Source organism: Phascolarctos cinereus, unplaced genomic scaffold (assembly GCF_003287225.1).
Source record: "Phascolarctos cinereus isolate Bilbo 61053 unplaced genomic scaffold, phaCin_HiC Scaffold_3;HRSCAF=262, whole genome shotgun sequence".
Classification (NCBI taxonomy): Eukaryota; Metazoa; Chordata; class Mammalia; order Diprotodontia; family Phascolarctidae; genus Phascolarctos; species Phascolarctos cinereus.
Window position 1 is genome coordinate 29,705,200 of NW_027555736.1, and position 60,948 is coordinate 29,766,147.

Here is a 60,948-nt window from a genome sequence, read left to right on the forward strand (position 1 = left end):
TTTCATTTTCGTGCGTAGATTCTTTGAAGTGCCTGGGATTTCAAAGGGGCTTAATGGACGTTGATTATCTACTTTGTTCCAGGCACCTCGCCCTGTGCTGGAGATACAGGACAAAAATCCAAGAGTCCCTTGCCCCCAAGAAAAATCCACTGAAAGCTTGGAAAATTGTGATTCTATTTTATAGAATCATGGTATTTTAGAATTGAGAGGGACCTCAGAGACCATGTAATCCAGCATTGCTCAAAAAGATTCATCCCCACTACAGGTGATCACTGGGTCTCTGCTTCAAGATCTCCCTGGAGGGGGAGCTCACAACTTCCTAGGACACTTTTGACAAGCTCTAATTCTTGGGAAGGTTTTTTCTGGCATCAGTCAATTAACAACCATTAAGCACCAGCTGTGTCCTCAGCACAGGGCAGACACCTGAGGCTCAAAGACAAATGGAACAGACCCTGCCCTCTGGGAGCTTATGTTCTGTCTCTGGAGACAACACACACACACACACACACAAATATATAAAAAATAAACACAACACAGTTTTTGGAGGCAGAGAGCATCAAATCTAAATTATTTGGGAATTAACTCTGAGTAGTAGGAAGAGCCTTGGAGTTGGAGCCAGGAAAATCCAAGGTTCCAGTTTAACTGTTTGACTCTGGGCAAAATTGTTTTTTACTTCTCAGAACCTGGAGGTCCTCATCTATAAGATGGGGATAATACATGAGGAAAATGTTATATACATGTTAAACAGCTGAGTAAATGTGAGTTGTTATTCTGATAAGAGAACACAGAAAAGGAAGATAGCATGTTGGCTGAATGTGGAATCAGGAAAACCTGGATTCTAATCCCGTTTCTGACACTTACTAGCTATATAACTATAGGCAAATTCTCTGAGCCTCAAGTAACCCCCTAAGACTAATCTGCTAACTTGTAAGTGTATACATATATAACTATATATATATATAAACTACATTATATATATATATATATAATATATATAACTATATATTATATATATATGGGTCAAGATATGTATTGCTGGAGGAAATTACCACATTGACAAAATAAGAGAGCCTTGATGTATTGACCTATGAACTCCCCATTTTAAAGATTTATAGATTTTTTTTTAAACTCCAAAGTCCAAAGAATTAACTTGTCCCAGAGCACACAGATTGTGGCAGAGTAAGCACTAGAACTCAGAACTCCAAGCCCAGTTCTCTGTCACTGGCCCTAATTTTGCTTAGTGGGTCAAAACAAAGAACAAAATACTAGATATAGAATTAAAAACCCCAGCTGGTGCCACTACTATCTTTGTCGATTAGCAAGCGTTTATTAAGCACTCGCTATGTACCAGGCATGTGTTTTGTGACTTTGAGTAAGTTACTCTCTGAGTCCCTGTAAGTAGGGAGAGATCAGAGTTGGGGATCTCAGAATTCTACTTCCAAGGCTAGAAGAGATCTCAGAGGCCATCTAGTCCAACCCCCTTGTTTTACGAATGAGAAGCTGAGGCTAAGAAAAAAGAAATGACTTGCCTAAGGTCACACAGGTAGTAAAAGATAGAGGCAAGATTTGAACCCCAGGTCTTAAATTACAGAATCAAGACTTTTTCCACTTTGACATGCCATCAAACAGCTCTGCTAGTTCTAAAATGGCATTTGTCTGTTCAAAATATACCATCTGGCTTCTAAGCCAGTGGGACTCATTAAAACTATTAAATGATTTGCTCAGAAAGAATGACTGGTAGAGAGGGAGAAAAAAAGTCCATTGAATTGAGAAATAAAAGAGAGGTTTTTTCTCAATTAAAAATAAATAGTTTGAGGGGCAGCTAGGTGGTGCAGTGGATGGTGCATCGGCCCTGAAGTCAAGAGGACCTGAGTTCAAATGCGGCCTCAGATCAAACACTTGACACTAGCTGTGTGACACTGGGCAAGTCACTTAACCCCAATTGCCTAAAATAAATAAATAGTTTGATTGGGGTTTTTTTTAAAAGAGAAGAAAACCAAATTTTGTGTTAAAAATGAAAATGAAGAACTAACACCAACTGAAAATGAAATAAAGGAAACTATTGGAAATTATTTTGTCTAATTATATTCCAGCAAAACTGATAACAGATTAAATGTAAGAATACTTTAAGAACAAGAACAAGACAAAAATCTATTGATTTAACACAATAACACAGCATCAAAAAAAGAAATCAAACAACTCATAAATGAACTTCCAAAGAAAAAAAAAGACAAGATATATTTACAAGTTGATTCTATCAAACAAACAATATTATATAAACTATTTACAAGAAAAAAAATAAGAAGAGTCTTCCAAACTCTATGATACAAATATGGTAATGGAGAGACATAGCAGAGGAGGGAAAAAGAAAACTACAGACCAATATCCCTAAAGAAAATTGATGCAAAATGTTAAATAAATATTACCAAAGAAGTTATAAGAACATATTTAAAAGATTATATACCAGGTTAGATTTCTACAAGGAGGCAGGGTTGGTTCAACATATGGAAAAATATCAATATAATAGACCATACTGATAACAAAATAATCCACACATGATATATCAATAGACACTGAAAAAGCTTTGGACAAAAGCCACTATTTGTTTCTGTTTAAAAAGCTAGAATACAGGGCAGCTAGATGGCGTAGTGAAGAGAGCACTGGCCCTGGATTCAGGAGGACCTGAGTTCAAATCTGCCTTCAGACACATAACACATACTAGCTGTGTGACCCTGGGCAAGTCACTTAACCCCATTGCCTAGCCAAAAGAAAAAAAAAAACAATAAAAAGCTAGAATACATAGGACCACATGGACCCTTTCTTGATATCCACAAGCAAGTATCTAAGTCCTGATATCTGGTAAAACTTAATGTCTTAGTATCTTAACATCAAAAAGCAAGAGACAACAATGCATGTAGTGAAGACAAAGCCTCCAGATGACACAACAGAGCAAGCACACGTAGCCTACTCTCCCTACCCTGGCTGACATAAAGCAGGGCAGGCAGCCAGCCCGTCTTCCTGCTTTTGGTCTCATTGGGTTCATTCTTTCCAGTTATATCTATTCTTTTCCTTGGTCCTACATATGAATGAGATGGAATAGTATCATGCCATAAGAAATGAAACAGTTTCTTAGAAACCTTGGGAAAGCTTGTAGGAACTGACGCCGAGTGGAGCCCACAGAAGCAGAACAATTTTGTGCAACAGCAACACTGCAAAAACAATGGCTAACCAAGATGCCGAAGGTGACTCACCCCTGGGCAGAGAGATGACGGGCTCAGGGCTCAGATGGAGAATTACATTTTTAGGCACTGCCAAGGCATGTACTTGTTTCTCCTAAACATGCATATTTATTGTAAAGGTTTATTTTTTTTTCTTTTGTCAGTGGGTTGTAGGAGAGAGCGGGGAGAAGGAAGTGGGGACCTAAGCGCTTGCCAAAAAGGTTAAAAAAAAAAAGGGTTGCTGAAACATGCTTTTGAAATGAATAAAAGAGGGGGCAGAGCCAAGATGGCGGAGTGAAAGCAGTGACTTGCTTGACATCTCCAAACCCCTCCAAATACTCACAAAAAATGGCTCTAAACAAATTCTGAAGCAGCAGAACCCACAAAAAGACAGAGTGAAACAAATTTCCAGCCCAAGACAACTTGGATGATCGATCAGAAAGGTGGATCGCGCCGGGCTGGGAGCGCAACGCCGCGCGGCGTGGGCACGCAGGCTGCAACAAACCTAGAGCAGGCCTCAGAGGACTGAATCTCGGACAGCTGTGGAGGTTTCCAGACTGCTCAATCCACGAATGCCAAAGACAACTTAGAAGGTCAGTGGGAAAAAGTCTGTTTCTGTCGGTGCTGAGACAGGAAGGTGGGGTTTCAGCTCCATTCCCCAAGAGTGTGGCACGGGTTGGGGGGGTGGAGGGGCAACCAGCTGCTTTCCGAGCTTCTGGCCCATAGACTGAGGGGGAATTCAGTGGCTGATTAGAGAAGAATTGCAGGGATCTCTTTGCCAGTGCTGAGGCAGGAATCTCTTGCTTTGCCTGTGCTTGGATCTGGGTCACAGTTCTGGGCAGTGGTGCTGGGGTGAAGGGGAACACTGGTGTGGTGGAGCTTGGAGTGGCTGTGGAGAAGAACCCTTCCTCACAGTTACAGGACAGAAAGGAATACTTGTGGTCACAGGCCAGGAAAGGAGTAAACACCTCACCCCTTATCATACCACCTTGGAAGAACTGAAAATTTACAGGTCCCTACAAGTATCTCTGAAAACAGCTGTACAAACCCCTGAAGCTTGGGACAGTACATTCTCCACATTGGAAGCAGACTCTTACCTTAACAAAGAGTTTAAAACTCAAGTAGCCACTGGGATCATGAGCAAGCAGCGCAAAAAGAGTCAGACTATAGATCTTACTTTGGTGACAAAGAAGATCAAAATATACAACCAGAAGAAGACAACAAAGTCAAAGCTCCTACATCCAAAGCCTCCAAGAAAAATATGAATCAGTCCCAGGCCTTGGAAGAGCTCAAAAGGGATTTTGAGAAGCAAGTAAGGGAAGTAGAGGAAAAACTGGGAAGAAATGAGAGTGATGCAAGAAAATCATGAAAAACAAGTCAACAGCTTGCTAAAGGAGACCCAAAAAAATACTGAAGAAAATAACACCTTAAAAAATAGCCTAACCCAAATGGCAAAAGAGGTCCAAAAAGCCAATGAGGAGAAGAATGCCCTAAAAAGCAAAATTGGCCAAATGGAAAAGGAAGTCCAAAAGATTACTGAAGAAAATACTTCCTTAAAAATTAGAATAGAGCAATTGGAAGATAGTGACTTTATGAGAAATCAAGACACTGAACAAATCCAAAAGAATGAAAAATTAGAAAACAATGTGAAATATCTCATTGGAAAAACAACTGACCTGGAAAATAGATCCAGGAGAGAGAATTTAAAAATTATTGGACTATCTGAAAGCCATGATCAAAAAAAGAGCCTAGACATCATCTTTCAAGAAATTATCAAGGAAAACTGCCCTGATATATAGAACCAGAGGGCAAAATAGAAATTAAAAGAATCCACAGATCTCCTCCTGAAAGAGATCCCCAAAGGAAAACTCCTAGGAATATTGTAGCCAAATTCCAGAGTTCCCAGGTCAAGGAGAAAATATTACAAGCTGCCAGAAGGAAACAATTCAAGTACTGTGGAAACACAATCAGGATAACACAAGATTTAGCAGCTTCTACATTAAAGGACCGCAGGGCATGGAATATAATATTCCGGAGGGCAAAGGAGATAGGATTACAACCAAGAATCACCTACCCAGCAAAACTGAGTATAATCCTTCAGGGGAAAAAATGGTCATTCAGTGAAATAGAGGACTTTCAAGCATTCTGATGAAAAGACCAGAGCTGAATAAAAAATTTGACTTTCAAATACAGGACTCAAGTGGAACATGAAGAGGTAAACAGGAAAGAGAAATCATAAGAGACTTATTAAGATTGAACTGTTTACATTCCTGCATGGAAAGATGATATTTATAACTCATGAGACCTTTGTCAGTATTAGGGTAGTTGGAGGAAAAAATATATATATGTTATATGTAGATAGATAGATAGAGGGCACAGGGTGAGTTGAAGATTAAGGGGTCATATCTGGAGAATAAAATTAAGGGATGAGAGAGGATTATACTCGGAGAAGACAAAAGGGAGAGGTAGAATGGGGTAAATTATCTCACAAAAAAAACAGAAAACAAAAGTCTCTTACAGTGGAGGGGAATGGGGGAAGGTGAGAGGGAATGAGTGAATCTTATTCTCATAGGATTTGGCTTAAGGAGGGAATAACATACACATTCAATTGGGTATGGAAATCTGTCTTACCCTACAGGAAAATAGGGGGAGAAGGGGACAAGAGAGCAGGGGGATGATAGAGAGGAGGGCAGATTGGGAAAGGCGGTAATCAGAAGTAAATACTTCTGAGGAGGGACAGGGTCAAAAGAAAGAATAGAATAAATGGGAGGGCAGGAAGATTAAGGGAAAAAGAGTTAGTTTTTCACAACATGTCTACTATGGATGTGTTTTGCATAACTGCATGTGTACAACCTATATTGAGTTGCTTGCCTTTTCAATGAGGGTGGGTGGGGAGGGAGGAAGAGAAAATTTGAAACCTAAAGTTTTAAAAACATATGTTTTAAAAAAATGTTTTCACATGCTACTGGGAAATAAGAAATACAGGAAATGGGGTACAGAAGTCTATCCTGCCCTACAGAAAAAGAGAAGGGGAAGGGGATAAAAGAAGGGGAGAGAGATAGAAGAGAGGACAGACTAGGGGAAGGGATATTCAGAATGCATGCCATCTTGGGGTGGGGGAGGGGGAGATGGGGTGAAAATTTGGAATTCAAAAACTTGTAGGAGTGAATGTTGAAAACTAAAAATAAATAAATTTATATTAAAAAAAAGAAAGAAATGAATAAAAGAAAGACCAAGAAGAATCATAAACTAGCAGGATAGTTTTGAAGGTTTTTAAGTATTATATACTTAAATACATAAAATGTAAATGTTTTATATTCTTAAAATTCAAAGGAAGCTACAATAAAAAGAAATTCACAGTTTTATGTACAATCCTCCCTTTTGTCCTGTGTATATGGAAGTACTTATCTTAATTCATGATTAAATTCAGAATTTTTTTTAAATGGGATAGATGGAATGATTACACAGACTTTGGTTCAATCAAAGGAAAAACTTCCTAAGAATCTGTACTATCCAAAAGTGAAATACGCAGACTCCAAAAATAGTGGGTTCCTCCTCCATTAGACTGTAAGCCCCTTGAGAGCAGGGACTGGTTTTTGCCTTTCTTTGCATCCCCAGTGCATGCTTAGCATACTGTCTGGCGTACTGTAGGTGCTTAATAAATGCTTGTTGCATTGACTACAGGTCTTCAAGCAAAGGGTGGAAATAATCACAGGTTTTAGGTACAGTAGAAAGGCTCCTCAAATACCAATTGGACAAAACTAAAGCCCCTGCACACAGGGAGATTCTGATCAGCTGTGATTTCAGGTGGTTGGAACAAATGATCTCAGAACTCCCTTCCAATCTCAAATCTATGGCCTTATGATTTTGAGCGACAAAAAAAGTAATCAAGTCTTCCTGACTTCAGGCCCAGCTCTCTACCCCCTGTGCCACCTTTAACAGGTATATGAAAGATGGGGCAGCTAGGTGGTTCAGCGGATAGAGTGCTAGGCCTGAAGTCATCTTTGTGAGGTCAACTCCAGCCTCAGATGCTTACTAGTTGTATGACCCTGGGCAAGTCACTTCACCCTATTTGCCTCAGTTTCCTCACCTGGAAAATGAGCTGGAGAAGGAAATAAATGGCAAACCACTGTAGTATCTTTGCCAAGAAAACTCCAAATGGGGTCAATGAAGAGTCCAAGAGGACTGAACAACTGGAAGAAGAAAAGTATCCTTAGAGGGGAATGTTTTATAGCTATAAACATTCCTGTAAAATGAATATGAGCTGCTGTGGTCATAATTAGTGATTGTTATTTTCTCCTGACCATTTCTTGGTTATTTATAGTGGATTATATTCAACATTGTCTATTTGTGCTACTTTTCATTTTAAAAATCAATCAAACAAGATGTAGGCCCCAAAATCTACTTGGCAAGGCTCGGGCCATTTCAGGGATTTGAAGACAGTCTGCTGAGCACAAACAGAATACTTTTAAAAAACATTTTCTTTCTATAACGCAGAAAAAAATCAGTACCTCATATTCCCCACTAGAGGGCCCACATTCCAAGTGTAACAGCCAGGATTCTGACTCCTGCTCCTAGGATGAAATTCAACTGCACCACGTGTGGAAAGAATCTCAGCAGATGTGCAACTAAAAATGAATCCAAGATACCCCAGTGAAGGGAGTGCCTCTGCCTACCTACGCAGCCCATTCTACTTTGCTCTAACTTTTATCCCCCTGGAGCTAAGCAGAAAGAGACTAATCCTTTTTCCTAGTGAGCATTTGACAACTTTTATCACATCCCCAGGGCATCTAGGGCCTAGAGTCAGGAAGAACTGAGTTCAAATCCAGCCTCAGGGATTTATTAACTGTGTGACCCTGGGTGAGTCACTTAACCCTGTTTGCCTCAGTTTCCACATCTGTCAAATGAGCTGGAGATGGAAACGGCAAACCACTCCAGAATCTTTGCCAAGAAAACCCTAAATGGGGTCCCAAACTGAACAACAACAATTATCTCCCACACCCCTTGTGGTACTTCCTGGGGGAGAGATTTTGGGTGTGATGGAAGGAAAATTTTATCAAGTCCCTTCTACTTCCTAGTCACAGTACTAGTGCTTTACAAATATTAGCTCTTTGATCTACACAACAATTCTGGGAGGTAAGCGCTATTCTGATGCCCATTTTACAGTGGAGGAAAATGAGGCAAGCAGCAGTTAAGTGATTTGCTCGGGGTCACATAGCTAAATATCTGAGGCTGGATTTGAATTCAGGTCTTCCAGACTCCAGACCCAGCACTCAGTCCACTACATCACCTGTAATGAGTACAGAGAGGAGGAGGTGAGGGTGGGAGGGGAAGGTCAAGGGAAGGAAGTACATCAGCTCATACTAGAAAGCTATTCCTAGAGATCCCCCTGCCTCTCTGAACCTGGAAACTTTTCTTTCCCTGGAAGCTTTTACTCTGGCAAGCTGTTTAAAATTTCCCAAGAAGCTGAGCCTGGCAGTGTGGCTGAGCTTGAGACTGAGTGATCCTGGAAGGATTAAGGAGCTTCCCTCACCCCACTCCAGCTGCTTATACTGAGTGAGACCAAAGGATCCAGCTCTGCAAGGGCCAGTGCTCCTTTGACCCTGAGGGAGGTCAGAGTTAGCATCTGGGGAGACCTGGGCTCTAGTTACTTCCCTGACACCGACACTGGGTTTCTGTTTTCCTCCTCTGTAAAAGGAAAGGGTTGAACTGAAGTGTCTCTAAGATTCTTTCAACAGTGGCTGCCTATCATTTCCACGATCAAACACAAAATGCTGTTTGGCATTCAAAGCCCTTTACAACCTGGTTCCCTCCTACCTCCTCTGTCTTTTTAGACCTTATTCCCAACTATTCTCCAATCCGGTGACTCTGGCCTCTTGGCTGTTCCTCGATCAAAGCAGTCTATCTCCAGACTCTGGGAATTTTCCCTGGTTGTCCCCATGCCTGAAATGCTCTCTCCTCCCCCCTCTACCTCCTTGGCTTCTCTGGCTTCCTTTAAGTCCCAGTTAAAACCCCACCTTCCAGAGAAAGCCTTTCTTATCTGCCTTTGATTCGAGTGCCTTCCCTCTATTATCTCCAATTTATCCAGCATATATCTTATTTCTCCATTAGACTGAGAGCTCCTTGAAGGCAGGGACTGTTTATTGCCTTTCTTTGTATCTACAATGCTTACTTAGCACCATGCAGGGCACATAGTAGGCACTTAATAAATTTTGTTCTTTCTGACCCTATGGACCTACTGTCCATGGGGTTTTCTTGGCAGATACTGGGGTGGTTTGCCATTTCCTTATCCAGCGGGTCCTTTTGTCACTCAGAATTAAATGACTTACCCAGGGCCATACAGCTAGGAAGCATCTGAGGCAGGATTTGAGCTCAGATCTTCCTGACTCCACTCCCAGCGCTCTATTCACTGAGACACCAGCTGCCTCACTAAATATTTATTGACTAAGAATGACGAGTCTATAAAATGTCGGCTCCATTTCACTTGTACCTCAGAACAGCTTCAATTTCAGTAAGAGCTGAATGAGCTTTACTCTGCAGCCTTGGGTGAGTTACTTCCCCTATTTAGGACCTCCGTTTCTTCTCTGTAAAAAATGAAGTAATTGGACTGAATAATCCCTAAGGTCCTGTCCAGTTCTGACTTGATCATTTGACAATTGGGGAGGAGAGGTGTGAAGGGAGTTGAATTCAAGCCCATTTTGAGGTCCTGTCACCAAAAATGTCGACCCCAAACCTCGGCCATATGGGCTACCACTCTATCCCTGACCACTAGTAATCAGTCTTCTTGGATGCTGAGAATAATGAAACGATTGGTCTTGGTACCTAGCTAGCAAGCATTAGTTAAAACAGGAAGCTACTAAAGAGTCTGTTTCCTTTTTTAGGGGTGAGAAGGTAGGTAACCTCTGCAGCAATAGTCTTGTGGAATCTCAGGAGCTCTGCTTCCCTTCTTGGAAATTTTCTGTGATGCTTACCCCAGGTTCAAAAATCCTTAGTTATAGCTCTGAATATGAGGAGGTCAGATGTGGGAGAGATCTACATAATTCAATTTAACCTCCATTCTGTGGCATTTCAAGCCCTATCTTACCTTTCTAGCCCTGTTAGACAATCATCCCATCCACTCACTCTTCCTATCAGCCAAACAGTTCTTCTGGCCATTCCTTACACACAACTTTCTTACTCCCGTCTCTGTGACTTTAAGGAGGATCCTGAATAGAACGTTAAAACTGAGCAGGACTTTAGAAGACAGACTGTCCAATGTAGGAGAGACTTTAGAACATAGCATGAAAACAAGGAGAGACATTTTCCTGTTACTTTTCTCTTGGTGTTCCTCCTTCCTGTCTGACCACACCTCAGTCTCCTTTGCTGGATTTTCATCCTTGCTACTCCCTCTAATTATAGATCCACCCCAAGGCTCTGTCATGGGCCCCCCTCTTGGTGGTTTCCCTCTATGTTACCTCATTTGATGATTTTACCAGTTATCAAGCCCTGCATCACCAGCTGCCTCTTGTACATTTCAATATGGATATCCCAGAGATATCTTAAACTCAACACATCCCTCCCTCAACCTACTCCTCTACCAAACTTCCACCATTCTTCTAGTCTCTGAGGTTTATAATTTCAGTATTATCCTTGCTTTCTCACTCTTCCTCACATCCAATCAGTTGGCCAAACTTGTTGTTTCTACATCCAAAACATCTATCTATCCAATCCCTTCTCTTTATTCACACAGTCACTACCTTAGTTCAGACCCTCATCACCTCATGGCTGGACTATTGCAATAGCTTCTAACTGGCCTCCCTGTGTCAAGTCTCTCTCCACTCTAATCCATTCTCTATAAAACTACCAATATGATTTTCTTTAACTCAGATCTGACCGTGTCACTCCCCTCCTCAATAAACTCCAGTGGCTTGCCATTGCCTCAAGGATCAAACATAAACTTTTTTCCTTGACTATTAAAGTTCTTCACAATCTCACTCCAGCTTTCTAGGCTCTTTTCCTATTACTCCCCTTCCTTCACCCAAACTGGCCTTCTTCTGTTCTTTGCATGTGGCAGTCCAACTCCCATTTCTGTACTTCTGAACAGGCTGTCCGCCATTCCTGGAATGCACTCCTCTTCACCTGCACCTCAAAGAATCCCTCTCCTCCTTCAAGACACAGTTCAACACCCAACTGCCCTGTGAAGCTTTCCCTGCTCCCCTTACTTACTGTGCCATCCCTTCCTAACTACCTCAGATCTATTTCTTCTGTGTATAGTTATACATGTACATGTTGTCTCCCCTGCTAATTCCTCATATGCTTACTAAATGCTTGTTAATTGGTTGATGAAGGTGTCACTGGGTGAGGGTTCTGGCATTCTGGAGAATGCCAAGGGTTTTTTTTACCGTTTATTATTTTATTTTTCCCAGTTACATGCAAAAACAATTTTTGACATTCATTTTGAAAAATTTTGAATTCCAAATTCTCTCCCTTCCTCCCTCCCCCCTTTCATTGAGAAGGCAAACAATTCAATATAGATTATACATGTGTTGTCATGAAAAACAATTCCATAATAGTCATGTTGTGAAAGAAAACATAGACCAAAACAAAAAAAGCTCTCAAGAAAAATAAAGTTTAAAAAGTATGCTTCAATCTGTATTCAGATACCATCAGTCCTTCCTCTGGGAATGGATAGCATTTTTCATCCTAAGTCCTTCAGAGCTGTCATGGGTCATTGTATTGCTGAGAGCAGTTCAGTCATTCACAGCTGATCATCTTACAATATTGCTGTTACTTTGTACACAGTACAAGTCACTTTGCATAAGCTCATGTAAGTCTCTCCAGGCTTTTCCAAGAGCACTTTGCTCATCATTTCCCATAACACAATAGTATTCCATCACAATCACATACCAGAACTTGTTCAGCCATTCCTCAATTGATGGGCATCTCCTCAACTTCCAATTCTTTGCTACCAGAAAAGATCTGCTATAAATATTTTTGTATATATAGGTGCTTTTCCTTTTTGTTTTTTTATCTCCTTTTGGATGCAGACCTAGTAGTGGTGTTGCTAGGTCAATGGGTATGCGTGGTTTTATAGCCCTTTGAGCATAGTTCCAAATTGCTCTATAGAATGGTTGAATCAGTTCACAACTCCACCACCAATGAATTAATGCCCCATTTTTCCCACATCCCCTCCACCACTTGTCATTGTTCTTTTCTATCCTATTAGCCAATCTAATGGGTATGAGGTAGTGCCTCAGAATTGTTTCAACAGTGAGAGCATTTTTTCATATGGCTATGGATGGCTTTGGTTACTTCATCTGAAAACTGTTCATATATTTTGATCATTTATCAATTGGAGAATGGCTCTTACTTTTATAAATTTGACTCCGTTCTCTATATGTTTGAGAAATGAGGCCTGTATTAGAGAAATTGCTTCAGAAATTTTTTTTCAGTTACTATTGCTTACTGTATTTCCCTCCATCCTATTCCCCCTCCCTGTTTATTCTCTCTCTTCTTTCACCCTGTCCCTCCTCAAAAGTGTTTTGCTTCTGACTACCCCATCCCCCAATCTGCTTTCCCTTCTATCACCCTCACCCCTTCTCTTATCACCTTGCCCCCCCCTACTATCCTGTAGGTGAGATAGATTTCTATACATAGTTAAATGTGTATCTTATTCCCTCTTTGAGCCAATTCTGATGGGCGTTGGGTTTACTCACTCCCCCTCTACCTACCCTCTCTTCTTCCATTGTAAAAGCTTTTTCTTACCTCTTTTATGTGAGATAATTTACCCCATGCTACCTCTCCCTTTCACTTTCTCCCAGTACATTCCTCTCTAACCCCTTAATTTTACTTTTTTTAGATATTATCCCTTCATAGTCAACTCACACTTGTGACCTGTCTATATATACTCCCTTCTGCCCTAATAATGAAAAAGTTCTTATGAGTTACAAGTATCATCTTCCCATGTAGGAATGTAAACAGTTTAATCTTATTAAAGCCCTTATGATTTCCCTTTCCTGGTTACCTTATTATGCTTCTCTAGAGTCTTGCATTTGAAAATTAAATTTTCTATTCAGCTTGGGTCTTTTCATTAAGAATCCTTGAAATCCTCTATCTCATTGAATGCCCATTTTTCTCCCTGAAGGATTATACTCAGTTTTGCTGGGTAAGTGATTCTGGGTTGTAATTCTACTTCCTTTGCCCTCTGGAATATCATATTCCAAGCCCTCTGATTCTTTAATGTAGAAGCTGCTAAATCTTGTGTTATCCTGACTGTGGCTCCACAACACTTTAATTGTTTCTTTCTGACTGCTTGCAGTATTTTCTCATTGACCTGGGAATTCTGGAATTTGGCCATAATACCCCAGGGAGTTTTCATTTTGGTATCTCTTTCAGGAGGTGACCAGTGAATTCTTTCCATTTCTATTTTACTCTCCAGTTCTGAAATGTCAGGGCAATTTTCCTTGATAATTTCTTGAAAGATGATGTCTAGGCTATTTTTTTTGATCGTGGCTTTCAGGAAGTCCAATAATTTTTAAATTAATTCTCCTGGATCTATTTTCCAGGTCAGTTATTTTTCCAATGAGATATTTCACATTGTTTTCTATTTTTTTCATTATTTTGGTTTTGTTTTATTGTTTCCTGATTTCTTATGAGGTCATTAGCTTCCATTTGCTCCATTCTAATTTTTGTGGGGTATGTGTGTGTGTGTGTGTGTGTGTGTGTGTGTGTTTATTTATTTATTTTTAGTTTTCAACATTCACTTCCATAAGATTTTGAGTTTTAAATTTTCTCTCCCTCCTATTTCTCCCCCCCTCCACCCCCATGGCATACAATCCGATACAGGCTCTACATATACATTCGTGTTAAGCATATTTTCCTATTAGTCATGATGTAAAGAACAATTAGATCTAATGGGAGGAACCACAAAAATGAAGCAATAAAACAAAACAACAAAGGAAAAGGAGAGCAAATAGTATGCTTCCATCTGCATTGAGACTCCCTATTTCTTTCTCTGGGTGTGGATAGCAATTTCCATCATGAATCTTTTGTAGGTGTCTTAGATTCTTGCATTGCTGTGAGGACCTAAGTCTATCAAAGTCAGTCATCCCATAAAGTGACTGTCACTGTGTACAATGTTCTCCTGATTCTGCTCATTTCACTCTGCATCAGTTCATGTAAGTCTTTCCACTTTTTTTTAATTTTGCCTGTTCATCATTTCTTATAGCACAATAATATTCCATTACATTCATATACCACTTGTTCAGCCATTCTCCAATTGATGGACATCCCTTCAATTTCCAAGTCTTTGCCACCACAAAAAGAGCTGCTATGAATATTTTTGTACATGTGGACCCTTTTCCCATTTTTATGGTCTCTTTGGAATATAGATCTAGAAGTAGTATTGCTGGGTCAAAGAGTATGCACAATTTTATAGCCCTTTGGACATAGTTCCAAATTGCTCTCCAAAATGGTTGGATCATTTTACAACTCCACCAACAATGCATCAGTGTTCCAATTTCCCCATATCTTTTCCAACATTTATCATTTTCCTGTTTTCTCATGTTGGCCAATCTGATAGGTGTGATGTGGTACCTCAGAGTCATTTTGATTTGCATTTCTCTAATCAATAGTGATTTAGAACATTTTTTCATATAACTATAGATAGCTTTAGTTTCTTCCTCTGAGAACTGCCCGTTCATATGCTTTGACCATTTATCAATCAGAGAATGACTTGTATTCTTATACATTTGACTTACTTCTCTATATATTTTAGAAATGAGGCCTTTATCAGAGATACTGGTTGTAAAAATTCTTTCCCAGTTTTCTGCTTCCCTCCTAATCTTGGATGCATTGGCTTTATTGGATGCAAAAACTTTTCAATTTAATGTAATCAAAATTATTCATCTTGAATTTCATAATGTTCTCTCTGTTTTGTTTGGTCATAAATTCTTCACTTCTCCATAGATCAGAAAGGTAATCTATTTCTTGCTCTTCTAGTTTGCTTATACTGTCAGTCTTTATATCTAAATCGTGTATCCATTTTCACTTTACCTTGGTATAGGGTTGCAAGATGTTGGTCTATGCCCAGTTTCTGCCATACATTTTTCCAGTTTTCCCAGCAGTTTTCGCTAAATGTTGATTTCTTATCCCAGAAGCTGCAGGCTTTGGATTTATCAAATAGTAGATTAGTACAGTCATTGACTGCTGTGTCTTGCATCCCTAACCTATTCCACTGATCCATCACTGTATTTCTTAGCCAGTGCCAAGTAGTTTTAATGATTGCTGCTTTATAATACAATTTAAGATCAGGTACAGCTAGGCCACCTTCGTTTGTATTTCTTTTCTTTAGTTCCTTTGATGTTCTGGACTTTTTATTCTTCCAGATGAATTTTGTTATTGTTTTTTCTAGCTCTATAAAATAATTTTTTGGTAGTTTGATTGGTATGACACTGAATAAGCAAATTAATTTAGGTAGAATTGTCATTTTTATTACATTAGCTTGGCCTGCCCATGAGCAACTGATATTTTTCCAATTGTTTAGATTTGACTTTATTTGTGTGAAAAGTGTTTTGTAATTGTGTTGATATAGTTCCTGGTTTTATTTTGGCAGGTAGACTCCCAAATATTTTATAGTGTCTACAGTGATTTTAAATAGGATTTCTCTTTCTATCTCTTGCTGCTATGTTTTGTTTGTAATATATAGAAATGCCAATGATTTGTGTGGGTCTATTTTATGTCCTGCAACTTTGCTAATTTGTTTATTATTTCAAGTAATCTTTTACTTGACTCTCTAGGATTCTCTAGATATATCGTCATATCATCTGCAAAGAGAGATAGTTTCTTCTTTGCCTATTCTAATTCCTTCAATTTCTTTTTCTTCTCTAATTACCACAACTAATATTTCTAGCACAATATTGAATAACAGTGGTGATAATGGACATCCTTGTTTCATCCCCCCCCCATCTTATTGGAAATGCTTCTAGTTTATCCTCATTGCATATAATGCTTGCTGATGGTTTTTGATAGATGTTATCTATTATTTTTAAGGAAGACTCCATCTATTCCTATGTTCTCTAGTGTTTTTGACAGGAATGGGTGTTGTATTTTGTCAAATGCTTTTTCTGCATCTATTGAGATAATCATATGGTTTCTGTTAGTTTTGCTGTTGATATGGTCAACTATACTGAGAGTTTTCCTAATATTGAACAAGCCCTACATTCCTGGTATAAATTCTGCCTGGTCATAGTGTATTATCCTCAAGACAAGTTGTAATCTCTTTGCTAGTATTTTATTTAAAATTTTTGCATCTATATTCATTAGGGAAATTGGTCTATAATTTCCTTTTTCTGTTTTAGCTCTTCCTGATTTAGGTATCAGCACCATATCTGTGTCATAAAAGGAATTTGGCAGGACTCTTTCTTCACTTATTTTCCCAAATAGTTTACATAGCATTAGAATTAGTTGTTCTTTAAATGCTTGATAGAATTCACTTGTAAATCCATCTGGCCCTGGAGATTTTTTTATGGAATTCATTGATGGTTTGTTCAATTTCTTTTTTGGAAGTGAGGTTGTTTAAGTATTTTATTTCCTCCTCTGTTAATTTGGGCAATTTATATTTTTGTAAATATTCATCCATTTCATTAAGATTGTCAAATTTATTGGCACATAGTTGGGCAAAATAGTTCCTAATTATTGTTTTGATTTCCTCTTCATTGGTGGTGAATTCACCCTTTTCATTTTTGATGCTGGTAATTTGGTTTTCTTCTTTCTTTTTAAATCAAATTAACCAAAGGTTTATCTATTTTGTTTTTTTTTCATAAAATCAACTCTTAGTTTTATTTATTAGTTCAATAGTTTTCTTAATTTCAATTTTATTAATCTCTCCTTTAGTTTACAGTATTTCTAATTTGTTATTTAATTGAGGGCTTTTAATTTGTTCTTTTTCCAGTTTTTTTAGTTGCATGCCCAATTCATTGATCTCCTCTTTCTCTATTTTACCTTGGAATGACTTAAATTCTTATAAATCTGATTCAGTTCTCTATGTATTTGAGAAATGAGGCCTTTATCCGAAACACGGGCTGCAGAAATTGTTTCCCAGCTTTCTGCTGTCCTTCTTATCTTGATTGCATTGGTTCTGTTCGTGCAAAAAATTTTTAATTAAATGTAATCAAAATTATCCATTTCTCATTTCATAGTGTTCTCTGTCTCCTGATTGGTCATAAAAATTCTTCCCTTCTCCATAGATCTGACAGGTAAACTATTTCTTGCTCTCCTAATTTGCTTATGATATTACCCTTTATGTCTGAATCATGTACCCATTTCAACTTTATTTTGGTATAAGGTGTGAGATATTGGTTTATGCCTAGTTTCTGACACACTATTTTCCAATTTTCCCAGCAGTTTTTGTCAAATAGACAAACAGAAGCTGGGGTGTTTGAGTTTATCAAATAGTAGATTACTATAGTCATTGACTACTGTGTCTTGTGCACCTAACCTATTCCACTGATCTACCACTCTATTTCTTAGCCAGTACCAAATAGTTTTGATGATTGCCACTTTATTATATAATTTTAGATCTGGTACAGCTAGGCCACCTTCCTTTTTTTTTTTCATTAATTCCCTTGATATTTTTTTACCTTTTGTTCTTCCAGATGAATTTTATTATTTTTTCTACCTCTATAAAATCATTTTTGGTAGTTTGATTAGTATGGCACTGAATAAGTAAATTAATTTAGGTAGAATTGTAATTGTTATTATATTAGCTCTGCTTACCCATGAAAAATTGGTATTTTTCCAATTGTTCAGATTTGACTTTATTTGTGTGAAAAGTGTTTTGTAATTGTCTTCATATAATGCTCAGGTTTGTCTTGACAGGTAGACTCCCAAATATTTTATATTGTCTACGGTCATTTTAAGTGGAATTTATCCTTCTATATCTGACATTTGGCTTTGTTGGAATTTCTCCTCCTATATCTGATATTTGGCTTTGTTGGTCATATATAGAACTGCTGATGATTTATGTGGGTTTATTTTATATCCTACAATTTTGTCAAAGTTGTTGTTTCAAGTAGTTTTTTAGTTGATTCTCTAACTATACCATCATATCATCTGCAAAGAATGATAGCTCATTGCCTGTTCTAATCCCTTCAATTTCTTTCTTTCCTTTTTTTTTTCTTTTAGGCAATTGGGGTTAAGTGACTTGCCCAGGGTCACACAGCTAGTAAGTGTCAAGTGTTTGGTATGAGGCCTGATTTGAACTCAGGTCCTCCTGACTTCAGGGCTGGTGCTGTATCCATTGCACCACCTAGCTGCCCCTTGATTTCTTTTTCTTCTTTAACTGCTACAGCTAAAATTTTTAGTACAATATTGAATAATAGTGGTGATAATGGGCATCTTTATTTCACTCCTGAATCTTATTGGGAATGCTTCTAGCTTATCCCTATTACATATAATACTTGCTGATGGTTTTAGATAGATACCACTTATCATTTTAAGGAAAATTCCATTTATTCCTATGCTCTCCAGTGTTTTTCATAGGAATGGAAGCTGCATTTTGTCTAAAGATTTTTCTGCATCTATTGAGATAATCATATGGCTTCTGTTAGTTTTGTTATTGATATAGTCAATTATGCTAATAATTTTCTTAATATTGAACCACCCCTGCATTTCTGGTATAAATCCCACTTGGTCATAGTGTATTATCCTGGTGATAAATTGTTGTAATCTCTTTGTTAATGTTTTATTTAAAATTTTTGCATTGATATTCAAAAGGGAAATTGGTCTGTAATTTTCTTTCTCTGTTTTGGCTCTTCCTGGTTTAGGTATCAGCAGCATATCCATGCCATAAAAGGAGTTTGGCAGGACTCCGTCTATTTTTCCAAATAGTTTATACAGTATTAGAACTCACTTGTAAATTCATCTGGCCCTGGAGATTTTTTCTTAGAGAGTTCATTGATGGCTTGTTCAATTTCTTTTTCTAAAATGGGGTTATTTAGGTATTTTATTTCCTCTTCTGCTAATCTGGGCAATTTATATTTTTGCAAATATTCATCCATTTTACTTAGATCATAACTCTCTCTTTTAGTACAATCAAGGAAACAAATCATTCCAGAGTCATCAGCCTCCACCTCTCTCCAGAAAGATATTCCTCTCCTTAATCTTCCAAAGTCACCATTGGTCACTGTATGGTCAGGGTCCTAAAGTCTTTCAATGTTGTTTTTCATTCCATTTATGGTTATTGGGAAAACTGTTGTAGTTCTGCTTATTTTTTTCCCATATCAGTTTATAAAAGTCTTCCCACATTTCTTCAAATTCTTCATATTTGTCATTTCTTATAACATGAAAAAGTATCCTTTTTTATCAGCACATTGTTGTTGTTGTTGTTCTGTCATGTCCAACTCTCCATGACCCCATTTGGGGTTTTCTTGGCAAAGATACTGGAGTGGTTTGCCATTTCCTTCTCCAGGCCATTTTACAGATGAGGAAACTGAGACAAATACAGTAAAGTGACTCCTTGGGTCATATGCCTAGTTTTTGCTGAGTCAAAGGGAACGTACACGTTATGACTTTTTTGAAATAAAAATTCAAACTGTAAACTCCTTCTAACTACTTTGTATCTACTTATCTGCAATCCCAGAATGTAAGCTTCTTGCAGGCAAACTTTTTTCTTTTTTGGACCCCTGAGCTTAACGCACTTGGTTCACAGTGAATAGATGCTTATTGAATTAAATCAAATTGAATTAATTTTGGATCAAATTTAATTAATCCTCCCCGAATCAGTCAGGGCTACCCTCATCTCAGTGATCAAGGCATAGGATTTAGACTGCTAAATTCTATCCTTGGCTCATTAAGTAATCATGTGTGCCAGCAATATGGGTCAAATTAGACTTATAGAACAGAGGTTTAATTTATAATTATTTTTTAAATAAGAGACAGCATTGTGTACTGGAATTACAGTGGCCTGGATGTCAGAAGGCTTGGGTTCTAGTTTCACTTCTGGTTGAAATTTCTGGTTCTCAAGCTGCTTGTCCATGAAATGAGGTGGTTGGACTGATTGCCAAGGAGCCTTGCAGTTTTGAAGTTCAATGATTCTAAGGGTTACAAAGACATATGTGCCTATATTATACACATTATATTATATGCCTATATTATACATATTATAGACATTTAAACATACTAATACAGAACACAATTATAACAGTCCCCAGCAAGACCTGTTACCCAACATAAGAAAAGGTGAATGAATGAAAGTATTTATTAAGTGATTACTCTGTGCTGAGTTCAGGGATAGATAGAAAGGCAAGACAGCTCTTGCCCTAAAGTAGCTCACATTCTAATGGGGAGAAATAACACATTGAGGAGATTTCAGCTGGCAAGCAGATGGAAGGGTCACATGGTCCTTAGGGTGGAGCAGCAAAGCAGATGGTGATAACTCATCATTAAGACCATGTCCACTGATAATTTCCACTGCTACTATCAGTTTCTGATGTCAAAGCATGTAAAAGACTTTGCTGGGAAGAACTTTCTCTTCCAGGTCCTCAGGAGCTGTGGCTGGTAAGGAGTTAAGAGCTGCAACACTCCTGAAGAGGCAGCTATCGGGTGGCATCTGCACAAGGATTGGGCCTCTGGATGATGTTTGAGGGAGCTGGGCTAGAACTGAGAGAGCCTATTCGCTGGACACACAGATTTGGGAGGGACCCCTGAAGCCATGCAGGACAGTGTCTATGTGAATGGAACCTGGAACCTCTACAACTTAAGTGATCAGCAAGCCTCCCAGTGACGGGGAGACTATTGGTTAATGATGCTGATTGTCTATCTCCTCCTAGTTGGATGTAAATGTTTTAAGCTAAATAAAATAATTTCTAATGATGAAGGAGATATTTTCAGACAGGTGGACTTTCGGTGTTTCTAACAACACGTCTCTATCCTTCTCTTTGCTATCTCTTATTATCCTAAATTACTTTAAGGCTCAGCTCAAGAGTCTCCTGCCAATTCGACTTCTCCTGATCCCTAACTCCAACTCCTGCTCAGTTGCCAGGGCCCTCCCTTTCAGAAATTATATATGTTTGTAACTACTTACAAGTCAAGACTGAAGTGGAGGAAGAGTTGGCATGTGATTTTTTGGTTTGCAGATGACTATGCACTCAGTGTAGCTTCTGAAGCTGAGATGCAACAAAGTATGGATTGATTCTCTTCTGCATGTGCTAATTTTGTTTTTTGGGTTTGTTTTGTTTTGTTTTGTTTTGTTTTTTGCAAGGCAATTGGGGTCAAGTGACTTGCCCAGGGTCACACAGTTAGTAAGTGTCAAGTATCTGGTCTGAAACCGGATTTGAACTGAGGTCTTCCTGACTTCAGGGCTGGTGCTCTATCCACTGCCCCACCTAGCTGCCCTGCATGCATTAATTTTGACCTAATAATTATCACCCAAGAAAACACAGGTTCCCCACTAGCCAGCATCACATCATCCATACATGGGACCATCACTTACAGCAAACGGAGAAATTTGGAATGCTGTGGATAAGTTCATTTACGTTGGCAATACACTTTCCAGGGATCTACATACAGATGACGAGGTTGGCACACACATGGCCAGAGCTGGTTTAGTATTGGGAGGCTCTGAAGGAAAGTATGAGAGAGAAGTATTAGGCTGCCTGCCAAAGTGAAGGTCTACAGAGCTGTTGTGTGACCCCATTGTTGTAAGCCTGTGAAACCTGGATGGTCTACTAGCACCATGCTAGGAAACTGAATTTCTTCCATGTGAATTGTCTTGGGAAGATTCTGAAGCTCACCTGGCAAAGTAAGGTACTAGACACTGAGGTCCCTTCTTGACCTATACTGCCAAGTATTGACACACTACAGAAGAGAGTGCAACTCTGACTGGCTGGCCACATTTGCCTAAAAGACTATTTTATAGAGAACTCATGCAAGGCAGGTGCTCACATGGCGGTTAGGAGAAATGATACAAGAACACTCTCAAGGTCCCTCTGGCAAAGGACTGCCCACATCAAAGAAGGCGCTGTGCTCTGTGAGAGAAACAGAATTGTGGTAGCTGAAAAGAAAAATGCGATGTGCAAATTTAGAGACATTTCTACTCCAAATGTTCACATAGACTACTTGTGCCCAACCTGAGCTAAAGCTTTCCTAGCTCATATTGGTCTGATCAGATACAGTCAAACACACGTAACGCCAACATAGTAATGTCATTTTGGTCCTTTTTGATTAAGAAGGACAACAATCAACCGAATAAGTCTTCCCCAATACCAATACCATTGGTATTTCCCAATACCAGGCTGCTAAGCTCCTTGAGGGCAGGGACTGGTTTATTTTTGTCTTTTTAACCCTATTGCCACATTCAGTGTTCTGCACATAGTAAGCATTTAATGTTTGTTAAAATAAGATGTTCAAAAGGAAGAAAGTATAGAACTTTATGATAGCCTGGGAATGGGAACAAGGAGAAGGAAGACTCAGAGATGATTCCAAAGTGCTGTGTTGAAGAGAACAGTAGTAGTACCAGACTGATAAAAATGGGAATGTTGGGAAAGAGGCCACATTAGGAGGGACAACAATGACTCTGACTTTGGACACTGAATCCTATTGTTAGAGTTTGAAGGGACATTGGAACCCATCTAGTCTAATCGCTTCATTTTACATAGGAAGAAACTGAAGCCCAAGAAGACAAAATGATTTACCAAGGGGCCCCCTGATGGTAGAGCAGGGTCTAATAGTGAGTTTAAGGTGACAGCTGGAAATAGAGGCCTAGCTTAAAGGTACAGATCCTTGGTAAGGCTGAGAGGAGACACAGGAGAAAAACTAGGAAAGAACATTTTGCTTTATTTTATCTCTAATCCTCTAACTTTCAAGAAAACAAAGTATTATCCTTTCCATTTCTGGGAGTTGAGTCTTGGTCAGGAGACCAGGTGGTGAAGTAGAATGCCAGCCTGCTATTCCTGACTCCTAAATTCAGATGTGCCCTCAGATACTTAACAAGCTGTGATACCCTGGGCAAGTCACTTAACCTCAGTTTCATGTAAAATGGGGATAAGAAGAACATCTACCTCCCAGGGCTATCACGAGGATCAAAAAACACAAAAATTATAAAGCATTTAGCATAGTGCCTGGTATATAACAAATGCTAGCAATAGCATGTTAATAAGCTTCAATCTTGAACAAGACCCATCCTTTTCTTTAGATTTAAGCAAGATTAGAAACTTTGGATTCCTACCTAAACTTGAACCAATTGGTATAGATGTGGCTACCTGGGATGAGTTGAGAATATGTACTGGGATACTGATTTGCCCAGGAACTAGACCACCGTTTCTTGTTCTTTTTTTAAAAATTAATTTATTTTGATTTATCAACAATCACTTCCATATGCTTTTGAGTTTAAAATTTTTCTTCCCCTTCCTCCCCCCCACCCTCCCCAAGATGGTGCACAATCTGATATAGGTTATACATATACATTTCTATTAAACATATTTTCACATTAGTCATGTAGCTAAGAATTTGAACCAATAGGAACCATTAGAAAGAGGAAACAAAACAAAAGAAAACAGAAGAAGAAAAAATAGCAAATAGTATGCTTCTACCTACATTCAAACTCTATAGTTCTTTCTTTGGATGTGGATAGCATTTTCTATCACAAGACCTTTGGAGATGTCTTAGATCCTTGCATGGCTGAGAAGGGCTAAACCTATCAACATTAGTCATCGCACAACATGGCTGTTACTGTGTACAACATTCTCCTGGTTCTGCTCGCTTCACTTAGCATCAGTCCACACAAGTCTTTCCAGGTTTTTCTGAAGTCAGCCTGTTCATCATTTCTTATAGCACAACAGTATTCATATACCACATTCATATACCACAGCTTGTTCAGCCATTCCCCAATTGATGGCCATCCTCTCAATTTCCAATTCTTTGCCACCACAAAAAGAGCTGCTATAAATATTTTTGTACATGTGGGTCCTTTTCCCATTTGTATCTCTTTGGGATACAGCTCTAGAAGTGCTATTGCTGAGTCAAAGGGTATGTACATTTTTATAGCTCTTTGGGCATAGTTCCAAATTGCTCTCCAAAATGGTCGGATCATTTCACAATTCCACCAACAATGCATTAGTGTTCCACATTTTTTCTTGTTCTTACAAAACACTCAGGATTAGGATTCAGGGAACTTGCTGTAAAACTCTGATGGCTTGTTAACTACATACTGTTATTTTATGATCACAGGATCACAGATTTAGGGATGATATAAGGGATCTTTGAGGTAACTTAATACAACTGCCTCATTTTACAGAGGAGGAAAGTGAGGCCCAGAGGGCTGAGATTACCTGCTCCAGGTCACAGAGGCATTACTTGCCTGAGGCAGGATTGAAACCTAGCACTTCTGATCCCAAATCCAGCCACCTTTCCACTGCCCCATGCAGTAACTCACTTTTCCTTTCTGGGCCTCAGTTTCTTCCTCTGTAAATTGAAGTGGTTTATTTAGATGAAGGGGCTTTGACCCTCTGTGTTATGGACACAAGTTCATGGATCCCTTGAAATTGAACCATGAACCTTAGGTTAAGAACCCTTCTTTTCAGGCCCTAAAATACTTCCCATTATTTAAATCCTCTGGTCTTTTGCAAATGTGGGGGGGGGGTTGTTGTTTTTTTTTAGGAAATATGTTTAATCAAATTTACAAAGAAAAAAAGGAAATTTAGGCTCATAACTGAACATAGCATTTATACCATATTGTCCTTTTTCAACACTTCAAAAACCCTGAGATTTCATCCATGTTGATTCTCTCTCCACTGAAGCAGATGGCAATGATAAGATCCCAGATTTACAGCTGGAAGCAACCTCAGGGCTCAATCTATTCCAACCCCCTCTTACACAGAGTAGAGAAAGGTCAAATGATTTGATGGTCATGAAAACATTAAGTGACCAAGTCCTCTGCCTCCCAATCCACGTCTTTTCACTATACCATGCAACATCTCTCCCCACCACACTGAAGAAGATGGTTTTGAGTTACCATGCTAAAACAATCATCTCCTGGTGGTCGTCAGGCTCCTGGTAATACCATTTAAGCTAGGCTACTCCTCAGACTGTGAACACAAGGTCTCTCCTTCCAGGGATGGTACTTGAGGCATTTTCAGCTTGGCAGGACTTGTAGACTATTTCTATTTCCATAGCCCCCACCCTAGGATAGACACTCCTTACCCGGTGCCTGGACCTGCTTCTTTACAGCCTTTCAGCCTCTGCTTTCTTCTCTTCTAATCCATCCTTCACAGGATGGCCAGAAGTCTTTCCCATAGGTAGATATATATGGTCTCCTCCCTCCTCTGCCAACAATCACTTTCCTCTTATGCTCCAGCCTCCTTTCCTCCCTCCTTCGCAAATCATCCTGTACTCTCATTTCTCAATGCCTTGGCTCACGTGGTGGTTTCCTTGGGGAGGAATGTCATCCTTTACCTGTTCAATTCTCATCCATTCTGTAATGCACAGCTCGCTTACCACTTCCTTCTGGAAGACCTCCCTGATTCTCCCAACCCTCTAATCTCCACCCAGTACCCTGTTTGCACTTGTTTAATGAATTTGTTAGGTGTTTTTTGGTTACCCACGTGCAATTATTGATCGTTGCATCTTGCCTTCCTTAGACTTGCAAGCTCCAGGAAGGCTGGAGTGAGGTCTTAATCTTCATATTTTACATGGTGCATAGACTATCCTGTGTAAACCAGCTATTGGAGCCCAGAATTCCTCTTCCCCCGGGAGCAAGGCTGGGGATTCAAACAGCGATCGGTGCAAACACATCTTTTACGATGGAGCCCCGAACAGTGCACACTGCACAGCTCGGGCGCCGGCAGCCTCAGAGTCCTTTTGGGGCTTTGTCCCTGCCTTATCGCCCGGCTCCAGAAGCAGGCGCGTTCCCTGTGCCACTTCCTCCAGGACCGGGCAGTTCAGGGATGCACATAGTAGGAGCGCAGGGAGGGAAGCAGAAACGACTTTTTCTTTCTTTTTCCACTTGAAGTTGGGCATACTCCGGGCAAGCACCAGGGCACATACTGTCCCTCTTCGGGGGAAACAAGACCAAACTTGAGCTCGGGATAGGGATAAGCGAGCAATGTCGGAGGCTAGTGGCCGCCTCTCGTCCCTTCCCCAGCCTCCGGCCAAGCTGGTGAGCGGGAGGGGAAGGGGGCGGACGGCGCGAGCCAGGCACACGCCGGGCGGGCCCGGAGCAGCGCGCGCGCGCCCGCGGGCCGGCCCGAAGCCGGAGCCCCGCCCCGCTCGCCCCTTCTCCCCCGCCCCGCGCGCCCTTGCGCCGGGCCACGTGACCCATTTTGTTGTGGTCCCGGCCCGCGTGGGTGTCAGTAGTGGCCAGGCCGGGAGGGGGAGGGAGGGGAGGGGCCGGGAGGGGCGGGGCGGGGCCGGGCGGCGCGGGTCACGTGACGGGGGTTTAAATCTCCCGCAGCCGGCGCGGCGGGGGCGCCAGAGCTGCTGCTGCGCGTCTGCCGAGCGGGTGGGCGGGGGCGGGCGGCGGAGCGCGGGCGGCGGAGGCGGCGCCCAGGCCAGGCCCAGGCCGAGGCCCAGGCCCAGGCGGGCGGGAGGCAGTTGAAGATGGCGGACGAGACGGCGCTCGCCCTGGAGCCCGGCGCGGGCGGCGGAGGTCCCGGGGAGCCCGGCGGGGAGCCGCTCAGCAAGCGGCAGCGCAGGGACGGCCCGGGCCCGGGGCTGGGGGGCGGAGCGGGCTGGCGGGGCGGGGAGCCCGGGCCCGGAGGCGGCGGCCGCCCCGCTCGGGGAGGCCTCGGACACGGCCGCCCCCCGGCGGGGACAATGGGCCGGGCCCGCGGGGCCTGCGGGGCCTGCTCCGGGAGCCGCCACCACCACCGCCACCGGACGACGACGACGACGACGAGGACGACGACGAGGCGGAGGAGGAGGAGGAAGAGGGGGGCGAGGACGAGGACGAGGCGGCGGCGGCGATTGGCTACCGAGGTGCGCAGGGTCCGGGCGGCCGCGACTGCGCACCGCCCCCCGGGGCCGGCCAGGCGGGGAGGGCCGAGGGGAGGCGGGGGCCGGGCCGGGCCTTCACCCCGGGCCGCCGGAGCGCGTCCGAGCAGCGGGGGGCCCCGAGGTCTGCCAGCAGCCCTTGACCCTGGGCCGGCTTAACCCGAGCCGGGTTAATTGGAACCCTCCCCCCGCTCTCTCTTGGCAAAGGGGTCACTCCAGTGGATCCCGGCTCCCGGGCCGGGGTTCATGACGGCCCCGTCCCCAGCGCTCTTGGCGGCGGGGTCACTCCCGCTTATCTCCCCCCGCCCCGATCTCTCCCCTCCAAGTGACTTGCTCCGCCTGCTCTGCAGGACCTGCAGTGTTCGGGGATCCCGGTTTGGGGGCGTTTGTATTCTGCGTCGGGACTGCGCTGCCCGACCTGGCTGGGCTCGTTTGGCCGAGACGTTCATCCCCCCGCCGCCCACCCCCTCTATAAACTCACCTCCCCTTGTGGAGGGGCTTGCTTTTCTGCCGAGCCTGAGCCCGGGGCTGCTTGCCAGGGAGGGGGGAGTGTCTGCCTTACTGCCTGTTCGTTTCTAGTTCTGATTTTTCAGAGGCTCAGGTTGTATTGCCATCGTTTATTTTGTGGGGCTCTGCTTTCCAAAAGCCAGACAGGTTCTGGAAACAGATGTAGCAGTTTCTTGCTGTAAATAGAGGTGGAGTTGTGGGCAAGGTACCTTAATGTCTCCTCTTGGTTTGGAGGTGACCCTGGGCTCTCCAAGTTGGTGCCAAGGGGATCATAAGCTCTGGCGGGTTGTGTCAAACTGGAAAGGCTTGGTGTCCCATTGGACCTGCTTAGGGAGTTGGGAGAAGCTTCTCACTAAATGGGCTGCAGAGCCATGAGTATTTTGGCCACAGCAACTCCCATACAAATGTGGTTTGAGTCTGAGAGGTGAGGGAGTACCTACCCCAAGGAACGATCCTTGAAGTTTAAGAACTATGGGGAAGATAACTGAATGCCAAACTTGTATTTATCCTGAAGGACTCCTTTCCCCGCTGTAATCCTTCTTGCATAGCATCTTCAGCTAGATGCTATCTAGCATTTTGTAAACCAAAAAACACTATTAAAAAATGAGTGATCCTTATTGTTAGATATTGACCTTTTGGGGAGAGTAGAAGGAGAATAAATAGTTTAGTTTGTGATAAGTGAGTTCACATAAAATCTTTTACTTCTGGTATTGACCAGCATCTGTTGGCGGCATTTAGCAACAGTTGACTTCAAATTATTTGATGCTGCTATCTTTTGAACTGAAGGGTTACTAGCTGTATGACCCTGGACAGATCACTTAAAATCTGTTTGCTTCAATTTCCTCTACTGTAAAATTGGAATAATAAGTAACAGCTACCTCCCAGGGCTGTCTTTTGGATTGAATCAGATAATTGTAATAAAATGCTTGGCACGGTGCTGGGCACTTAGTAAATGCTATATATATATATATGTTAGCTATTATTATGAAGTGTTTTTTGCTACATATGTAAGATCGATAGATAATAGATACTTTCCAGATGAAAGAAGCAAGTAGGTGAATTAACTGTTATTTGGTTTACATTTATTTGAATGCCTACTTGTGGTCCAAAGAATTCATGTTTGATGAGCAATCCTGTTTTAGTAAATTTGTCAATGGCTTTTTTTTTTGCACTAAATTAGATTCTGTAGTTGGATTGCTAATCTCTGGGAATCTAGAATGTTTTGGATGAAAACAAGATGATGCTGATCTATTTAATTAATTTAAAATATAGTAAAGAATTGATCTGAAGTCCTTTCAATATGTCTCATTGTAATGAGGAGATGGCCTTGGGTTGCCTGGAGGGCAAGCTGGGAGAGGTTTTTTTTTTTCAACAGGTGAGGCACAGAACAGAGTCTTGAAGCTAAGGACCAGTAAGGAGGTTGGTCCCCAGGTCATTAATGATTTTTAGCTACTAATTCAAGAAACTCTTATTTTTGTTGGAGCTACAGTCTGCCTTTGAGAGAATGAGAACGTGGATAAAATTGCTTTTTTAGAAGTCGTTTGAATTTACCTAGCTGCAAATGTTGTCCCTTTGAAGATAGGTACTGATTTTTTGGTCTGCCTATCTCCAGTGTCTATCACAATGGCTTGCAAATAGACACTTAATAAATAATTTGAAATATTAATTGAAGTAGGGAAGATGAAGGGAATAAGTATTTATATGGTGCCTACTGTATGTTAAGCACTTTTTGCATTTATCTCTTTTTATCCTCATTTTACAGATGAGAAAACTGAGGCAAATAAGTTAAGTGACTTGTCCAGGGTCACACAGCTAGTCATTGTCTGAGGCTGGATTTGAACTCTGGTCTTCCTGACTTCAGGCCCAGCACTCTTATATACTCCTCCACTAGCTCCTTCCAGTAAATAAAATTTTTGAGTCCTTGTACTTTTGAAGATAGTCATAATGGATCCTTAATAAGATATCATACTTTCTTTTTGGTCCTGTGATTTCTGGCTGCAGCCACAGGAAATTTCCTCTGTAGATTGTTTGCTAACTTTTTCACTTAGAGAATTCCCTTTGGCACTGAGAAGTGACACATCTGTCAGTTGAACCTGAACCCAGGTCTTCTACACTTGGAGGCCTCTTTTTTTTTTGTAGGCAGTTGGGGTTAAGTGACTTGCCCAGGGTCACACAGCTAGTGTCAAGTGTTTGGTCTGAGGCGGCATTTGAACTCAGGTCCTCCTGATTTCAGGGCTAGTGCTCTATCCTCTGCGCCAGCTAGCTGCCCCCTTGAGGCCATTTCTTTAGCCAGTATTCTATACCTTTCCTTTGGTCTGCCCTTTTTTAGAGATGTAGGCTGTGTCTGAGGTATTTATTTCTCTCTGTTTTGCAGAAAATCTCTTCAGTGATGAAATTCTTGCCAATGGCTTTCATTCCTGTGATAGTGACGAGGATGACCGAGCCTCTCACGCCAGCTCCAGTGACTGGACTCCCAGGCCTCGAACAGGTGAACCTTTGGGGATGCTCTTGTTTGCTTGGTGGCCATTGTAAGAGTTCCCATTGGTTTCCGTTGAAATGCTGCCCTGGCAGGGTCACGAAAGATGTCCTCCAGTGGGACATTTTTAACTTGTGTAACCTTGATCTCCGTTTGTTGTGAAGTCTTTCCAGTGGCTCCCTAAGGCTAAGGGGCTTCTATTCCAGGGGGTTAAATATGCAGAAGCAGATTTGTTGTTTGCCCGTCCTAGATACATGCTGGCATGGCTGCCTGAATGTGAGGCAGGGCGTCTAGCCCTTTCTCCAACGGCAACTACTTAAGTGACTTTAAGCCTGTGGCTCCTGGATACAGTGAAAGGACTGGACTGGGTCCATCGTTGTCCTTCTTAATGGAAGAAGACCAAAATGACATCACTGTTGGGATCAAGGTATAGGCGTGTCTGACTGGGGCTGATCAGACCAGTAAGAGCTCCGAAGGCTCTACCATGGGTAGGGCACAAATAGCCCATATGAACATTTGGAGTGGAGAGGCCTCTAAATCTGCATATCGCACATGTTTTTTGAGCTGCTGCCTTCTTTGATGCAAGAATGCCGTGCTGGGGGGTCCAGCTTCAGTATCTCCCATGTCTCACAGTCAGTAACAAAGTTCTTCAGAAAGACAAAGTAGGTAGATAGAGCTTTTCAGTGTATTCAGGCTCTGATGCTGCAGAAGCGTCCACTTCGGCCTTCTTGGTCTTGGATTTGTATTATCTTATCCAGGTCACCAGAGAGCCCTCCTTGGAAGGACAATAGTGAGTACCCACTTGATTAGATTCTTCACTTTGCCCCATACGGGAGGAAAGGGATAGAAATGCCTTAATTGGCTGAGCTCAATCTCCTCTTGGTACTTATCTCAAGAAGAATCTTCAAAACCTGATTATAGAACCTTAGTAACCCTAATTTGGGGACTTGCAAGTTAGGAACTGATGCCCTGATAGCACATTGCTACCCTTTGGGGTTGTTTTTGTCCCTTCAGCTTTGTCCTCCTGGGATAAAAGAAGGCTTCTAGAATTCAAGGTCACTTTTTTTTTCAACATGATATTTGTCAGGACTGTTACTGCTTTCTCAACCTTTTGTCATTTAAGTGTCTCTTAACTCTTTGCCTGGGCCTTCACAGCTAGTGTTTCATACTTGAAGGCTTTATGGTTTTTCTTTTTTTAAAAAATTAATTTATTTTGATTTATCAACAATCACTTCCATAAGCTTTTGATTTTTAAATTTTTCTCCCTCTCCCTCCCCACCTCCCTCCCCAAGATGGCTTGCAATCTGGTATAGGCTATACATATACATTCCTATTAAACATATTTTCACCTTAGTGATGTTGTAGGTAAGAATTAGAACCAATAGGAACCATCAGAAAGAGGAAACAAAACAAAATAGAAGAAGAAAAAATAGCAAATAGTATGCTTCTACCTACATTCAGACTCCAAAGTTCTTTCTTTGGATGTGCATGGCATTTTCCAGCACGAGGCCTTTGGAGGTGTCTTAGATCCTTGCGTTGCTGAGAAGGGTTAAGTTTATCAATATTAGTTATTGCACAACATGGCTGTTACTGTGTACAACATTCTCCTGGTTCTGCTCACTTCACTCAGCATCAGTCTATACAAGTCTTTCCATCTTTTTCTGAAGTCAGCCTGTTCATTATTTCTTATGGCACAATAGCATTCATATACCACAGCTTGTTCAGCCATTCCCCAACTGATGGGCATTCCCTCAATTTCCAATTCTTTGCCACCACAAAAAGAGCTGCTATAAATATTTTTGTACGTGTGGGTCTTTTTCCCATTTGTATGATCTCTTTGAGATAAAGCCCTGGAAGTGCTATTGCTGGGTCAAAGGGTATGCACATTTTTATAGCCCTTTGGGCATAGTTCCAAATTGCTCTCCAGAATGGTTGGATCATAGCACAATTCCACCAGCGATGCAGTAGTGTTCCAGTTTTCCCACATCTTCTCCAACATTTATCATTTTCCTGTTTTGTCATGTTGGCCAATCTGATAGGTGTGATGTGGTTACATTTTTGTTTTGATATTAAATATGGTTCACACTTCTAGATTTTAATATTTATTACTAAAGAATTTTTTCCTAGGTACGTCTTTGCTCGTAGAGCACGGTGCCGTGTGCTGCCTATAATGCAGGCACACTGAGCTGAGCTTGGTGCTGGTGTCTCCTATGTCTCCCGTACATCTCTAAATTTTTTAATTCCTTAAATTCTTTACATTGTGATGTCAGTTTTTTTGGGGATCTATAGATTTCACTGAAGTCCTGCACTTAGCACTATGCCTGGCATATAGTCGGTGATTAATAAATGCTTGTTGACTTGATTCACTTCACGACTACAGCCTCAGTGAGCTAGCTAAGATTGACCCCACAGCTCTTTTGAGTATCATACATGTAGAGTAAGTATGAAACTCTGATAGATGGTCATGGAAAGAGTTCCTTCTGCAGTAGTTCTCATAATTAATGAGATGAGATAGGGAAGCTACAGGTAAAAATTGGAACTTTGGCTTTTGGGAGATACATTGACCTTCTCTACCAAGACTTGTACTATTGAGAACGAGATTGAATATGAGTTTTACTGATGGAACTCTTTGTCTTGCTGACGTTTTAGCGGGCAATGAAAAATCTTTATTTTTTAAAGAGTCTTCTTTTTTAAAATCTTAGATTTTTGCAGTATTTTTCCTTGCAAAGAATTAAAGGGGTAGTGTGTCATAGTCTCTTAATATCATAAAGTTTGAAAATACTTGAGAAATTGGAAGAGGGAATGGGAGAGGCAGTATTAAAATTTTTTAAAGGTGTTGTTGGGATGTGAGAGTCATATAAGTGATAGGAAGTTTTCAGTTTAAATTTGTAAATGCGAACTCAAAGACAGATGTGTGTGTGAGGCGGCCAAAATAGGCAGACTCAAAGAGTTGGCATTCCTGCACCCCTTTCCCAGTCTGCACAGAGCTGAGGGAGGCGGGAGAGCCTGATGTCCGTGGGGCTGCTTTGGCTGCCACCTGGAGTTCTGCGTGGGCAGTTGTAGCCCGAGTTCACATTGGGAGGGGCCTCTCTGGCAGGTGGTCTTGACTCCCTTGATTGCTGAAGCTTAGCCTGGGAGTGATGTCTTTTGGGGGTTTGGGGAATGTCTTAAAAGTGAGTTGATTCTAACTGAAATGGCATTTTTTAACTTGAAAAACAAATCTCCTTGTTAATTGACCACGTTCAAGGTCTTTAGAAGAGAGATTTGATCCAGTTTTCTTTTCCCCTCACAATCACAGGTCCTTACGCTTTTGTACAGCAGCATCTCATGATCGGCACAGACCCTCGGACCATCCTAAAGGATCTGTTGCCAGAAACAATCCCACCACCTGAATTAGATGATATGACCCTCTGGCAGATTGTTATAAACATCCTTTCAGAACCACCGAAAAGGAAAAAGAGAAAAGACATTAATACAATTGAGGATGCTGTGAAGTTATTGCAGGAGTGCAACAAAATCATCGTTCTCACTGGAGCTGGGGTACGTGTGGTTGTTGAAAAAAGGAGTGTGCTTTTAATGAATGTGTTTCTCTTCCTCATACTTTTTCCAGTAAAGAGCGTGGGTTTGGTTTTTTTTTTCATATTAGTGTAATTTTTTTGTTACCCTAATATAGTAATGATTGACTGCAGGCAGATTGAGCATGGCAGCAGGATGTATACCCACTATCAAGTTAAACGTTAAAAAGAAAAAAAAGCCCTTTCCTAGGCACCTCCAGGGTAATGGCTCCACAAGACAAGTGGCAAGTGGAATCAGAGCCCGGTTCTTAACCTATACATCAGTTATGTGCCATTGTTCCCCCAAAGGGGAAAAACAGTTCAAATTGGGACACTGGCGATGGAGCCTCTATCCTCTGAGGAAGGATGAATGCAAATCCACAGGTTCTTTCAGGTGAGTGGTCAGTGCAACCACAGGCATAGGAAGAAGGCACGATCAGTGACAGGTGGAAGTATCTGGGAGACCCTGGGGCAGCTTTATTTTGCTGACTGGTTTAAATGCCAGAAGGGCTTTCATTCCCCTTCCTGGGGCCCTTATTCAAGGTGTGACAGGGAACTTTCTAAGGCTGGTCAAGCCAGATAACTGCTACCCACTTTGGGTGATTCATGTTCATTAGTGCTGTTGCTAGAAGGAATTCTAGAAAGCATTCTAGAGATTAAGAAGTCTTGCCCTTCCACAGTCGTCAGAGATGGAAGAACGGAGCCTGATAATATATGTGAAGTTGTCAGAGTCTCAGTTGGGTCGAGTTTAAAGGTTTAGGTGTTTTCCTGAGCACAGCACTTTTAATGTGGTCCAGTAAGAAGAGCTGAATAAAGTGGTACGTCACCTTTGTCACCATCCTGGAAGCCTAGCGGAAGTACTATGGGATGTTGTCCTGATGTTCCAAAAAGCAAACATAATTGAGTCAGACAAGTATAGGCTAGTCAGCTTAGCATTCCTGGCAGGGTTCTAGAATATCTATCGTTATAGAGACCATTTGTGAATATCTAGAAAAGGAAGCAGTGATGACAGCCTGCTTGGCTTCATCATGAACAGGTTGAGCCACGTGGGTCTTCTTTTCCTTTCTTCTTCCCTTTCTCCTTCCATCAGGAGAATGTTGTCACGAGAGTTTATCAGAGTACCAGCGGAGTTCCTCATCCTGTTGTGGACCAGATGGAGAGATTCAGTAGTACAATTAGGTAGATTCAGATTGAGCTATGTGTCTGAACTCTGAATAGTCGTTAATGGTCTCTGTCTGTGTTAGCTTGGAAGGTTGCTGGTAGAGAAGAGCGCCTCAAGAGTCTTATACTTGGCAATCTGTTGCATAATATTTGGATCAGCATTTGCAAGTGACATAGATCTGGGAGGGACAGCTAACACATTGGATGGCGGTTTCTAAATGATATTGACAAGCTGGAACATGGGGCAGGATCTTGCATGCTGATAAATGTTAAATCTTAAAATTGGGGTCAAAAACTGAACTGCAGATGAAGGATGAGAGCTCAGTGCTGGAGAGTAGTTTATCTGAAAAAGCTGGGCTGGGGCTGCAGGCTGATGAAGAGTCAGCAGTGTGGCCTGTCAGTCTAGAAGGCCATTATTGTCCTTGGGGAGACCTTGGCTGGAGCCCCACAAGCTAGAAGATATCTCAAGAAGGACAGTCAGAATGGAAGTGTTTATTCTGAAAAAGAAAAAGCCCAAGGCTCAAGTGCTTGTGGAACTGGCCTGGGGAAGAGGGCTTAGACTCGTTCCGCTTGAACCCAGAGGGTGAAACTGGGGCAAATGGCCTACAAGTGAAGAGTAACTCGCTAAGTGTTAGAGCACCCCACATGTGACGTGGGCCCCTCTGGCAGGTTTTGGGTGCTCCCTCTCTGAAGACCACTTGTCAGTGACAGAGTGGGGATCCTCTTCCAGGCATCCTGCATTGGCCTAGTGGAGGAGCCCCAGGCCCCTTTCAGCCTCAAGAGTCCATGACTCCATTCCTTTCTTTGGAACAATGTATTTGTGTTTGTTGCAAAAGCGTTGCAAATTAACAGAGGCAAGGAACAAAATCCCATTTGCCACTTTGTCTGGCAAAAGCATCCACGAAGTGATTGTGAGACTCCAAAAGGAGTGCCTGTCTTAGGGAAGCAGTTTTACTTATTGGAGGCCAAGCAGAATCTGCCCTGGTAAGAAATGTCACTAAAGTAGCATCAAAAATGCCTTATTACAAATAGCCACATTTCCAAGGCTTTTTATGTCACTGTATATCGATTTCTAAACTTTTATTGCAAAATATAGATGTGTATATATTTCTAAAATAAAGGCCAGATAACTTTTGTGATGTTCTCTATAATCCAAGCAATGATTTCATTCTTGGGAAGGGGGTCCAGACTTTGCTTTGATAGAATTTCACTCGAGCCCCAAAGACCCTCGTTTCCTTTAACAGATTATTGTAGAGGAAGTTCCTTTCATTTTCTTGGAGGCTATTGGATCTGAATTACTTGTATATTGTGGTCTAAAGCTTTAGAATGACTCAGTTTGCTTGTCTCAGGCCACCTCTATCTCTGCTGTAGGCATAAGGAAATAAGCTGGCATCTGTTAAACATCTTTGGGTTTTTTTCACTTTGAAATTATAGTTAGCCCATAGTGCTATCCCCTAAAAGGAAAAGCAAACTACAGTGATTCCTTTCCTTTGCTTGTTTATCTCTGCTTGTGTGGTAAGAACAAACTAATTATAGAGCTAGAATATCTAATTATAGAAATTATACCATGCATGTTATGTTCCAGGTATCTGTTTCCTGTGGAATACCTGACTTCAGATCAAGAGATGGTATTTATGCACGCCTGGCGGTAGATTTCCCCGACCTCCCCGATCCTCAAGCAATGTTTGATATCGAGTATTTCAGAAAGGACCCAAGACCATTTTTCAAGTTTGCGAAGGTATAGTCTTTTCCAGTATTAAAACTGCTAAAGTGATTGCCATTTTATTAGTGAAATGGACTGTTTATTTTGCAATGAACACTACTGCTGAGTAAGATAATTGAAATGAAGTGCTTATTGAGGTGCGAGGTAAGGGAACCTAGGGGTGAGTAACATGAAGAAGATGCTACTTCAGGTGAAGAAGCATGCTTATTGCCAGAAGGGAGTTTGCCCACCTTTTCTCCATCATGATTTTCTAGCTGCTTGGTTTAGGGTGACAGGCTAAAGCATGTAAACAAAGGGATAACATGAAGGAAAATTCATTTTTTAGAACATTATCGCAGCTTCAAATACAGGTTTTAATTAGGAATCCCTTTTAAAAATTTTTCCTTAAATTTACAATCTTGATTTACCTCAAATTTTAGTGGTTTAGCTTGAAGATGAGTTTTGGTTTGGGAGGGTGCTTAAAATTTCAGTGTGTTCAAGAAACCTAAAGTTTTATGTTAATTTTTAAAAAGTTTTATCTGTTGTTTTTACACTACCGTCTTTTTGCTGTATAATCCACATCCATTGAACTCTCCTTTTGTAACAAAAACAGTTAAGTAAAGCCAGTTGGTGTAGCAGCATATATCTGACAAAATGTGTAGTATTTGCCCCCCTTTCTATATATTTTGTGCTCTGGCCCTGAGAGTTATTCAGGATCTTTTAGATGGTCAGGCTTTTCATTGTCTTTATATTATACTGTTGAAATCATGTATATTGCTCTTTTCCTATTTCTCCTTTCTTTGCTTGCATCAGTATATAGTTTCCAAAGCTGCTTGGAATCCCTCTGCCTCTTACAATGAAATAGTTTTCAATTTTGTTCATAAACCACAAATTTTTTCAGCCATTGCACAATCAGTGGATGCTCAGTTTTTTGTGAGGGCCACAACAGAGATGTGGGGGACTTGAGGGAAGAAAGGGTTTGAAATAGATTCTGTGGGGAATGAGATAGGGAATTGGTTAGGGAGTAGTAAAGGTACTGTTTGCTACAGTAAGGACCTGAGTGAAGTTAGAAGAAAGGGGCTAATGATTGAAGGTGGCCCTCAGAATTGGGGGTGAATGTAGTCTGTGGCCCTAGAACAAAGCAAGCTGATCTTCTTTCAGAAATTCAGCTCTTCAGAATGTTCCCAGGGCCAGACGCAAAACTCTTGAGAATTTATAGCAAGTTAATCCTAAGTTAATTTCTTATTAACTTAACTAGAAAGCAAAAATTTTAAGTAATGAACACTAAATTTTATTTATATTTTTTACATTTATTTACATGTTCCTCTCTACATTTCTACAAACTAAGTTATTTTTTCCCTACATTTCTGTCAGATCTATAACTACAGAAGTGTAACTGTACAAAATGGAATCACGTGTACCTATTTTTGCCTTTTTTTTTTAAGCTAATATGTATGCCTTTCACATATTGGTGCATTAATTCAAATAGGTGGCTGGTATGCCATCATATTAGTATACATGCTTAGCTATTCTCTTGTTCTTAGAGCATTTCAGTAATTTCCAAATTTTTCTTTTTAATAAATAGTATTGTTACAAATTTTGCTTTTGTCAGAAGGCAGTTATCATGATATGATAATGATGGTGACTGACATTTCTATAGCAGTTATCTACAGATTTGCCAGTTTTCTACATAAGTGATCTTATTTAAGAAAGGTACTGCATATATTACTATCCTCATTTTACAGATAAGTAAACTGAGGCTAAGAAAGGTTGAATAATTTTTCCCATGGTTACACAACTAATTATCAGAGATAGAATTTGAACTCAGGTCTTTTTTATCCCAAGCTCAGCCTTTTATGCGTTCTAACTCATTGTTTCACTTCGATTTTGGGTGGTATTAATAATACTCTTAGTTGGCAAAAATTTCCATGAGTTTTGTTTAAAGGCATATCGTAATTTAGGGCTATTCTTGTGCATCTGATATGAAAGATTTAATTCAGTAGTGTATTTATATGATGCTGATACAGACTTTTGCTATTAATTCAAAGAAAAAAAAAGTAACATGAATTGCAAAAGCTCACTTCCTACAATCAGCAAAACTCCTTATTTCCCCCAAATGTCTCACTCTAGTTTACCTGCTAATATTAGCACCTGAAGCTAAGTATCTGAAATTCATTGTTGTCATCTTATTGGTAATAGCTTCTAGATAACTTTCTTTTTAAAAAGTAGGCTTCGTGAGTCTTGGAAAATCTGTGGTATCTGAGAATAGAAATAGCAAGGTGAGATGCTAGATGGCTGAACATGGGTAGTTTGGTTTTTAACCTAGTCTTGACTCACTGAAATTGGCAAAATTGATTCCAGATTTAAAAAATGATGATAAACTGAATAACCATCAACAAAACAAATAAACAATTCTATAGAATAAAGGGTAAAATACTGCATAAAGCCCTTAGCATTTAACAGGATGGGAGCAAATGAATTAAGCAAAAAATCCTTTTGTTCTGTGTCCCAGGTTTGTTCCAAGTTCCACTCCCTTTAATTTTGTCGTATCCTTTTTAACCAGATAGTTTTCTGATAAAGACAGCTCTTCAGAGAGAATAAAAAAGATAAAATATATTTGTTAAAGTAAAAAAACATAGCGTATGCTCTATATTATCTTGTATTGTGGGGGATCATATATGTCACGAAGAAGGGAAACAGTGAGTACAAGTTTTGTATAGTGAAAAGAAAGGAATCCCATAACAAAAGTTTTGCCTGCTTGACTGTACTTTAAAGTAGACATTAATAGCATCAAGAGAAACTGAGAAGAACACTTCCTAGTTCTTGAAGGTAACCCTTAAGATAAATGCCTAATTGGTGGTATATGGGAGAGACAGAAGGAATCGGTCTTTAACTGTTGAGCAAATAATATTTACTTTGGCAAAACATTCCAAGAATTGATACTTAATACATAGGAGAATTAACATCAGCGTATAAAAATTGTGGGGTGGGGTGGGAATAGGGTCATGTTTTTACTGGATTTATGGAGCTGTCTTACCAGGAAGATTATGAACAAAAATTGGCCAGGGGCCAATATTAACCTTGAGCAGCGAACGTCAGTAAACTGAAATTTGGCCTTTGCCTATTAAGTGAGGAAGAGAGGAAAAATTAACATATGTAAAGCTGTGAGAAGCTTAATACTGCAAAATTTGGAAGATATCTCTTACTTTGTTGGGAAGAATGAATGGTTGCTAGACTTCTGCACTGTGGCCCTGATGCTGCTGGAGACCAGCAGAATTCCTTGAGTGCAGTCTCCTGTTCTTGTCAGGCAGTGCCATGCAACAGCCAAATAATTGAAGAGTAAATTTAGGCCAAAGTGCCTCCTCGGTAACAGACTATACATTGCTTTGCCCTCCAATACAGAAGAAACTACAGTTGAGTCTAATTTGAAAGCTCTACAGCCATGTTCTGTTGTTATTCTTTTGGATAATAAGGTCTCTGGGGAAATGTAGTTTTCTGATTCCATTAGGAATGAAGAGTGTGAAAATCCACTTATGGTGATGGATGCCATTCATGTTGTACTTGGAGGCGAAGGAGGTGCGGCTGTGTAAGGATGTATATAGGTCCCGTTGTTACTTAGACTTTGGCCAAGGTTTGACGTGCATCCAGAATTCCTGTGAGTAGACTAGGCAGGGCTCCTGAAAGCTCATGTGCTCTGATGTTTAACTAGATGCCAAGTGTCCTGACTTAGGCCCAAGGCGGTGACCCCAGACCAATGGGTAGATTATCCCTGCCTATTCTTGTGGGGCCAAGGAAGAAGTTATTGTATCATCTTGTAGCTACTGGCTCAGAAAAAATTCTCAGTATGTAGGTCCCATAAAAGTTTTAACTCCATTCAGAACGCCTTCATTAAGCAGCTACCTCGTGCTAACCCTGAGATACAAAACCAAAAAAGAAACAGTCTTTGAAGGAAATTGATGACTTTATGGAAGAAGTGTATGAAATGGGAGGATTGCAACTTGTGTGTACACAAATAAATACAAAGTAACTGGAGGAAATAACACTGAAAATGGAGATCACCTGAGCTGAGCCTTTAGCGAAGACATGGGTTCTGATGCCAGGCCTGTGTCAGGTCTTGTATGAAGGCACAAGAATGAGGAATAGAATGCAAGTTATGGAGCAGTCATACAGGCCTTTTTTGGATAGGGAATGAGGCTTAGAGGATCTGATCTTAGCATTTTGAAGACCCATATTTGAGTTCAGATTCTGAAGTGTACCCGCTGTATGGTTATGGACAGATCACTTTACTTCCAGGATTCAGATTACCTTTCAGAAGGTACAAGGAGTTGCTGCTTTGCATGTGTGGAGGGGGTTTCTCCACCCTTGATTAAATCACAGATCTCAACTTCTGTCACAAAATGGATTTTTGCTGAAAATCCTTGATTTCCAAATTATCATCAAAGTGTAAGTTGTAATGGGTTGATAAACACCTGTGAACTAGCTATTCATTACTTTGAAAAAACTACTTAAATGAGAACTAATGTTAATTTTTAAATTAGCTTGATTGTTGTCCCTGAAGGGACAACATGAACTATGAACTGAAGTCTTTGGGAAAATTAGGTTGATGGTTTAGAAGCTGGTTGAGTGACAGTGAGGGTGTTATAAGCAGGGCACATGCATGGACTTGAGAACATGGTTGAGATGGGGAAGTAGAAGAAAAGTCTGGAAGTGAGAGCAGGAGCCAGGAGTATGCCCTCCATCCTGGGTCTGTGGCACAGGGAATGAGAGGACTTGTCTCCATTGAAGGATTGTTGTAGATGTGGTGGACATTCAGGGAGGAAATAGGCTTCTGTTGATGTGCTTGACACATAGTAGGTGCTTACTGACTGACAATGCAAGGCTTCAGAGTAATGGGATTTGATCCATAGAAGCTAAAGAAATAATTAGTAAACCCCTTAAGTACAGCTAGGTGGTGCAGTAGACAGAATGTCAGAACTGGAGTGAGGAAAACTTATCTTCATGAGTTCACATCTGGCCTCAGACACTTACTGAGCAAGTGTGACCCTGAGCAAGTCATTCAACCCAGATTGCCTCAGTTTCCTCATCTATAAAATGAGCTGGAGAAGGAAATGGCAAACCATTCCAGTATCTTTGCCAAGAAAACTCCAAATGGGGTCACGAAGAGTTGGACACAACTGAAAAAAAATGACTGAACTGAAACCTACTTAAAAATTTAATGAGGAAAATGTATTTTGACAGCCATGTCTTCTAAAAAGAGGTTTGATCTTTAAACTATTTGTCCCAAGTTGGAAGGGAACAAGGCTGATATTTTTCCCTTTGATCTCATTGCTAATTAGGTGTAATAGATAGAGGAAGGCCACAGAGTCTAGAATACTGGGCTGATGTCCAGCCTGAGGCACATGCTGGTTGTGTGACCCTGGGCAACTCCTTTAACCTCTAAAGACCCAGGCAACTCTAAATTACTGATAAGTTGTCAGGCTGTGTTTATGGAGGGGGTTTGCTCTGGAGTTCTCTGCACAGATGAAATCACAAGTCCAGACCAAACAGTCATACAAACTTTGCCAGATGTATATCTTAATTCTTTGTTTTTAGAGGAGAAACATTTGTTTACCAATAAAAGATGCAGAGTATGGCAGCCCAGCATTCATAGCAGTTGGATATTCTGAGTGTGTCCATGCCAGGGAAGGAAACTTCTGATAAAGAATTTAAATCTTAGTTTTAGACTTTTCATGGCTACTGGTTATTATAAAATGGCAAAGGAAAACTCGCATTTTAAATGTTTTTCTACCCTGCCAGTGTCCTTTTCAGATAGTATGACACTTTGCCACTGCAGCTTTGAAACCTGAAATTCTCATTTTTATCTCCTTGCTCCCTTTTTCCTAAGAAAAAGCTAGAATCCCAAATGGCATAAATTAGTTCTTATTTCAGGTGCCTAGTCACTGACCTGAAATTTTAAACACTTTCTCTGGGAATTTTGTGGACAGACTAGCCCCTAGAAGAAAACACCTTTTACTTTTCTATGTTTAATTTTTCAAAAACTAAAAACAAATAAAATTTTTAGAAGTTAAAAACATTTTCAGATGCTAACATCTGGGACAATTAATTGTTCTGGTTGTTTTAGTCGATCCAGAAGATTTTATCTGTTCAACTTAAGCATTTAACATCTGTCAGAACTAATTTAAGGATCGGACATCCAGACCAAACCATTCTCCTAAAGAATATGAATGATGTCAAAGGATGTGAAGAAATAGTTGTCAGAAAGAATCGCCAACTACTTACTTCCCAAATCACTAATAATAAGGTTAATGTCCAACAGAATTGGCTCTAGACCACCCAGTTGGCAGATGACAAAAGATGGGAGGGGAGTTGTAGAAAGAAGGATATGTCAGTAAGACTGCTGGAGCTGTGAAGTGGTCCAGCCATTCTGGAAAATAGACTTTCTAAGACTTTCTAAGAAAGTGACTAAAATGCTTATATCTTTTTGGCCCAGAGAAGTCTCCTTCTAGTCATATATCCTTTCCACCAGAATAACATTAGTAGCAAAGAATTGGAAACAAAGTAGACGTCTATCGATTGGGGAGTGGCTGGACAAATTGTGGCACGTAAACTCTTGACCCCAAAGAAAAGATGGGAAGGTATCTCTCTCCCTTCTTTGCAGAGAAGGTGGTGGGAGACTGTGGGGATGGAACATTACAGATAATTTCAGACTTTTTAATATGTTGGCTAATTTTACTGAACTGCAGGTTTTTGTTTTTTTTCTCTGAGATTTCTGGGAGGGAGGGGGGAAGGGATACTTTGAGAAATATAGGTGATGTAAAAACAAAAGTAATAATAAAAGTTTATTTTTTTAAAGTATAAATTAGATATTCTTTACGTTCTATAGGAAATTTATCCTGGGCAATTCCAGCCATCTCTCTGCCATAAATTTATAGCCTTGTCGGATAAGGAAGGAAAACTACTTCGAAACTACACTCAGAACATAGACACACTGGAACAAGTTGCGGGGATTCAGAGGATTATCCAGTGTCATGGTTAGTAAACTCTTCAGAATTGCTTTTGGGGAATTTTTTTCACTTGCAAGAAAAAAACTGGAATTGTCAGCCTGTGTTATCAAGACAGCAACTGAAATGTAATAGTTGCAGTGAGGTGGTGACAGCAGATCAATCAAGAGGCAGCTGTTAAATTCCTCCTCTGTGCCAGGCCCGTAAAGACTCATGTAAGAATGAACGGGAGGTCACAGGGGCACCTGTGAGTACTTACACAAAAAGCACACAGGGAACGCAAGTCTAAAGGGGAGGAAGGACAGAGGCCAGGCCAGGCATAGAGGATGGCCATACAAAGACACAGAGAGAGCAGGGGAAAGGAGGGAGGGCTCACACCAGGAAGGGCTTTGGAAACTCAACAGAGGAGGTCACATTTGACCCAAGCGGCAATAAGGAGCCATTGGAGTTGATTGAGTAGGAGAGTGACATGGTTGGATCTCTTTCAAGAAAAATCACTTTGGGGGCAGCGCGGTGGTGCAGTGGATGGAGCACCAGCCCTGGAGTCAGGAGGACCTGAGTTCAAATATGGCCTCAGACTCTAGACACTTAACTAGCTGTGTGACCTTGGGCAAGTCACTTAACCCCATTGCCCAGCCAAAAAAAGAAAAAAAACCATTTTGGGCCAAGGTGGCAGAGAGAAGGCAGGGATTCACCTGACTTCCTGGAAAGTGGCAGAACCCTCAAAAGGACAGGGTGAAACTATTTTCCATCCCAAGGCAACTTGAAAGTTTGGCAGGAAAGGTCTGTCACACCAGGGTGAGAGTAGAGTGCAGTCCAGTGCAGGCTGCATTGGTTACATCCACAGTGGTAAGGGCTGGGGGAGTGTTGAACAGCTGCCCAGAAGGAGATTATAGGGGTCTCTTTGCTGGCACTTGAGGGCAGGACTCTGTGGCTTTGCCTATACTCAGATCCAGGTTGCAGTCACAGCAAGGAGGAGCATTAACACAACCGAGCTTGTGGCTACAGTGGAGCAGGGACCCTTATCATAGTTCCAGGGCAGAAGAGAATGCTTTTAGTCACTCACAGACCAGAGCACAGGCCAGGAGAGTAGTCACTATATCTCTCCTTAGATCATACCATTTTGGAAAAGCTGAAAACTTGCAGGTCCCTAGAAATATCTCTGAAAACAGTTGCACAAAACCCCTGAAGCTTGGGACAGTGTGTCTTCCACCGTGGAAGCAGAGCCCCACTTTAGCAAAGAGGTAAAAGTCAAGAAATAGGCTGGAAAAATGAGCAAACAACAGAAAAAAAAATCTGACCATAGAAAGTTTCTCTGGTGACAAGGAAGATCAAAGCATTCAGGAGAGAGCAAAGTCAAAATTCCTATATCTGAAGCCTCCAAGAAAAATATGAATTGTACAATTCAGGGCTTGGAAGAGTTCAAAATGGATTTTTAAAATCAAGTAAGAGAGATAGAGGAAAAATTGGGTAGAGCAATAAGAGTGATGCAAGAAAATCATGAAAAAAGAGTTGACAACTTGGTAAAGGAGGCAAAAAAAAGTGCTGAAGAAAATACCTTAAAAAAAGAAAATAGGACAAATGGTAAAAGAGGCACAAAAATCCACTGAAGAGAACAAGTCCTTAAAAAAGCAGAATTAGCCAAATGGAAAAAGATATACAAAAATTCACTGAAGAAAAGAACTCATTTAAAAATGGCCAAATGGAAAAGGAGGTACAAAACCTCAGTGAAGAAGATAATTCCTTAAAAATTAGAATTGAACAAGTGGAAGCTAATGACTCAATGAGATATTAAGAAACAATAAAACAAAACGAAAAGGATGAAAAAAAATGGAAGACACTGTGAAATATTTCATTGGAAAAACAACTGACCTGGAAAACAGATGCAGGAAAGCTGATTTTAAAATTATTTTACTTCCTGAAAGCCATAAAAAAAGAACCTAGACATCATCTTTAAACAAAGTATCAAGGAAAACTGCCCTGATGTTTTAGAACCAGAGGATAAAATAGATATTGAAAGAATCCTCTGATCACCTCCTGAAAGAGATCCCAAAATGAAAACTCCCAAGAATATTACAGCCAAATTCCAGAACTCCCAGGTCAAGGAGAAAATATTGCAAGCAGCCAGAAAGAAACAATTCGAGTTTTGTGGAGCCACAGTCAAGATAACACAAGATTTAGCAGCTTTTCTACATTAAAGGATTGGAGGACTTGGAATATGATATTCCAGAGGGCAAAGGAATTAGGATTACAAGCAAGAATCACCTACCTAGCAAAACTGAGTATAATCCTTCAGAGGAAGAAAATGGACATTCAATGAAATAGAGGACTTTCAAGCATTCTGTTACAGTGGGAGGGAAGATATGGGGGAGGTGGTAGGGAATGCTTGAACCTTACTCTCAACGGAATTGGCTCAGAGAGGGATTGACACTCATTTGGGTTTAGAAATCTGTTTTACCCTATAGGGAAGTTGGAGGGAAAAGGGAATAAGCAGGGAAGTGCTCGTTGAAGGGAAGGTGGTTTGGGGGAGGCAGTAATCAGAAGCAGAACACTTTTGAGGAGGGACAGGGTAAAAGGAGAGGGAATAGAATGAACAGGGGGGAAATAGGATGGAGGGAAATAGCAATCGTAACTGGAAAAATTTTTGAGGCAAGTTTCTCCGATAAAGGCCTCATCCCTCAAATTTATAGAGAAATGAGTCAAAATTCGTAAAAATAAGAGCCTTTCCCCAGCTGACAAATGATCAAAAAATATGAGGTCAGTTTTCAGATGAAGTAATCAAAGTTCTCTATAGTCATTTGAAAAAATACTCTAAATTGCTATTGATTGGAGAAATGCACGTTAAAACACTGTTGAAGTACTATCTCACAACTATTAGATTGGCTAATATGACAAGAAAAGGAAAATGACAGATATTGGAGGGGATGTAGGAGAATTGTGACACTAATGCACTGTTGGTGAAGTTGTGAACTGATTCAACCATCATATAGAACAATTTGAAACTATGCCCAAAAACTTATAGCAGCTCTTTTCTGGTGGCAAAGAATTGGAAATTGAGGGGATGCCCATCAATTGGGGAATGGCTGAACAATTTGTGGTATGGGACTGTGATGGAATGCTATTGTGATATAAGAAGTAATGAGCTAGAATCAGGGGTGGGGAACCTGCAGCTTCGAGGCCACATGTGGTGCTCTAGGTCCTCAAGTGCAGCGCTTGACTGAATCCAAACTTCACAGAACAAATTCCCTTAATAAAAGGATCCCATATGGGGTCACGACCCACTGTTTAAGAAGCCTTACCTAATTCTCCAGATCCACTTGTAGGAAGACAGATATTGCCGAGCCCTGCGTGAGTCTGGGCACATGTGTGTGTGTGCTGTTTTTTATGTTGGAAAAGGCTTTTTATGTTTAGGGGGTCATTATTTTTTAAGGTCATTTTAGCTATTTTAGTTGTTATTTCACTATTCTAGAAGAGCACGAGAAAATTTGTGCTTCTACACATAGAAGAAACTCAAGCACTCTTTCATTAACATACCTCTGGCTCTTTTTAGGTTCCTTTGCAACAGCTTCTTGCTTGATTTGTAAATACAAAGTGGATTCTGAAGCCGTGCGTGATGATATTTTTAATCAGGTAAAGTGGCTTGTGGGCTGGGGGCTGATTTCTGTTCTCTGAGCGTGGCAGAAGAATCCTAGGGACTAGTGTCAGGGCCTCTGAGTTGGCCCAGGTGACGTGGGCCCTTGTAGGGGACAGCAGCCCTCAAATGGAAGCTGTAAATGTGTGCTATGCTTATCTCCTTTTTGAAGTAATGGAATTGGCTCTGCACTGTTAACACCAAAAATTGAAGGAGGAAAAAAAAAAGAATTAAAAAGTATTAACAACCTAAATGATGATTTAGCAACAAAAGCTTTTGAATGAAAAAAGCTTTTGAATGAAGATAACATCTCCCAAGTAACATGTTCTGATAAATGTCATCGTCACTGTCCCATTATAATATTATGCATTATTTCCAAAAGAACTAACTGTTCCTAGTTCAGTGTAGTGCGTTGTTTTCATAATCTCAGGTCACAATATACTTGAAATGTCCATTGATATCAGGTTTGAGCAAAGCTATGTGGCTGCCATAACTGCCTGTAATTTCAGAGAAACTGTTCTTGAGCTTCAGGTTGGAAATGGCGCATTTGATTGACTTTGGGGATTGTGTGGTTTTTTTTTTCCCATGTGGTCTCCTTGTAGGTGGTTCCTCGATGTCCCAGGTGCCCAGCTGATGAGCCACTTGCCATCATGAAGCCAGAGATTGTATTCTTCGGGGAAAACTTACCAGAGCAGTTTCATAGAGCCATGAAATATGACAAAGATGAAGTTGATCTCCTCATTGTAATTGGGTCGTCCCTGAAAGTAAGACCAGTAGCGCTGATTCCGAGTAAGTTGGTGATGGGTTTCTGGGAGAGTACTAGGATGTGCATGAGATAATACAGATAATGAGAATCAGATTATTCTTAGAAAATGATTCATTGTGTGGAATTTGGTGTGAGGTGATGCCCTTCCCCCCCCCATTCATGTCCAAGGGAATTATTGCCAATGGCAGTTGGATCCTGGCGTAGCAGCGCCATGGCATGACTCCTGAGGGAGCAATAGTAAATAAGTTTTCTGCTTCTGCCTGGAGGGGATTGTCTTATACTGTATTAATACTTTGGTGGTTTTGTGACCCTTGTGCTTGGAGGGCACAGATAACTGAGTACAAATCCAGCCTCAGGCACTTCTGCGACCCTAGGCAAATCTACTTCTGCCTTATTTTCACCGTCTGTACAGTGGGCATAATAAAAGCACTGAATTCCCAGGATTATTGTGAGGATCAAATAAGATAATATTTGTAAAGTGCTTTTGCAGACTTTAAATTGATGTATAAATGCTAGCCATCAAATGACCTTTTGTATGCTTTTCATGTTTAGGAGGGAATTGTGTTTTAAGGTTATTTCAGCTATTTTAGGTGTTATTTAACTATCCTAGAAAAGCATGAAAGAATTTGTCCCATGTTTTACCAAAATCTGGGTAAAATTGTCGATGTAGTATGCAGTCATTTCCAAAGTAGGGAGCCTGCTCTTGACACCTTTTCTCCTCCTTTCCCCTTCCCCCCAACTGTTCGATCAGTGGGTCACATCCCACACTTCCCGTCATAGCCAGTCATGGGGCTTTTCCTCAGTACAACCACACCTGTTTTTAATTCTTAGCCCCCTCCCTTTCTTCTGCTTCCCTCCATTTTGCAAGCTCCCAACTTCCCTCACAGCAGCTATACCCTAACCACTATTCGAATTGTTGACACCCCTCCCCCCCCATCATCTTGTGGCTGCATCTGGTTCCCCACTTCGCCTTTTTGTTTTGGGTGGCACAGTTACCTTGAATGATGAAACACTCATGGGTTATAATTTTATCTTTATCACAGATCTCATTATCATTCTCTCCACAAATTCGCTATTACTTTTATGGTTCATAATCTTGTTATTCTCTTTAACCCCTTCTTTTGCCTCTCTGTCCCTCTCGGTTGTCCAGTTTCATTTTCACCCAGACCATATTTCTCAGATCTGTCCCTTTCTCTCTGCTCACTCAGGCACCACTTTAGACCAGACCTTCCTCACCTGTCTCTCACCTCAGCTTTGGCAATAGCCTCCTCCTATTCAGTCTCCTGGCCTCACATGACTGCCTTGTTCAGCGCTTCCTCCACATGGCTTCCAAAGCGATTTTCTAAAAAGGCACGCCTGCCCGGGGTGCACTAAACTCCCCTAGTTCCATGTTGATCTGGGATCTGGGATCAACTACTATTTCATATAGATCTTATCCCTTAAAAATGTATTTTCATATAAAAGTTTTGTAATATGCATAATTGTTAGTACAGTAGTATATAACTGATAAATAAGTAAATATATACACGGGAGGCACATGCTTCAAAGACTTTAAACTGATAACTGCTTAATTTTTTACTAATCAGGTCTGTGATCAAAAAAGTTTGAAGAATATTGCTCTGATCTTTCAGTGCCATAAAAAGGAAGGCTATTAATCTGGTAGGATCTCTTCTAGATGAAGCTATTCTGTTTTTTTGTGATCACTTTGCTTTTCTAGATGTTTACTAATGAATAGAATTTTGCCAGGAATCAGTCAAGCTTACTAATGTGGAGTTTGCAGGCTTCCCTTTTTGGAAATTCAAGACAGTATTTGGAGATGACTGACTCCTCACTCACATCTGCTTCTTTCAGTTCCATGGGATGCAGTTTGTCTGGCCCTGACGACTTGAACTCAAGGGAAGCTAGCTGAAACTCAGTAAAAGGAGGGAGATAATAAGAAAGTACCTATTTTTCCCCCATCCTTTCTGGTCTGAACTTCACTTTTTGAAGGATGAAATAGTCATAAAAGTAATCCTAAAAATTAACTGCTTTGATGTTGGTAGACATAGCTGTCTTAGCAGATGTGTAGGTAACTGAAATTCCCTTATCACTGTGACTACTGAATCTGTGTTTGCATTAGCTGTTTCCATAACTCACTGATGTCTTCCTTTTGTCCAGGTGGCCTGTAGGAGAATCTGAAACTATAGATTCCTTTTCTGCCTCCAGCTTTTTTTATCCATATGCTCTCCACGTGTTGCTCACCTGATTCCCGGGTTTCTGCTACTTGGTGCATTCTCTTAGTCCACTGTGCTGCTTCTCTAACCCTCTGTCTCATGTTCCAACCCGATCTGGTTTGCTGTGGGATGCTTTCGGTTCCTTTCTTGGATTTTTTGTGTTCTGTGAATTTTTTGGTGTTCTACCATCATTTTCTTTTGTTTTAGTTATTCTCTATATTTTCTATCTCTAAGCTCTACAGCATTACCCCTTCACCCCTCTCCCCCACCCCACTTCCCATGGGCCGCTTTTTCAGTTCAGAGCCCTTTTGATTTGACTTTCAAGTCTGGGGGCCAATAGTGTTCACTAGCCCCGTATAGATGCACTCCATCTCTGAGCAAGAGAGCCCATTTCACCCATATTTCAAGCTGTGGTCCAGTAACCTAGCTCTGAGAGTCTCAGAAATCATCCTTCCTCTTAAACATCTGCTTACTTTGGTAAATAGACCTTTGCTTTTGCTCTTCTGAAGCTCTTGTCTTCATTTGGCAGCAGTGATCTAAACCTTGCCTGCCACGTCTCCTCCCTCCCAGGCCTTGATTTTCTTGCCCAGTACTTTGAGTCCTTCTGGCAGAATCATTAGTGTCCATGTGAATCAACAGAACTGTGTGCTTCCCTTCAATTTGAGTTTGATAAGTCTTTGGAGGTTTTAAAAAAATTTTAATTTTAACCTTTCTCTTTTTTGATCTTATTGATGTTACACACACACACACACACACACACACACCACACACACCACACACACACACACACACACACACACACCCTCTTTTAAAACATTGGTCACTTCTCAGTGACAGTCATCTTCTTGGTACCTAAGAAAACGGTCACTTTGGATATGTCTAAAAACATAAATTTGACACTGCACCTTTAGTCCACCACCTCCATGCCTTATCTCTCTGGTTACTGTGTTATCAGAATTCTGAAGGCTTTCACTGCTGTCTTCCTTCATCTTTTTGTAGTCATTGCTTATTTCATTAATTGTTCAAAATCTTAGTTTCCTTCATTTCTTGTCTTACAGTGCAGTAATATTCCATTACATTCAATACCACAGTTTGGCTAACCATTCCCTAGACAATGGGTACCCGCTTTCATCTTGGCAGGGTATTGTCATATGTCCTGGATCCATACCCTAAGGAAACAGCGGACCTTTTTATCGATACTGTTTATGAATCTGAGGTCAGATCCCTGCTCTGCCAGTTCCTGTGTAACCATGGACAAGACATAGCCAGCACTCGCATTTACACAGTGCTCTGAAGGTTTACAACCTTTCCTCACTGGATTCTCATGAAATAAGCACCTTACATAAAGTACCTTAGAAATGTAAGCTTATTCGTGTTCTTTGCCAAGTGATGAATGAAGGTTTTACTGTAGTAACTTTTTCAGATTTCAGAAGTTGAAGTTTAAGAGAACCCACAAAACTTTAATTTGACTTATTTCAGGGTTTGATACATTCAAATTGATTTGTATTGTTGTGGAAAATTTAGGTCAGAACACCAGGTTCAAAATAACTACTTACTCCTTACAGAAAAAGAAGTTGAACATGGGCAAACCTCATGCAGTGATGGGGAGGGCGGCTTGTTTAAGTTCTGTCATCACTGTACTTTTTCTGCTGCGATCCAAATCATTTATTTTACTATCATGAGAAGCTTGAAAAGTCTATGCCTTTAAATATAGTTGGTCGTTAAGGTAGGAATTACTATGAAAGCACATTATTAACTGGGCTGTTTATGTCTAATTCACTTTAGAATGTATTTGGGATACAATTATAAGTTACGTGTAGGTAGTTGACAAAAATAAGCTGTATACCCAAAATAATATCTCTTTGAAAGGAAAAATATACATGTGAGTGTACTTCATATACATTATGGAGGTGATAGTTTTAAACCACATGAAGTCACTGAACTCTGCTGAGTGTGGAGAGGGTGCAGTCTGCGTGAGTCCAATGGCCATTCACATTGATTAAGTCAGATTTTTAAAAAGAATCTTTACACCGGTAACTGTGAGTGCTTTATTGCTCCAGTGGAATGGAGGCTCCTTGAAGGCAGGAGCTGCTTGGCTTGTATGGGCCCCGGTGTTGCTCTTTGGTCTTCGTGAGCCCAGGCAGTGCTTTGCATACAGAAGGCATTTCATGGTTGTTGGAGTGTTTCACGTTTCCTCCCATTCCAGTCCACGTTTTATTCCTATTTCTCATCATTGCTTTCCATCCTTTTTGTTGTGATTTTCGTAAGAACATATTTGAGGCCGCGTTTTTTTTGCTTTTTGACTTTTTAGAAAAGTAGGGCTTATATTTCAGTTAATACAAGGTTTTCAAGTTATTTTCGTGCCCATCACTTAAAAGTGAAGTGTGTGCCTCTCCACGGTGTAAGGGTTTCTAGGCGGCTTCACAGCTGTCCACCGGCACCCAGATTACCCAACGCTAAGCTGGGGTGTTTTCTCTTTGACCAGGTCTCACCAGGAATGGGTCCTGGTAAGCCTGTTTAGGTTAAGTGTCTGCACGGCCTGGTTAGACGTGGGCTGTGGTTCTTTGGTTGCCCGATTTTTGTCGTGAACCCTTTTTTCTGTTTCCAGGTTCCATACCCCATGAAGTGCCTCAGATCCTGATTAACAGGGAACCTCTGCCTCACCTGCACTTTGACGTTGAGCTTCTGGGGGACTGTGACGTCATCATCAATGAGCTCTGCCAGCGGCTGGGTGGTGAATACAGCCGCCTCTGCTCCAACCCGACAAAGCTTTCAGAGATTACAGAAAAGCCGCCACGAACCCAGAGAGAGTTTGGAGCTCACTGGATAGGACTGCCCCCCACGCCTCTTAATATTTCTGAAGACTCTAGTTCCCCCGGCAGAACTTCCCCGCCAGACTCGTGGGCAGCTGAGGGGAGACCTGGGGACACTGAGGATGGGGCCGCATCGAGGGGGGACTGCAAGGCAGAGAAGCCAGTGCCAGAGGGGCGAGCATCTTCAGGACACCCTGCAAGTATTACAGAACAGCTGGAGGATCCTGGAGCCAACAGTGGGGAGAATAGAGAGAAAAATGAAAGAACTTCCGTTGTGGAAACACTGAGGAAATGCTGGCCCAATAGACTTGCGAAAGAGCAGATCAGTAAGCGGCTTGATGGTAAGTAATCAGTGTTGATCCACTTGGAAAACTTGGTCACGTTGATCATTGCGGCATCTTGGCAGGTGAGTTAGAGAGCTGTGCTTGGCAGTTGGGTGGGATTATTGGAAGAGGATGCATAGAGATGCTACAGAAGCTGCCGCAGCACGTGCTGTAAGGACAGCAGCAGCCTTGCACAAAGTGGAGGAGGAGGAAAGGGTTTAAGGGCAGAGCCGACACACCTGGAAGCCCTAGCTCCTCATGGCGCGCCCCCCCCCCCCCCCCCGCCAGCACCTTTGCAGATGTTTATCACCTCGTTTGGAAGGTGAGTTTACTTAAAGAACTCCCAGCACTTTGTAGGAAAGTGATCACTAGCCAGGGGGTGGGATGAAGGGAGTAGAGCACCAGCATATGTTTTCTCAAAATGTGCACCATCTCTCCTAAATCTAGTAATAGCCTGGGTTATAAGTAATTCCTCTCATTTTCATTCTTGGCCCACACTTGACACTCATTTCTCGAAAATAATCTGTAAATAAGCCTGGCTTCTTTGCTGTGAAACTGGCCCAGTGGAACAGGCAAGGAAAAAGTCTTCAAGAAGCTGCTAATGAATCATCTTGAGAGACAGCCAGCTTCCCATATCTACAGAACTGCTTCAAGGGAGAATCAGCATTGACATGAAACCACTTCGGAGCTGTCTGCTACTCAGTGCCCAAATTGAACTTTGGGGAGGATTTTTAAAATCTCCACCTGGGGAAGGCTGCTGTTGGGAGGATCCTTCTTTCCCCACCCTGATAATAATGTTTGAGAAAGCAGTAGCTTCCCTTTCCTTTGTTTCTTTTCCCTGGTCCCCAGAAGACTGGCCGGTGCCTACAAACGTTTCTGGGAGGTAGACTAGATAACCACCAAGAGCCCTTTATCCTGCACTAATGCGCTCATGGTCGGTGTGAAGCTGTACTCACAGCAGAGAAATGAAGCACAAAAGTCTTTTCCTTCCCTATGGTCCCTGGGTGTTTTGACTTGCTACCAACCAAGCTGGTTAGGTTTTGGGTTTTTTTGGACCACAGAAGCTCATACAGTTAGTTTAAAGCAAAAAAAGGGATGGGCTGCAGACTGCTTTGGTGGGGGGTGACCCAGCTGGAGGAAATCATGGATTCTGGAAGCATTGCAGCATTGTTAATTACTTAGTCCTGGGTGGGAGGAACCTTGCAGCCTGTTGTGCAGCAGGAAACCCCCTGCTCAGGGGCCTCTCCTGTGCAGCAGCTGGCTAGGTGCCTGGGACCACTCGCTGCTGCTTTGATTGTCTCTTCTCCCCAGCCTCCATTTGGTTACCTTGCTGGCAATGATTTTTGTCGGGAGTAGGGTAGCGGAGGTAATGTTCCAGTGCTCTTTTATGATGTCATTTCCCCCTTACTCCTACAAGGAAATAACTTATTGGTTTAGGGCTTCCTCTGAAGCACAGAATTATACATCTTTGGGTACCCGAATGTGCCCTTTCTATGTGACCTCGGTAGGGATAAAGGGAAGAGATTAGGAGATGTGAGAAAATTTTTACCCATTTCTCTCCCCCCCCCAATTATTGTTAAAGATAAAAACCCTTGGGAAACTTGAAAAGGTTTTTGTTTCTTTTAAGGGCGAGAGAGAAGGGAAGCAGTTAAAACTACAAGGAATAAAGGGTAGTAGAAAGGGAAGTGGACCTTCAGAACAAAAGGTGGTGCCTGGGGAACTTTCTGGGCACACGTCCTTTGGGATTCCAAGAGCAAAGTCTTGTTCCAGCCTCAAACCCAGGGAGTGTCACCCTTACCTCCCCTCCTTTCCCATCTGTGTGCCCTATCACACAACAAGTACACAACTTTAAAAGGTTGCCCTTGAAATGTTGACGTGCACAGCAGTTAGGTTCATACTGTTATTCACAGACTGGCCTGGAGCCCAGTACATCTGACTTCTCCGATCCTTTGGGGAAAGGTCTTGAATATGGACTTGTTTTTAAGTTGAAGAGGGCCGAATGAGATAGAGTGTGAGATATTTGTAAAGCACCTAACACAATAAATGCTGATTTCCTTCCCCTTCTCCTTTACTTGTAACTTCCTATTTCAGATTTGTGAGACTGTAAGAACATGGTTTTGTAAAGATGTTGTGTCCCTTAAACTTGGGGCTGTTTCTCAGACAGAAGCATGTTTCAGTGGGATAGAAATGACTCTCCATACTAGGATTGTTCATTAGTTGAGGCAAACATTGCTGTTGACCTCATTAGTGAAAACTCAGAAGATACAAATCTCTCATTTAGCATTGAACATGCTGAGTAAGGAAGCAAAGCTAAAGAGAAGATAGAGATGTTAACTGCTCTTTTTAAAAAGAGAAATCATGAACCTTCTTTCTAGAGAGAAGCCTCTTGACTTTTAAAAAGAGAGATCTGAGAAAGGGGTCCCCCTGAAATTTAAGTCACATCCACGCTTTTCTAGACTGCTAGAAGAGGGGATGAGCCATTTTTCCTTACAAGTTGGTTGTTGTTTTATAGTGGAATAAATTTGTGTCTGCATAACCAGAAACAATTGATATATGAGCTTATTTTTGTGAGCAGAAAATAAATTGCTCTCCTTTTTGTCTCACAATCTGATTTTAAGGTAACCAGTACCTCTTTTTGCCACCAAATCGCTATATTTTTCATGGCGCTGAGGTCTACTCAGACTCTGAAGATGATGTCCTGTCCTCCAGTTCTTGTGGCAGTAATAGTGACAGTGGAACCTGCCACAGCCCCAGCCTAGAAGAACCTATGGAGGATGAGAGTGAGATGGAAGAATTCTATAATGGCTTAGAGGAAGACGCTGAAGTTCCCGAGAGAGGAGGACCTGGCTTTGTGTGTGACCGAGATGAGCAGTGTGCAGTTAACGAAGCTGTGTCTGTCAAGGACGAGGCAGCTGAAGTTGACCAGTCATCAAACAGATTATAATGTCGTCTTTGCCTGGTTACAGGAACTTTTCCACCAGCATTAGGAACTTTGGCATGTCAGAATGAGTGCTTACTTCTGAGCTTAAGAGAGCAAGGAAAACTATAAGGGTGTGGTGTTTATAGAAAGTTAAACCAGATTTTCATGTATAATTTTTACTTTTTCAGTAATTCTATAATTGTACACTCAACACTAACTTTTTTAAAAGAAAGATAAGGTACTAAGTATCTTTAGTCAGCTGTTAGTCACTATGTTCACTTTTTTCCAAGATCCATTTTGTGTGATAATGCATCTGTATGTATATATAGTTTTTTGGGGGGGGTGGGGGGGTACCTAGTGAATTTCAGCATTTTAAAGTTTTGCAAAAGCCATTGGATGTTAAATTAATATAAAGGGAACAGCTAATCTAGACCAAAGACTGGTATTTTACACAATTTTTTCCTTTGTAACATTTTGAATGGTTGTTTCACACCTTCATGCTTCTGTTCTGCTAAATTTTTATTCAACAAAATAGCGCCCCCCCTCCCCTTTTAAAAAACACTGGCATTTTCAAAGACTTTAGTGGCAGCTAACTTTAATTTTTGGTCTCAAAAACACATAATGTTTGTAGATTGAAGCTTTTGATACCTGGGAAAGCACAGAAGGTCTTTGCTTTTCATAAGACATGGGGCTGAAGAGATGATGAGGAATACAATGAAGGCTTTTTCAAATTTCCTGTGGATGGGTTAGCATTGTCTGTATTGGCTCATAAAGCTAACATGGAAAAAAAAAACTTGGTTAAAAATGCTTTGGAAATGTTTCAGTATGAGGTGCCTAGCTGGATCCCCTCAGTTTAGAAGATATCTTACCATTATTGTGTAAATACCTATCACTGTGGTACAGCTTGCATTGGTCCTTTCCATAAATATTAAACTGCCAAGATGTGAATATGCAAAGCTTGTCTGAATCTATAATAATGGTACTTCTAACAGGGGAGAGTATTCTCTCTCATCTCTGTCTTTATCTACATAGATACACACACACACACATATTTTTTTTTGGACTGCTGTTTTCCCTTCCCCAAATACCACAGAAAGTGACAGGAAGCTGATTATAATTCCAAAGTAATGCAACATTTCAGTATAGTCTGCCATAAAGTATGCCTCCTGGAGGTCATGCACAGCTCCTATTTTGGAGGATTTGGTATCTCAGAAATGCCAGTTTCTAATCTAGTATGACAGAGAGCTTGCCATGATGCAGAGGGTCCCTAGCAGCATGGTCAATGAATGGAACTAGTTCCTATAATGTAGCTTTGTTTAAATGTCATGTAGCCTGCCTTAAAACTACATCTCAGTTCCTCAGCTATAGATTTTCCAGCTTTCTGAAGTTCATATTTTATAAAATTGCACAATAAAACATTTATTTTCCAAACCACTTTCTCAACATGACCCAAAAACTACATATTATTCATACTCTGCTTTAATATTTATTACAGTGTTTAGTATGGGTTTTGAAATTGTAGCTGTTCTTTAAGCATAAGACACCAATTAGAACCATAACTGCCAGAGAAACTGAAATTTGTGTTTTAAGAATGGACTTTTGTTAATCTAAAAAGATGTTGGCATGTTGTCTTGAAGTCTAAATTCTAGAAGATCTCAGACCTCATTTGCATTTGGTTCCATTAAGGAATGCAGTATGTTTAGTTTTTATTTGCATGATACAGTGTGTTTGTGCTATAGATGATATTTTAAATGGAAAGATTTCTGTTTTAAATTATTTTTACAGTGAGGATTGTTTTCAGCTCTTTTTATATTGTGTGTATATATATATATACATATATATATATATATAGTGTCTTTTATGTAATCTACTGGCATATGTTTTGTAGACTGTTTAAAATGACTGGCTCCCTGCAACTTTTGAAATACAAAACCAGTGTTTTATACTTGTACATCCTGTTAAAGTCTATTAAAAATTGTCATTTGATTTTTTTTCTTTCAGTTAAAACACTTGCATTTTTCCAAGTATACTAATCAATTGATGAAACTGAGGTGTTTTCCCACCTCTCCTTTGAGTAAATAGCTCACTTTAAACAGCAAACACCTTGGTATTCCTAAACTGTCCTGGACCATTACAGCAGGAACTTTTAATAGGTGAAGAAACTTAGGCCCCTCAGGGATTAAATGGATGTCTGATTTTGATTAATGGCAGAGGCAGGAGTAAAACCCCAGTTTCCTAAGATTCCTAGCCCCAAGGCTGCCACATGACTGCTGCTTGTGTATCTCTCTCCTGTACTGGCCTACAAGTGCCAGTTTCAGGGCATGGGTGTTAATGCCAGGATCCCATTTGTTTTAATGACACCTTCAGTTTAACTATGAATGAAGCTGAGTTTGACATACTAGGGGAAGACAGTGCAATGGAATGGGGACAATGGAAGTGCCTACAACTTGAGGACACTGAAAAGTTACTCTGGGAGAAGACATTACTGTGGCTGCCATTCAGCCTATGCCCACATTCTCAGGATCGATCTCTCTACTAGAGATTGTGTTTGTTGGATGTGTTATAAAGCTGTTTTGTTCTTGGTAACAAACTCATTGCAACCTGCTCATGTCCACCATGCCAGCTTCTTTTAGGAAGGGAAAATACTGATTTTAAAAGAGATGGGCTTTTGTAGTAGAGAACAATTTGGAGTTACTAGAAGTACTGAACAGTTTTCAAAACAGTCCAGTTTGATCTCTGCCCAGCTCAGCACCCTAATTCGTGTTCATTGTTAGGGACTGAACTGGTTCACCTTTGCACTATTTTATTAAAAGGATGTGGTAAGGAATAGTTATGATATTACGGGGTGTTGTAACTTACCTGAAAGAAATGTCAAATATACTTTGGATGTACACTTTATGTTGAATTTATTAGACATATTAGACAAATATAGTATGTAATTTAATAAATAAGCATTTCTTTTAAAATAATTATTTAGCTTCTACGTTAGGTCTTACCAAGTAGTATGGGACAGACACACACACACACACACACACGCGCGCGCACAAATCCCAAGAAACAATTAAGTGTTCCCTTATTTCTTTGATTTTTTTAAAGTAGATGACTGAAAAGCGATCAATAAAGCAGAAAACCATGCTAATCTGATAAGCTCAAAGAGACATCATTAAGGTGTTACAAGCATTTATAGAACAAGGAGTAGGTGGCAGAAACAGGGCTGCTTTAAGGTCCCTCAGATGGTTTTTTTAGATTCAAACTTCAAGGAAGCCCTGACCTAGACAGAGAACCTGATGGATGGAGGGAGCTGGGTAGTAATCGACTCCTCCCCTCGCCAGGCTCTGAGCCAGCCTACCAAAAGAACCCACCCAAGGGTGCCACTTGAAGGTTGTCTCCTACAGATGGCTTCATTGGGACTCACTCCTGGAACTGTGGAAGGAGACCAGGAGTAGCGATCACTGACACTTTCCAATAGAGCTCAGCCTGTCTAAATTATGTTCTGAGCTGGACTCAGAATTGGAAGGGGTATGGGTAGCCAGAGGACAGAAGAGCCCTAAATGCCTAAGGAAAAAGAAGGAAGGGAAACGTGAAGGTATGAAAGTTGGGAGATGAAAGACAAGATCTGGGTAAGGGAGCATGGAAAGGTAGGGCCCAGAATCGTGCCTCTGCGTAGACTGTTTAGTGGTGGTATGTGTCATCCATACCATGATCCCTGGAATCAAAGGGCAATCTCGTTGGGGAGACAAATGGGAGAAAATCTGGTCCTAAACTCTAGTATTACTTGTATACAAGCCATTTTGAGGGTCAGCAGAGAGTCAGGAGGTGGCCACTGGGCGTAGGGGCTTTTCTGAGGCAGTAAGTGGAATATGCTTTTAATTCAGGACTTGAAAACTGTCTTCCTTCCATTCACTTAGTATGAAATAAGTTTTTTACATAAAACTGTTGGAAATAACAAGTATCTTAAGTCTGCATAAATTGCCATAAACTGGAAAAATGCCAGTGAGTGTGGGTCCTTATATGTGCTAATGAGAGCAGGATGTCTTTCCTGTCTTTGGTGTAAATCTGTTGATAATAAACTACTGTTAAGTTTTTGAAATTGCACTTCTGATATTAAAATATTTTAATTTAATCTAGAGACTTTTTTACTTCTGTTGTCTTAAGAATTTGATTAATTTAAGACTGTCTAAAAACTAAACTACTATGGTTAGAGAGAAAAACCAAGTATTTCTTCACTGTCTCCCCAGCAGCTACGTGAATTTGTACAACTGAAACCTCGAACTGTGGCAAGACGCTTCTCAGTACTGGCCCATACCATGGTTCAAGATAAATCCTCTTCCCCTCTCAGTCCCCCCCCCCATTAAAGACAATGGTTATTTGCCCTAGCACATCCAGAAAGATCTGGAGGTTTATATTCTATGGGACAAAAGAGATTGGAAACCACTAGGGAAGCCAACTCACAACAGCATCTCCCAAAATATCACTTGGGGTCCCTGAAGAATCTATAGCTGGACACCATGTCATGCCTTCTCTCTACTGACAACGTTGCTACTATTTCAAAATTCAGAAAGTAATTCCACTAATCTGAAGCAGCAGAAAGAAAAGAGAATTGGTCACAAATAAAACTCAAACTCCACCAACAGTGACTATTTGTATGTAATACCTCCTGAAACAGATTTGGTTGCCCAACATTTAGCTGTTTTCCCCT

General features: G+C 41.0%; 1 protein-coding gene across 1 annotated transcript; it reads left to right on the forward strand.

The window, feature by feature from the left end:
- The first annotated feature begins 26,716 nt into the window (after window positions 1-26,716).
- SIRT1 (sirtuin 1) lies at window positions 26,717-60,372 on the forward strand. Its single transcript, XM_020998221.2, is given in 11 exon segments — window positions 26,717-26,906; window positions 26,908-26,991; window positions 26,993-27,167; window positions 30,064-30,177; window positions 33,464-33,705; window positions 36,466-36,618; window positions 43,466-43,613; window positions 47,134-47,213; window positions 47,817-48,003; window positions 52,802-53,347; window positions 55,948-60,372. Coding segments are annotated over 11 exon segments (2,172 nt in total). The 5' UTR covers window positions 26,717-26,789; the 3' UTR covers window positions 56,274-60,372.
- The last annotated feature ends 576 nt before the right edge of the window (window positions 60,373-60,948 follow it).